This window comes from Diplotaxodon limnothrissa, linkage group LG3 (assembly GCF_057381915.1).
Source record: "Diplotaxodon limnothrissa isolate DT_005_m linkage group LG3, D_limnothrissa_male_GT1.1, whole genome shotgun sequence".
In the NCBI taxonomy this organism is placed as follows: Eukaryota; Metazoa; Chordata; class Actinopteri; order Cichliformes; family Cichlidae; genus Diplotaxodon; species Diplotaxodon limnothrissa.
Genome location: NC_140598.1, coordinates 31,459,714 through 31,519,467, shown reverse-complemented (window position 1 = coordinate 31,519,467; position 59,754 = coordinate 31,459,714). Strand labels below are relative to the sequence as shown.

Below are 59,754 nucleotides of genomic sequence, written 5' to 3'. Positions count from 1 at the left end.
ATAGTCTTCTTTTTTTTTAATCTAAATGCTGAAGTCAGCGTCCGAGGCTCTAAACACCCTCTACCGTAAACGTCGCAGTCTGTTGTAGCTGCTGAGGAAGCTAACAGCTTCGGCTAGCCAAGTAACGGACGTACCTAAAGCGCGTGTTTCTCAAAGCCCGGCGGACTGTAAGGGAGCCGGCATGGATAAAACACAGCAGCGGGGCAGTTTGGGGGTTTCTTTGTAGCAGCTGCTTATTTGAGACAGAAACAAAGAAGAAAAAAAGTGGACCCAGGCGGTCATACGTGCACTTACCGCCTTTTTCCACCAGATGGCAGACTAGACAAGCAGAAATCAGGTCGCGCTGCTTGGTAAACGGTTCACGACTAAATCCACATGATCTGCAGACCGCATGAAGTTTGGAGGTCTGTGGCAACTCTGCAAAAATTTGGTGCCCTTTGTGCACTCACTCTATCAATTTACATGATTTACATATTTTAGTCTAGGCAACCCAAAATGTGACGTTCACATATGTGGACGCCAGGTTCTAGGAGGTTAAAGAAGTCCAGACGCTTTTCCTTCCAAGCTCCTTAGATCACAATACAGTTTCTCTCAATCTTTTAAAGTGTAAATCTGTCTGTACTTGCTGGTACCACTTCTGTCTGTTGCACTTATTTACTCTAGGATGGGTGTCAGCTAACAGAAAAGGAGTAAATACTTTTTTCCATTGTTACAAAATAAAATAATAAATAAATAACTATACTGTACAGGCAAAAATATACTACAGACACTTTTCAGTTGTGAATTGAAGCAGGCCTGGTCAGATTTAGAGCAAATCTAAGTTTCAGGTGATATATCCACTTAGACTATGGTTTAAAGATCTAATGTTTAAGAGAATAAAGTTGTTATGATGAGATTGAGCAGTGATTGATCACCTGGACTTGCTTGATACCCTGCACTTGCCACAGAATTCCTATCACATAAGCTGGCCCTGAAGACCTGCACTTCATGTTGTTGATGAAAAAAAGACAGTTGAAAAATGCAAGAAATGTTTAAGAAATTCTAAGATTTTTTTTTTCTTGGGCAGCACGGTGGCATGGTGGTTAACACCTTTGCCGCACAGCAAGAAGGTCCTGAGTTCAATTCCAACATCAGGCCGGGGTCTTTCTGTGTGGAGTTTGCATGTTCTCCCCGTGTTTGCGTGGGTTCTTTCTGGGTTCCGGCTTCCTCCCACCGTCCAAAGACATGCAGCTTGTGGGGATAGGGTAATTGGATAATCCAAATTCAGAGTATGTGGCAGGGACTAAACACGATAACAGACTTTAGGGGGAAAACCAGCACACCGCAGACCACGGCCTCTCTGTGTGAGGATCTAAACGTATTCTACGCTAGATTCGACACAGCGAACACCATGAGACCGGACAGTGTGCGCACCGCGGATGACGTCAGTGCGCACACTGTGTCTGAGGAGGATGTGCGGAAGTGCTTCAGGAAGGTGAACGCACGCAAAGCTACTGGTCCGGACGGGATTCCCGGCCGCGTCCTCAGGTCATGCGCGGCTCAGCTGGCTGGAGTGTTCACGCACATCTTCAACCTTTCCCTCTCTCTGTCTGTAGTCCCAGCCTGCTTCAAAATGGCCACCATCGTCCCTGTACCCAAATCCTCCACCATCTCCTCATTGAACGACTGGCGACCTGTAGCCCTGACCCCCATCGTAAGCAAATGCTTCGAGAAGCTGGTCAGGGACTTCATCTGCTCTGCACTACCCGACTCACTGGACCCTCTACAGTTTGCATACCACCACAACAGGTCCACTGATGATGCCATAGCCCTGACACTACACACTGCCCTGTCACACCTGGAGAAGAGAGACACGTATGTGAGGATGCTGTTTGTAGATTACAGCTCAGCATTCAATACCATCGTTCCCTCGAAGCTGGACAGGAAACTGCAGGATCTAGGACTGAGCAGCTCCCTCTGCAGCTGGATCCTTAGCTTCCTGTCTGACAGACGCCAGGTGGTCAGACTGGGCAGCATCACCTCATCCCCCATCACACTGAACACTGGTGCTCCACAGGGGTGTGTACTGAGCCCTCTCCTGTACTCACTCTACACCTACGACTGCACAGCCACTAACAGCTCCAACATCATTGTGAAGTTTGCGGACGACACTACAGTGGTGGGTCTTATCACCAACGGTGATGAGACGGCTTACAGGGAGGAGGTCAGCGCCCTGACCCACTGGTGTCAAGACAACCATCTCACCCTCAACGTCGCAAAGACAAAGGAGTTGATAGTGGACTTCCGGAGGTGCAGAGAAGTACACACCCCCATCACCATCAACGGCGCTGCTGTGGAGAGAGTGAGCAGCTTCCGGTTCCTTGGAGTACATCTGGCTGAGGATCTTACGTGGTCAGTACACACAAACAAAACAGTGAAGAAGGCGCAGCAGCGCCTCTTCTTTCTCAGGAGACTGAAAAGATTCGGCATGAGCCCCCGCATCCTCAGGACCTTCTATCACTGTGCCATTGAGAGCATCCTCACTGGATGCATCACCACCTGGTATGGCAACAGCACCGCCTACAACTGCAAAGCTCTCCAGCGAGTAGTGCGGTGCTCTGAACGGATAATTGGAGGTGAGCTTCCCTCCCTCCAAGACATCTACAGGAAGCGCTGCCTGAGGAAAGCGGGGAGGATCATCAAGGACTCCAGTCACCCCAGCCATAAACTGTTCAGACTGCTTCCATCAGGAAGGAGGTTCTGCAGCATCCGGTCCCGTACCAGCAGACTGAGAGACAGCTTCTTCCATCAGGCCATCAGACTGCTGAACACGTCATAGACACCTCAGCTTCACTACTGGAACTTCAACATTATGCACTCCACACTGTATATAAATGCCACTTGTTCTGCACATATTCAACTCTGTATATTTTATATATTTTATTATTATTATTATTATTATTATTATTTTTTTTTTTTTTTATTTTTTTTTTTTTACTATTTAATTTGTAAAAATGTGTATACACACACACACACACACACACACACACACACACGTAGGAAAATATTTAGTATACACATCCAGAAATGCATACACTATTATATATTGTACATATATTTATTAGTTTCAGGTTGGCCATTCTTGTATTTTGCTCGTTTGTGTTGTTGTGTTTGCACATCTCCGTTGCTTGTGGGGCTCGCACACAAGAATTTCACTCGCATGTGCTGTGCCAGTGTGCCTGCACATGTGATGTGACAATAAAAGTGATTTGATTTGATTTGATTTGATTTGAAATTACCACTAGGTGTGAATGTGCGAGTGAATGTGAGTGTGAATGGTTGTCTGTCCCTGTGTGTTGGCCCTGCGACAGACTGGCAACCTGTCCAGGGTGTACCCCGCCTTGCGCCCTATGACAGCTGGGATAGGCTCCAGCGCCCCCCACGACCCTGAAAAGGATAAGCGGAAGCGAATTGATGGATGGATTTTTTTTTTCTTTCGCAATCACTGTTTAAACAGAACTACCAAAAGAGCTGTACAGGAAAGGAGTGTCTCCTGTCTGGTAAAATACCATGAATTCAGTCCAGGTTAAATGACTCAATAATATGGGCTGCACCCCATAAAGTAAAGCAAACTTATCTTGTAGTTATGTTCTAAAATTAACCCGCAATAGGTGAAATCTGTGAAGTAGCCAACTTTATTTTTATACAATTATTATAGATGTTTTAAGGCTGTAAAAACCCGTCACTACACACTTTATACACTTTTCTCAGACAGGCATGAACATTTACACACTTTTCTCTCTTGTTTAAACACTCTCAAAGTTCAAACCTTTGTAGAAAAATAAGTCCAGTATTATAGAATGAAACCAAAGACACCCGCAGGTAACTTTGACGGTGCAAAATGTTTCATCGCCATTGTTGTGTTTGTTGGCGAGAAAACTTACAAACACACAGTACAGCACTTCAAAGCCACACTGGTAGCGATCGAAGATTTATTTAAACTTGACAAGCTGGACACATTCTGTAATGTACTGGAGACACGGCACGAGATTGATTGACAATGGTCACCCTGTACACCTCTGACTTCTGCTACAACTCTGAATTATGCCACATTCAGAAGTTTGCAGATGACACAGCCATCATGGGGCGTATCTGGGATGATCAGGAAGAGGAGTACAGAAGTCTTTGTCGCATGGAGTCACACAAACCACCTGCAACTCAACACCTCAAAGACTAAGGAACTGGTTGTGGACTTCGGGAGGTCCAGAGAAGGTTCCCTGCCGGTTCAGATAGAGGGGGAGGAGGTGGAGGTGGTCAACAAGTACAAGTACCTCGGGCTGTGGGTGGACAACAAACTGGACTGGTCATGCAACACAGAGCACCTGTATAAAAAATCCCAAAGCCGACTGTACTTCCTCAGGAGGCTGAGGTCTTTTAACATCTGCAGGAAGCTCCTGAGGATGTTTTACCAGTCGGTGGTTGCTGGAGTACTTTTCTATGCTGTGGTGTGCTGGGGGAGCAGCACAGCAAAGAAGGACTCATCAAGGCTGGAGAAACTGATCAGGAAGGCTAGCTCTGTGGTCGGCATGAAGCTGGACACTCTGGTGACAGTGGCAGAGAAAAGGACACTAAAAAAACTGCTGGACATTATGGACAATGCTGGGCATCCTCTGCACACGGCCATAAACAACCAGAGGAGTCTGTTCAGTGACAGGTTGCTTCTCCCAAAGACAAGAACTAACAGACTTAAAAACTCCTTTGTCCCACACGCCATCAGACTGTTTAACTCCTCTCTGGAGGGGAGAGGGAGGGGAAACAGGAGGACAAAGGAGGGGGGAAGAACTAAGCTGTAGTGCCTCTTCACTTCACTGTGCAATACTTTTAGTGCAATACTCTTGTTAATAGTCAACGGTGCAATAGACTCCATACTTTAAATGTGCAATTCACTTGTATTTTTATTTGTATTCCTATTTATTCTATTTATCCCCTTCATATATTTTATTTATATATGTCTCTGTATTTATATATGTGTGTGTGTGTATGTGTATATATAATATTCTGCTCACGCTCTGTAACTTCTGTCGGTTCTGTGCTTTTGGAAACCGAATTTCCCAGAGGAACCCACCCGAGTGATTAATAAAGTCTTATCTTATCTTATCTCTCTCTTATCTGGTCTACAGCCAATCAGGATGCAGAACACAATGTGCTGAAAAAAAAAAGAAGAAGAAAAAGAAAAAACTACGGAGCCCTGCAAGGGACATGGGAGAACAAAAATGAAGATGAACTTTTGCGAGATTTCGCAAAAGTAACTCGGGATCTCGCAAACGTTTTGCGAGATCTCGCAAAATAGGCTGCATCCTTCAGAGGCTGCCAGCTTGAAGCTGACGACCCAGGTGACGAAGGCTGGCCCAATTCAAAGGCTGCTCCAAATGTGTCCTTTGTGGGCCAGCCTTTTCAGGCGAGAATGTAGCTGTGTACACTTCAAATATCTGCTTGTTTTATTAAGACATCACATATTTGCAAAGGTGCTCCAACGTTTTTGGAGATGTCTGTTACCCACCAGTTTGAAGTTTTGCGAGATCTCGCAAAAGTTCATCTTCATTTCTTTTCTCCCATGTCCCCTGCGGGGCTCAGTAAAAAAACAAAGCATGCAAAATTTCATGCGAAACAGCAAGGCAGCGAAAGGTGAAACGTGTTATAGTGAGGGACCACTGTATTGAAAAATTAATTACAGGCAAGGCAAGGCAAATTTATTTGTATAGCACAATTCAACAACAAGGTGATTCAAAGTGCTTTACAGAGACATTAGAAACAAAAACAGATAAAAGGCATGATTTAAAATTGATTAAAACAAGCAAGCAAACAAACTAACTAATTAACAAACAAACTGCCACCAGAAGTTCTTAGGTGGCTGCCTCAAAACTGTTTTGCATGCTCCTGTGTCGCATACTGTTGTTGGAGCGACAGTTGAGGCTCATCAGCGTCGTGTTTCTGGCACAGGTTGTGTTGTTCACACCTGTTCGCGCGATCCGAACCCTTATCGTAAGGGGAGCTACCAGTCCCTCTGCGGACGAGCTACTTTCTATTTTAAATTCCCTGGATTTAAAATACTCTCTAGACCCAGTCTAGACCCAGCTGGGGAGCTACCCAGAGCTCTAAACCCACAAAAGGGGAGCTACCAGTCCTTCTGCGGACGAGCTACTTTCTATTTTAAATTCCCTGAATTTAAAATACTCACTAGACCCGGGGCCCGTTCTTCGTACGTCGCTCACTACATCCAAGATCAAATGACACATCCAAGACCAAACCATCGCGCTAACCGTGAGCTCGCTAATCCGGTTCCCCGAACACACCTGCTGTTGACGATTAGTACAGCTGGCTGAAGTAATGTGCGATCACTGGGTGTCATAAAAGGGGATACGTATCGATAGCAGAAACAGTGATCGGCAACCCTCTGATTGGTCGGCGAAAATGTCGAAGGAGCGCGCTCGGTATTTTTCGGCAGCAGAGCAAGAACTCTTGAGTGAGGGATTTCAGGAGTTTCAGAGTTTAATCAGAACGCAAGGGAACACTGCAAAGGCTGCAAAAGCAAGGAGAGAGGGCTGGCAGAAAGTTGCTGACAAATTAAACTCGTAAGTAATCTAATAATAACAATAATAATGGAGTGGATTGATATAGCGCTTTTCAAGTCACCCAAAGCGCTTTACAATGCCACTATTCAGTCACTCTCACATTCACACACTGGTGGAGGCAGCTACGGTTGTAGCCACAGCTGCCCTGGGGCAGACTGACAGAAGCCAGGCTGCCATATTGTGCCATCGGCCCCTCTGGCCAACACCAGTAGGCGGTAGGGTAGATGTATTATATTACACTATATTATCCAATATTATATTACATTATATTATATTATGTTACATTATATCCTCTTTCACATTAGAGCCACAACAGGACCCACTAGAACATGGGAACAAGTAAAAGTGAAGTATGAGAATATTCTACAGAATGGTAATATTTATCACTTATATTGCTTTTAGTCTCTTGGAAAGAGACCCTGAAATAATCTGTTTGTTTGTTCATAACAGCAACCAAGAAAAGGGCAGAGCAAAAAAAAGACAGGTGGTGGTCCTGCACCCCCTCGTCAACAAGTTGGTTAAGTAAATAATACCCTCACGGGAATATCGATATCTCTCAATGACCACACTGTCGCGCTGAGCTAAAGGATCCTGTCTATCCCGCAATATACGCTGGATTCTGAAGACTCTCCTTATCAATCTTGCACCTTCCGCAATGGGTTGGTCGCGTATACGGACAGGACATGGCTGCGACAGACTTCCCAAATCCACCTTCGCTTTTATAGCCGTGGTCTCTCATCTTGATTACACGAAGTAATTTACAATTACTACTCTGAAATATGGATAACATCTGTAATAATCACATACATGTAATAGAATGTTAATAGTACATTTCCCTTTTTTGGGGAATGACCTGTATGTATCTGTGTGACATCAATACAAGGATCAAGTGCTGCATTATCTTTAGTTACATTGATGTTATTTATTTATGGTGAAACAGTGGTGGAATATCGCTGTTGCTTTCGTATAAATGAAGCGGACATACCTGCGTGGCCGCGATCTAATCCTGTTTACATAAAGTAAACCTGCTCCCGAGCAGGTTTACGCTTACGGCTCTGTTGCTATGACAGCAAGTCCCGGATGAGCTTCGGGGAACCGAACGATCCAAGATCACGCGAAATCGTCAACAATCTAATCCAGCTAACCTACTTAGCGAGGTACGAAGAACGGGCCCCCAGTCTAGACCCAGCTGGGGAGCTACCCAGAGCTCTACAAACAAACAAACAAAACAGTATATAAAATCTAAACAGATAAAATCAGAACAGTCAAAGTGCTTTACAGAGACAGAAACAAAAACAAATAAAAAGCATGATTTAAAATTGATTAAAACAAGCAAACAAACAAACTAACTAATTAACAAACAAACAAACAAACAAACAAACAAACAAAACAGTATATAAAATCAAAACAGATAAAATCAGAACAGTAGATAAAATCAGTAGTTAACGTAAGTTTTGAAATTTAAGCTTAAAAGTGTGGATTTGGTGCTTTATTCAAATGCAGCTGAGAATAGGTGAGTCTTCAACCTGGATTTAAATAAACTGAGTGTTTCAGCTGATCTGAGGCTTTCTGGGAGTTTGTTCCAGATATAAGGAGCACAAAAGCTGAATGTAGCTTCTCCGTGTCTGGTTCTGACTCTGGGAACTGATAAAAGACCTGATCCAGATGACCTGAGGGATCTGGAAGGTTCATACTGGGTCAGGAGGTCACTGATGTATTTTGGTCCTAAACCATTCAGAGCTTTATAGGCCAGCATCAGAACTTTAAAGTCTATCCTCTGACGGACAGGCAGCCAGTGTAAAGACCTCAGAGCTGGACTGATGTGGTCCACTTTTTTGGTCTTAGTGAGGACTCGAGCAGCAGAGTTCTGAATGAGCTGTAGTTGTCTGACTGATTTTTTAGGTAGACCTGTAAAGATGCTGTTACAGTAATCAAGCCTACTAAAGATGAATGCATGGACTAGTTTTTCCAGGTCCTGTTGAGACATCAGATCTTTTATCCTTGAAATATTCTTGAGGTGATAGTAAGCTGACTTGGTTATTGTCTTAATGTGTTTTTCTAAGTTTAGGTCTGCATCCATCACTACACCCAAATTTCTCGCCTGGTTTGTGGTTTTTAGATGTATAGATTGAAGTTCTCTGGTGACCTGTAATCGTTTTTCTTTAGCGCCAAAGACTATTACCTCAGTTTTGTTTTTGTTTAGCTGGAGAAAATTGTGGCATAACCAGTCATTAATTTCCTCAATGCATTTACCAAGAGCCTGTACAGGACCTTGGTCTCCTGGTGACATTGTGATATATATTTGTGTGTCATCTGCATAGCTATGATAGTTTATTTTGTTGTTCTTTATAACCTGTGCCAGTGGGAGCATGTAAATGTTAAACAGAAGGGGTCCCAAGATGGAACCTTGGGGAACTCCACATGTGATACTTGTCTGCTCAGATGTGAAGTTACCTATTGATACAAAGTATTTCCTGTTTTCTAAGTATGTCTTGAACCAGTTTAGTGCATTTCCTGAAAGACCTGTCCAGTTCTCCAGTCGTTTGAGTAATATGTTGTGGTCAACTGTATCAAATGCTGCACTGAGATCCAGTAAAACTAAGACTGACATTTTTCCACTGTCTGTATTCAGACATATGTCATTAAACACTTTGGTCAGAGCGGTTTCAGTTCTGTGGTTCTGTCTAAAACCTGACTGGAAGGCATCATAGCAGTTATTCTGTTTTAAGAAGTAATTGAGCTGTTGAGAAACTGCTTTTTCAATGATCTTACTTAAAAATGGGAGATTTGAGATCGGCCTGTAGTTGTTCATTTGTGTCTTGTCAAGATTGTCCTTTTTTAGTATAGGTTTTATTACAGCAGTTTTTAGTGATTCTGGAAACACACCTGATAATAAAGAAAAGTTGACGATCTGTAACAGGTCTGACTCTAAAGTCTTTGAGACCTTTTTGAAAAAACTTGTTGGCAGGACATCTAAACAGCAGGAGGAGGAGTTCAGTTTACCTAAGATGTCCTCCAGGTCTTTGCTGTTAATCGGGTGAAACTGTTTCATGGTGTTTAAACAGTTTTTTGGTGGACACAGTACATATCCTGGATCTGCTGTTGATGTACCAATTGTTTGTCTGATTTTTTGGATTTTTTCAGTGAAGAATTTGGCAAAGTCATTGCAGGCCATGGTCGAATGAAGTTCGGCTGCCACTGACACAGGAGGGTTTGTTAGCCTGTCAACTGTAGAAAATAAGACCCGAGCATTATGGCTGTTTTTAGTGATGATGTCAGAGAAGTAGGACCTCCTTGCGCTCCTCAGTTGTAAATTATAATTGTGAAGTTTCTCTTTATAGATGTCATAGTGAACCTGGAGGTTTGTTATTCTCCATCTGCGCTCAGCTTTCCTACACTCTCTTTTTTCATTTTTCACCAGTGTGGAGTTTCTCCATGGAGACTTTTTCCTTCCAGAGATAACCTTCACCTTAATGGGAGCAATAGTGTCCATTACATTTAACATGTTAGCATTGAAGCTATTGACGAGCTCATTGACTGACCCTCTGGACAGGTCAGGTGTTAATGGGAAGACCTGGTTAAAAATTGCACTACTGTGTTCAGTTATACACCGTTTTGTGATCACTGTTGTTGATATATTTATGTGGGCTGAGATTTTACTTTCAAAGAAAACGCAGTAATGATCAGACACGCCCACATCAGACACAGTAACCTACAGTATAATTTGTTTCTCCTTTCCTGTAAAATACCTACAATTTAGGCCCTATTTAAAATTATTTATGCAGTACTTGAATGTAGTTAAATAAGAGTTATCCTCTTATTCGAGTGTACCTATTTTGCCTGGTGATTTTGTGTCATTATACACATTAGACAAAGAAATTTAGAACCAAATTTTACATTTCATACTGGTGTTTACTATATTATACTATGTGTCTGTATCAATTATCAGTGTCTCCTTTGTCTCCTTCTTCTTGGCTTGGTAACATGTAACAACTGAACATGTTGGCATTTTACAATTATCCCCTCTTTCTGTCAGCATTATAGATTCAGCTGTGTTGTAAAGTTAATAGGCTAAATAGGATAAGTGATGTGTCCTAAAGTATCCTTTAGATCAATGACTAGATGCTGAAAAAAAAAAAGAGCTCACCTCTTGGGTCGCAGTTGCCTTTGTCTTCATCCACACGTACACGGTTAATTTTTAAAACAGCTCCCCCAAGTTTCTTTAAATAAAATACCCCCATCCACATAAAACTAAAAAGAAAAACCCATCTCAAGCGTTGTCAAGACCCAAACAAACATATAACCCTAATCTGACTGAAAATCAGAATCAGAATCAGAATACTTTATTGATCCCTAGGGGAAATTATTTTTTGTTACAGTGCTCCATTATAAACTAACATTAACAAGACATACACTACACTAACTAAGAATAACACAATATATACACACAAACACACCTATATATACAGTGGGGCAAAAAAGGAATTTAGTCAGCCACCGATTGTGCAAGTTCCCCCACCTAAAATGATGACAGAGGTCAGTAATTTGCACCAGAGGTACACTTCAACTGTGAGAGACAGAATGTGAAAAAAAATCCATGAATTCACATTGTAGGATTTGTAAAGAATTTATTCGTAAATCAGGGTGGCAAATAAGTATTTGGTCAATAACAAAAATACAACTCAATACTTTGTAACATAACCTTTGTTGGCAATAACAGAGGTCAAACGTTTACTATAGGTCTTTACCAGGTTTGCACACACAGTAGCTGGTATTTTGGCCCATTCCTCCATGCAGATCTTCTCGAGAGCAGTGATGTTTTGGGGCTGTCGCCGAGCAACACGGACTTTCAACTCCCGCCACAGACTTTCTATGGGGTTGAGGTCTGGAGACTGGCTAGGCCACTCCAGGACTTTCAAATGCTTCTTACGGAGCCACTCCTTTGTTGCCCGGGCGGTGTGTTTTGGATCATTGTCATGTTGGAAGACCCAGCCTCGTTTCATCTTCAAAGTTCTCACTGATGGAAGGAGGTTTTGGCTCAAAATCTCACGATACATGGCCCCATTCATTCTGTCCTTAACACGGATCAGTCGTCCTGTCCCCTTGGCAGAAAAACAGCCCCATAGCATGATGTTTCCACCCCCATGCTTCACAGTAGGTATGGTGTTCTTGGGATGCAACTCAGTATTCTTCTTCCTCCAAACACGACGAGTTGAGTTTATACCAAAAAGTTCTACTTTGGTTTCATCTGACCACATGACATTCTCCCAATCCTCTGCTGTATCATCCATGTGCTCTCTGGCAAACTTCAGACGGGCCTGGACATGCACTGGCTTCAGCAGCGGAACACGTCTGGCACTGCGGGATTTGATTCCCTGCCGTTGTAGTGTGTTACTGATGGTGACCTTTGTTACTTTGGTCCCAGCTCTCTGCAGGTCATTCACCAGGTCCCCCCGTGTGGTTCTGGGATCTTTGCTCACCGTTCTCATGATCATTTTGACCCCACGGGATGAGATCTTGCGTGGAGCCCCAGATCGAGGGAGATTATCAGTGGTCTTGTATGTCTTCCATTTTCTGATGATTGCTCCCACAGTTGATTTTTTCACACCAAGCTGCTTGCCTATTGTAGATTCACTCTTCCCAGTCTGGTGCAGGTCTACAATACATTTCCTGGTGTCCTTCGAGAGCTCTTTGGTCTTGGCCATGGCGGAGTTTGGAGTCTGACTGTTTGAGGCTGTGGACAGGTGTCTTTTATACAGATGATGAGTTCAAACAGGTGCCATTCAAACAGGTAACGAGTGGGGGACAGAAAAGCGTCTTACAGAAGACGTTACAGGTCTGTGAGAGCCAGAGATTTTCCATGTTTGAGGTGGCCAAATACTTATTTGCCAACCTGATTTACGAATAAATTCTTTACAAATCCTACCATGTGAATTCATGGATTTTTTTTTTTCACATTCTGTCTCTCACAGTTGAAGTGTACCTCTGGTGCAAATTACTGACCTCTCTCATCATTTTAAGTGGGGGAACTTGCACAATCGGTAGCTGACTAAATACTTTTTTGCCCCACTATATATATATATATATATATACACACACACACACACACACACACACACACACACACACACACATATATGTATATGTATATAGATAAAGTAAGTATGAACAAATGACTTATGAACAAATGACTTAATCTGTAACATAATAAAGTATAAAGAAACATAACCAGTGTTGGGAAGGTTACTTTTAAAATGTATTCCATTACAGATTACAGAATACATGCCCCAAAATGTATTCTGTAACGTATTCCGTTACGTTACTCAATGACAGTAACGTATTCTGAATACTTTGGATTACTTAATATATTATCATGCTTTTTACAACAACGTGAATGTACTATTGCTGTGTGATTTATTACTGTTACTGAAGGTTCGCGACTCCGAACTGTAGTAAAGGGACCTCTGACTAATACGGCGGGGTCCCTGTCGGCTCGTAGCCGAAAACTAGCTTTACTTTGTTGTCTGGGTCAACTTTTCTTGCGAGAGACCGAGAGAGGCGCTGAAAGGCTGCTCCAACGGAACTTATTGTTTTCGGAGGAAAACACGAACACGGTGTACAGTCGAGTCTTAACAGCTTACTTACAGCTGGGCTCGTCAGGCTCTCTTCTTGGCTGAAGTGGTTATTATTATATTTACATGCTTCCAGCTCCCGTTTTTGCTCGATGACAACTCGTACCTTTCCACTCCCCTTTTTCTCCCTCCTTGCGCTCACAGACACATAACGTGTATGGCGGTCCATTCTCCCTGCAACACGGACTACACTGCCCATGAAGCTACATTCTTTAGAGCTATGCTTGTAGCATTCTGCTTGTTAGCTTAGCACAACAACAACGAAAAGGCGCTCTCTCACCCAGGAAACACACAGTCGCAGAGAGAGAGAGCGTCGCCCTGTAACCATGACAACCATAACGCTGCCGCCTGGAACAATAGAACGTAGCTGTCAAACAAAACCCAAACAGTCCTGACCCGCGACAAAATGAAACAGGAAAGTACCGCCGTGTAATCCATTTATTCTGAATACCACCTTTTTAAATGGTAACTGTAACGGAATACAGTTACTCATATTTTGTATTTTAAATACGTAATGGCGGTACATGTATTCCGTTACTCCCCAACACTGAACATAACTTAGTATTGGTCTTAATTTGCAGAATGTTTGATTTGCCGGCAACAAAACGCTTACACAAACAAACCCGGGATAGTGAGTGAAGCAATGTTACTTGACAAATAGCAAATCATAGCAAATACATAGAAATAGAATAATGTGTACAATGTGCAAAAAAAAGGTAAACACATATGGGACAAATGGAGAGCATTACAACTGCTTCTCCACTTTGTCACACAGCACAAATGAACCAGCTGCTAGTTAACGAGAGACACCCGGAATGGCTAACCGAAGGTCGGACGGTCCTGATCCCCAAGGACCCCAAGAAGGGACTGGTCCCCTCCAACTACCGACCAATAACCTGCCTTAGTACCACATGGTAGCTCCTGTCAGGCATTATATCGGCTAAGATGAACAGGTACATGGGTCAATACATGAGCAGGACACAGAAAGGAATTGGCAAGAATACCAGAGGCGCAAAACACCAGCTACTGGTAGACAGAACAGTCAGCCGAGACTGCAAGACCAGACTGACCAACCTGTGCACTGCCTGGATTGATTACAAGAAGGCCTATGACTCAATGCTCCACAGCTGGATACTGGAATGCCTAGAATTGTACAAGATCAATGGGACCCTAAGAGCTTTCATCAGGAACTCAATGGGGATGTGGCACACAACACTAGAGGCCAACTCCAAGCCCATAGCACAAGTCACCATCAAGTGCGGGATCTACCAAGGAGATGCTCTGTCCCCACTGCTGTTCTGCATAGGCCTGAACCCCCTCAGTGAGATCATTAACAAGACTGGCTACGGATACCGACTACGGAACGGAGCAGTTGTCAGCCACCTCCTGTACATGGATGACATCAAGCTGTATGCCAAGAGTGAACGAGACATCGATTCACTGATCCACACTACCAGGCTATACAGCAATGACATTGGAATGTCGTTCGGACTGGAGAAGTGCAGTCGGATGGTAACAAAGAGAGGGAAGGTAGTCAGAACTGAGGGGATTGAACTACCAGAAGGCAACATTGCAGACATAGAGGACAGTTACAAGTACCTGGGGATCCCGCAGGCGAATGGGAACCATGAAGAGGCCGCTAGAAAAGCTGCAACCACCAAGTACCTGCAGAGGGTCAGGCAAGTCCTGAGGAGTCAGCTGAACGGTAAGAACAAGATCCGGGCCATCAACATGTACGCCCTGCCCGTGATCAGGTACCCTGCTGGGGTAATAGGCTGGCCAAAGGAGGAGATAGAAGCCACTGACATAAAGACAAGAAAGCTCCTTACCATGCATGGAGGGTTTCACCCCAAGTCCAGCACCCTGAGGCTGTACGCTAAGCGGAAGGAAGGGGGCCGGGGACTGGTGAGTGTCAGCACCATAGTCCAGGATGAGACAACGAACATCCAAGAATACATTGGGAAGATGGCCCCAACTGACCGAGTGCTCAGTAAATACCTCAGGCAGCAGAAACCCAAGAAAGAGGAGGGAGACGAGGAACCATCATGGAAGGACAGGCCCGCAGGGGCGTGCTGGGTGTTTTTATATAACACCCAGCATGCCCCTGCGGGCGGTTTTATCCTTCAAGCTCGGGTCCTCTACCAGAGGCCTGGGAGCTTGAGGGTCCTGCGCAGTATCTTAGCTGTTCCCAGGACTGCGCTCTTCTGGACAGAGATCTCCGATGTTGTTCCCGGGATCTGCTGGAGCCACTCGCCTAGCTTGGGAGTCACCGCACCTAGTGCTCCGATTACCACGGGGACCACCGTTACCTTCACCCTCCACATCCTCTCGAGCTCTTCTCTGAGCCCTTGGTATTTCTCCAGCTTCTCGTGTTCCTTCTTCCTGATATTGCTGTCATTCGGAACCGCTACATCGATCACTACGGCCGTCTTCTTCTGTTTGTCTACCACCACTATGTCCGGTTGGTTAGCCACCACCATTTTGTCCGTCTGTATCTGGAAGTCCCACAGGATCTTAGCTCGGTCATTCTCCACCACCCTTGGGGGCATCTCCCATTTTGACCTCGGGACTTCCAGGTTATACTCGGCACAGATGTTCCTGTACACTATGCCGGCCACTTGGTTATGGCGTTCCATGTATGCCTTGCCTGCTAGCATCTTGCACCCTGCTGTTATGTGCTGGATTGTCTCTGGGGCATCTTTACACAGCCTGCACCTGGGGTCTTGCCTGGTGTGATAGACCCCAGCCTCTATGGATCTTGTGCTCAGAGCTTGTTCTTGTGCTGCCATGATTAGTGCCTCTGTGCTGTCTTTCAGTCCAGCTTTGTCCAGCCACTGGTAGGATTTCTGGATATCAGCCACCTCCTCTATCTGCCGGTGGTACATACCGTGCAGGGGCCTGTCCTTCCATGGTGGTTCCTCGTCTCCCTCCTCTTTCTTGGGTTTCTGCTGCCTGAGGTATTCACTGAGCACTCGGTCAGTTGGGGCCATCTTCCCAATGTATTCTTGGATGTTCGTTGTCTCATCCTGGACTGTGGTGCTGACACTCACCAGTCCCCGGCCCCCTTCCTTCCGCTTAGCGTACAGCCTCAGGGTGCTGGACTTGGGGTGAAACCCTCCATGCATGGTAAGGAGCTTTCTTGTCTTTATGTCAGTGGCTTCTATCTCCTCCTTTGGCCAGCCTATTACCCCAGCAGGGTACCTGATCACGGGCAGGGCGTACGTGTTGATGGCCCGGATCTTGTTCTTACCATTCAGCTGACTCCTCAGGACTTGCCTGACCCTCTGCAGGTACTTGGTGGTTGCAGCTTTTCTAGCGGCCTCTTCATGGTTCCCATTCGCCTGCGGGATCCCCAAGTACTTGTAACTGTCCTCTATGTCTGCAATGTTGCCTTCTGGTAGTTCAATCCCCTCAGTTCTGACTACCTTCCCTCTCTTTGTTACCATCCGACTACACTTCTCCAGTCCGAACGACATTCCAATGTCATTGCTGTATAGCCTGGTAGTGTGGATCAGTGAATCGATGTCTCGTTCACTCTTGGCATACAGCTTGATGTCATCCATGTACAGGAGGTGGCTGACAACTGCTCCGTTCCGTAGTCGGTATCCGTAGCCAGTCTTGTTAATGATCTCACTGAGGGGGTTCAGGCCTATGCAGAACAGCAGTGGGGACAGAGCATCTCCTTGGTAGATCCCGCACTTGATGGTGACTTGTGCTATGGGCTTGGAGTTGGCCTCTAGTGTTGTACGCCACATCCCCATTGAGTTCCTGATGAAGGCTCTTAGGGTCCCATTGATCTTGTACAATTCTAGGCATTAGGGCTGGGCCATATTATACCGTTCACGGTAATACCGGTATAATGTTAGGCAACGATAGGAAAATGAAATATCGCGATAGAATATGAGTAAAACGCGCATGCGCAGTGCCTTTGTTTTCATACGCACATGGCCGATTGTTGAGTGAAACAGATGAACCAGAATTGGTTTGTAAAAATGGTGCAACTTCAGTGATGTGGAACTATTTTGGTGTTTGTCCGTCAGATACACGACAAAGCACATTTTTTTGCAGAACATGCAAGCGGCCGTCGTTATTGTCGTATTTGTCGGACTAAGATGCTCTTAAATCTGGGAGTAATCTGGGTCCTAAACTCCGTATACTTCAGGTCAAACGAACACTGCAGCATCACTGAGCGTTAAAAACTGTCTAAATTCTTTCATCTTTAATAAAACGATCAGCATTGCTGCTTTACCAGGGGTAACTATGAAGTTTAACTTCCAGGCATCCATTAAAACAAAATTTATTACATTTAACGGAGTTAGAAGTTAGCAGGAAGCTAGCGGAAGTTAGCTCGCTAGTTTCGCTAGTTACCTAAGCATGATATAGCATGTTCTGACTGAGAGATTTCTGAAAAAATTCAAACGTACAGCTCTGCTATCACTTCCAACATAAATGAAGACAGGAAACTAAACAGCAGTGATGTTTGTAGGGTTACTGAAGTTGGGCTAGCTGGTATATAATGATGTGCTACGTAATCGCTAGCGACACAGCTATGTTAGCATAACATAAACAGTGAAGCTGGAGGACGAACACTAACACTTTTCCACTTATAAAAGTTAACGTGAAGGTTCCTCATGGTTAGAGACAAATGCAATTGCATGGCAGGATGCTGTAAACGGACCAAACTTCGGTCCGGAGAACAACTGAGATAATCCATCCACAATACGAGGTTAGTCATTAATATACTGCAACAACATGGGAATAGAGCAGCTGCTAGAGAATTCAACATTAATGAACCAATGGTACAGAAGTGGAGGAAGCAAGAAGAAGGAGTTTAATAAAGTTTGATTTATCTGACTGCTTTGTTTCGCTTAATGTGCCTTATAATCCCGTGCACCTTATGGTCCAAAAAATACGTACTGCACACTGCAGTTTAATGTTGCAAAGCACCTCTTTTTAACTTCAGTGGATATTATATATGGTTATGCTCAGGATATGTCAGCCCATTTCTACTGGAAATGCCTTTTGGTTAAACTTTCAGCAAGGAATTAGCATTTGCACTGTTACATTTTTATAAAGCTTTAATGTACATAAAAACCAGCTTCTTATTTAAGTGAAAATAAATGGAAGGTTGTCTTTTTGCGCTAGTAATGTTGTGGAGTTGTATTTTGTCTCGCATCAATTATATCGTCAGTTATATCGTTATCGCAAATTTTCAAATATATATCGTGATAAATGTTTTTGGCCATATCGCCCTGCTCTACTAGGCATTCCAGTATCCAGCTGTGGGGCATTGAGTCATAGGCCTTCTTGTAATCAATCCAGGCAGTGCACAGGTTGGTCAGTCTGGTCTTGCAGTCTCGGCTGATTGTTCTGTCTACCAGTAGCTGGTGTTTTGCGCCTCTGGTATTCTTGCCAATTCCTTTCTGTGTCCCGCTCATGTATTGACCCATGTGCCTGTTCATCTTAGCCGATATGATGCCTGACAGGAGCTTCCATGTAGTACTGAGGCAGGTTATTGGTCGGTAGTTGGAGGGGACCGGTCCCTTCTTGGGGTCCTTGGGGATCAGGACCGTCCGGCCTTCAGTTAGCCATTCCGGGTGTCTCTCGTTAACTAGCAGCTGGTTCATTTGTGCTGCCAGACGCTCGTGGAGTGCAGTCAGCTTCTTCAGCCAGTAGGCGTGAACCATGTCGGGCCCTGGTGCTGTCCAACTCTTCATACTGGAGACCCTTTCTTGGATATCTGCCACTGTGATGGTTACTGGACCCTGTTCAGGGAGGTCGCTGTGGTCTGCCCTCAGATCCTCTAGCCACTGAGCATTGCCGTTATGGGTTGCATCCTTCTCCCATATGCTCTTCCAGTATTGTTCCGTCTCCAGCCTTGGTGGTGCTGTTCTCTTATTGTTCCCTTGCCACTGAGAGTACACCTTTGCTGGTTCTGTGGAGAACAGCTGGTTTATTCTCCTGCCTTCTATCTCTCTGGTGTACCTCCTCAAGCGGCTGGCCAAGGCTGTCAGTCTTTGCTTGGCAGTTTCCAAGGCCTCAGGTATGGACAGCTTGCTGTATTTCTTAGGCACCTTATTTGTCGCACCTTTCTGCAACTCCGTTAGTTGGCTAACCTCCCTCCGTGCTACTTTGATCTTGCCCTCTAGCCTCCTTCTCCATGGAGGGTACTGCCCCTTGTGGCTGTTCAACTTGTAGCCAAGCATCTCACTGATCACTGCTGCCGTATTGTAAATCAGCTTGTTAGTGTCGGTAATCGTGGTTGTACAGTGGGGCAAAAAAGTATTTGGTCAGCCACCGATTGTGCAAGTTCCCCCACCTAAAATGATGACAGAGGTCAGTAACTTGCACCAGAGGTACACTTCAACTGTGAGAGACAGAATGTGAAAAAAAAATCCATGAACCCACATGGTAGGATTTGTAAAGAATTTATTCGTAAATCAGGGTGGAAAATAAGTATTTGGTCAATAACAAAAATACAACTCAATACTTTGTAACATAACCTTTGTTGGCAATAACAGAGGTCAAGCGTTTACTATAGGTCTTTACCAGGTTTGCACACACAGTAGCTGGTATTTTGGCCCATTCCTCCATGCAGATCTTCTCGAGAGCAGTGATGTTTTGGGGCTGTCGCCGAGCAACACGGACTTTCAACTCCCGCCACAGATTTTCTATGGGGTTGAGGTCTGGAGACTGGCTAGGCCACTCCAGGACTTTCAAATGCTTCTTACGGAGCCACTCCTTTGTTGCCCGGGCGGTGTGTTTTGGATCATTGTCATGTTGGAAGACCCAGCCTCGTTTCATCTTCAAAGTTCTCACTGATGGAAGGAGGTTTTGGCTCAAAATCTCACGATACATGGCCCCATTCATTCTGTCCTTAACACGGATCAGTCGACCTGTCCCCTTGGCAGAAAAACAGCCCCATAGCATGATGTTTCCACCCCCATGCTTCACAGTAGGTATGGTGTTCTTGGGATGCAACTCAGTATTCTTCTTCCTCCAAACACGACGAGTTGAGTTTATACCAAAAAGTTCTACTTTGGTTTCATCTGACCACATGACATTCTCCCAATCCTCTGCTGTATCATCCATGTGCTCTCTGGCAAACTTCAGACGGGCCTGGACATGCACTGGCTTCAGCAGCGGAACACGTCTGGCACTGCGGGATTTGATTCCCTGCCGTTGTAGTGTGTTACTGATGGTGACCTTTGTTACTTTGGTCCCAGCTCTCTGCAGGTCATTCACCAGGTCCCCCCGTGTGGTTCTGGGATCTTTGCTCACCGTTCTCATGATCATTTTGACCCCACGGGATGAGATCTTGCGTGGAGCCCCAGATCGAGGGAGATTATCAGTGGTCTTGTATGTCTTCCATTTTCTGATGATTGCTCCCACAGTTGATTTTTTCACACCAAGCTGCTTGCCTATTGTAGATTCACTCTTCCCAGTCTGGTGCAGGTCTACAATACTTTTCCTGGTGTCCTTCGAAAGCTCTTTGGTCTTGGCCATGGCGGAGTTTGGAGTCTGACTGTTTGAGGCTGTGGACAGGTGTCTTTTATACAGATGATGAGTTCAAACAGGTGCCATTCATACAGGTAACGAGTGGGGGACAGAAAAGCTTCTTACAGAAGACGTTACAGGTCTGTGAGAGCCAGAGATTTTCCTTGTTTGAGGTGACCAAATACTTATTTTCCACCCTAATTTACGAATAAATTCTTTACAAATCCTACTATGTGAATTCATGGATTTTTTTTCACATTCTGTCTCTCACAGTTGAAGTGTACCTCTGGTGCAAATTACTGACCTCTGTCATCATTTTAAGTGGGGGAACTTGCACAATCGGTGGCTGACTAAATACTTTTTTGCCCCACTGTAGGTATTGCCCGTAGTGCTGCATTAACATCATCTAGCAGACCTTCTGAGGGTACTTCACGTAATCTTGGTAACCGGCTACGGGGGATCCAGGTTTCAAGCTTGGCCATAGCTTGGCCAAGCTTGGCCATATATTATATTATATTATATATATATATATATATATATATATATACATATATACATAAAAGGGGCGTTGTCCGTGGCCGCTTAGTGGGGATAAATTCGCCGTCTTAGTGGGGCGATGTACAAAGCCGCTCAGTGGGGTTTTTTTGTACAGAAGCATTAAGTCGCAGAGTTGCGCAGTTCGAACTTTTTTGGTTCGCCGTCTTAGTGGGGAGAAATGTAGACCGCTTTGTGGGGTCCGCCGCTTTGTGGGGTATTGAGAAGTTCCGCGGGGTCCAGATTGTGCTGGACAATAGCCCTTTTTTGTGTTGTTGTTGTGTGAGTGTGTGCGGAGCAGAACACGTGGTCTGTGACGTCAGCAGCTGTTGTTGTTATCATGAATTCCTAAGCAACCAAGAGTGTGTCGGAGGGTGACAGACGTTTATGCTGGACTTTGCTCCTGGCAGCACAAAGTATTTAAATAAAAATAAAAGAGAGCAACGGCTCCATGGCTGTGCGGGTTTCACGCGGACCTGAGCCGTGCGGTTAATCGCAGGCTTATAAATGGAAGAGATTCAAATGTTAGAAGTTTTCAGAAAACACATCAGCCTTGAAGAGCGTGTGGAGAAGGCCAGCCCACATCAGCAGCACTTAAGATATGCTCTGGTGAATGGCTTTCCCCCACCCCTTGCTGACACAAAATGTTTATTCTTTAGCTTGTTCGACAACAGCCTGTGCTCCAGACCATAGATTTAATTGAGGTGGATAGTTGTTAAAAGTAATCTGCATTAAGCTTAGGGTTGCTCAAATTCAGTACAATGACATATGAGATGAAGTAAAATAGGCAAATATTTAAACTAATGAAGTGCATAGAGGCACTTGACCTGTGTGAAAGACTGTCGTCTTAATATGAGCCATTGTTGAGATATAGAGCACACCTGTGAAAACAACTGTTACGGATTCAAATATTGGGGATGGATACAAGAGGAAAAGCCAAAAGAACAACACTGGTCCGGCCGGGTTAAGTCAAACAATGATTTTAATGGTCACACGCGTGGGAGATGGACACTGTACGCAGACAGCATCAGATCTCAAAATGGTGGAGCATTGATCAAACTCTTATGGCCCCCACCTAATTATAAAAGCCTAAACATTCACATTCTTTCTCTCACACAGCGCCTAAGCTACGGCCTTGGCTCCCTGTTTATCTGCTCCTGCTGAGATGGGGCAGAAAACTCCAGTATGTTCTGTTCTCTTCTAATCAGACAAATAAGGCGATGACTTTCTGCGAACAGTATTTCTTATAACTCAGCAGTATAATGCATCATAAAACAATATCATTCATTCACAATAAATCAGCAGTCTAATGCAATGCAAATCAGTTTAACAAATGCAATAGTTATCACCTTCTTCTAATTCAGGAGAATAATGCAAACCAAAACTACATAATAATTCACAATCTTTAATTAGGGGTCTAACATGGCATACAATAATATTATAATCCCACACTCCCCCTGTTGAGCTCTTTAGAATAAAGAGCTCACCTACACCCTGCATTCCAGTGTGGCCGGGTTCATTTCTTCTTACCGCTCAGGTCCTTTGTCCCCCTGTTGGGTGAACCATATGTGAGATGGCCTCTGTGTTTGCGCAGTTCAGATGCAAGAAAAACTATTATTACAACAGTAGCAGGTACAGATGACACTCCCCAGTTCTGCCACAGCTTTATTTTGGTGCTACCTATACCCTCCAGACGTATTCAGACTAGAACCCCTGTCCGAGGAGCTTTTAGCCTCTATTTTATTGCTGCAGCTACCAGTGTCGTCCAGTTGGGTGATCATCTGCTCGTCTTTCTTCAACCTCAGGGGTTAGACAACCCTTCAGTCGTTGCACAGATCAGGGGATTATTCTGCCCCGATTTCAAACAACAATCTGTGTATCCTCCGGTCCTGTGTATCCTCCAGAAAAAGGAACAGGAACGTGTCCCCCTTTTGACCAAGAGCCTCTCGAACCTCGCTGGTCTGGTGTTCCTGGATTTCCGCCAACCCCTTCATGGTTATTGCTGTGTTTATGGGATCCATCTTTTTGAGGTGACTAATCGGAGCCCAAGCGCCATGACACTTGAACCCAGTTGGTGTCTCGGCAGTCACTGTGTCTGTCTCTGCTGCGAAGGATCCTCGTATATCTGTGACCTCGTCTGGTGTCTGTTCCTTTCTCTGTAAGAGACAGAAAACCAAAACACCTCTCTGCCTAGCCCTAATAATCTAATGTTGTTATCTACTGATCTTCTGGCGATTCAGAATTGGTTTAGAATATTCAGAATGTCCCAGGGACTTATTCTAATCATATCCTATGTGTGTGTAAGCGTGTTTGCATTTAGCCCTCTGCACTCAAAGTCAATACCTGCAATATATCAGTCCGGACCATCACGCCGAACGAAGCTTATGACCTTCAAAAGACCAAGTGCCAACTCATTATAAGCACATTTGCAAGGCGTGTCTGAAAATTATTAAAACCACTCATTTTAACAAAAGACATCAAAAACAAATTAGCCATTTTTATTTCTAACATTTGCCCCCCGTTTTCATGTGTTTGCTTCCGCCTACTGTCCCACGGTTTCCTCTCCAGTGTGGTACTCAGCTTCTCATGAACACAGGCATTTTATCATCTAAACGCTATTCAGTTCATTTCAATGATTAACGCTTAAACATGGAAATAATGATTTATGCTTCTCACTGATTCTATAAAAAAGTCCGGAAACCTCTATTAGCTTAAGCTTTACCATACCTACGTCATTAAAACACAAATGAAGTCATAAAAATGTTCATATAATCCTTGTTTGATGTTAAAACTCAACTTCCCCCCCTTTTTTGACACATTCCCATGTGTCAAATCAACAGAGCTAGAAAATTAAAAGAAAAGGTTAGTGACCTCGTATCTTAGAAAGTATGAGACTTTCTCCTATCCAGTGTCGTTGCTCCAGTCCTGTCATCCTGTGTTAGAGAATGAAATCATTTTAATTGTCATGTTAGATCTGTTCAACTCCTGGCTCTGCCCAGAGCCTGCGTCCGCAGAATTGCCAAGAAACAAAACCTGTAATAATATGAACTTCACTTCAATATGAACCTGTTGACTATTTCTGAGACAGCAAAGGAAGATTCTCTCCTCCTCGAGGACAGGCACTGACTCCCACCTATCTCCTGGAGCCAACTGTCCCTTATGGAGACACAACAATGCAGCCACAAGGTTTTGCAGATTGTTAAGTTGATCTGTGTGTAATGCTCGGAATCAGGTATGTAATATTAAATGAATGTTGTTTAATCAACTGCCACTACTTAAAACTTAGCAAAAGATATAACTGAATAAAAGAGCACAAAGAAAAGCATGATATCAGTGTTATGTAAGCGCGTGCGGCCTTCTATGCTCGAAGTCACTCCAGTCCATAGATCAGCCAAACATCGCGTTGACTGTAGCTTTTAACCCTTATTAACTTGAGCACAACTCTATAATGAGCAACAAACTGCAATATGTATAAAAATGATCATGGTTACACCTGCAATGAAAGATTATATGATTATTCTAACACCTGTAAATAGAAGATTAACCTGAGGTTATAACAATCACTGTAAAACAAATGTTAATGTAATGTCAATAGCTTCAATAAATGTTTAATGCAATGCTTGTTATATGATTCTTATGTAATAATAATGCTGATGCTAAAATAACAGTAAAACACCCCCTTTTATCCTGTTTATAACCTTCACACATAAACGTTTATCCATGCCTCTTTTAATTTCACTTCCCCCTGTTTTCCCCTCACTGACCACAGCAGGGGAATCTATGTTTTGATTCAGCCATGAATGCAGCTCACCTGATTAATCACTGAGCCCCACCGTCACTGGCGTCTGACAGGGTGGCGCTGCATACTCTTCCTTTAATGTCACTATTTTCAATCTGTTAATTAGAGTGCTTAAACATGACTGGTTCATCCAGAGCTGTATCATCTTGAAACATATATGCAACAAGCCAAACCACACCTTGGTCACACCAACACTTTTCCGCCCTGAAGATGTCCAAGGCCATCTTAGTCTGGACCAGGGTTTTAATAGTTTTGCAATTTTCATTAGTTTTATTTTTATTTAGTTTCGACTTCAGATTTTCAATTTCCTGTCAGTTGTAATTAGTTTTTACCAATTGTTTGCTAGTTTAGTTTAGTTTCTATTTTTTCTCTGAAAATCCTTAGTTTCAGTTTAGTTTTGATTAGTTTCAGTTATAGCTTTAGTTGTGTTTGCAAAAACTAAGTGAAATGAAATCCCCATTCCATCATATCAGTCATGCTCTTCTGCTTATCCTTGGGTATTGAGACTATTAACTCTTGCAGCACCGGTGTTCGTAATTTTGGTTCAAGTGAATTGATAAACTTTTTGAAGGCAATTGACTCACACAGTTATGTAGATGTCCCCGTCCTGTTGTCTCGGGATGCATCACGCTGCCTTGCCTGGGGTTAGCTTCTGTTTTCTGGGGAAGAGGGTTGAGTGTGCTCCCTTACCTTCTCAAGGTAAGCTAGGTTAGCCTTCTGGTGTGAGCTTTTCAAGTGCACTTTAAGATTTGTGGGAGTTTTTTCCCTTTAGAAATGTCCCTTTATCCAAAACACAGTCATATTCAAAGTAATCCCAAATTGGACTCTGGCGCTTTCTCCCGACTTTTCCTGACCTGAGTCTGCGCATGGACGGAGCAGCAACCAGTGTCGCCAACTCCTCAGTAAGGAAAATCGCTATTGGTTGTCCTAAAAGTCGCTAGAAGTCGCTAAATGACGTCATCGCCTAATTTGCATAATTGGTCATGCTAATCTCATTGTAACCTAAGTTGTTGGAGAGAGAAATAACATCGCTAGGTGTGCGTTACAGCACCCGCTGCTTGTTGAGAGTAAAAGTGATATGCGCTTTCACGTCTTTTTTTTTAGCTAAGGGGTCTGAAAGGGGTCGCAGATGCCAACAGACTTAATAAACTGATCCGTAAGGCCAGCAATGTTGTGGGGATGGAGCTGGACTCCCTCAAGGTGGTGTCGGAGAGGCGGATGCTGTCCAAGATAAAGACAATGTTGGATAACACCTCCCACCCACTCCATGACATGTTGGTCAGTCACAGGAGCTCGTTCAGTGAGAGACTGAGATTACCGAAAAGCACCACTGAACGACACAGGAAATCATTCCTGCCTGTGGCCATCTCCCTGTACAACGCATCCACTTAACACACTGTTTACTGCTACAGCTACACATGTTTCTTTTCCAACTATTTATTTATAAGTGACTTATGTATGTATGTATGTATATATATGTATATATTGTACTATTCTTAGTTAGCGTATTGTCTGTCTTGTCTTAATGTTAGTTTAAAATGGAGCACTGTAACAAAAAATAATTTCCCCCAGGGATCAATAAAGTATTCTGATTCTGATTCTGATTCTGTGTCACGAGCTGAAAGCAGGGACTCAAGCGCAGAGCAGGTTGATGTCTCAGAACACGATTTATTTACACACCCGTGCAATAATATATACAGTGACGGGAAATTCAGGGTTCCAGGGGATTAGGGGAAGGCTCTCTCTCTCTCACGCTCGCTCACGTCCTCACACACGTTCGTACCGCGGGGAGGTCACAGGTCCGGGAAGATAAGCTGGAACAGGGAAAGGGAGACATCACTCACAAATCACGAAGGCATAAAGGTGTAAGACCACGGGAGCTGGAAAGGTAGACTAACGTCAGTAGCGCAATCATCCCGCGATGAGAGGATCTGTGACCCAGCCTCAAATAGAAGACGGATAATCAGCTGATCGCCAACAGCTGTGAGAGCCAAGGGCGGGAGCCAGCTGTGAGCTCCGCCCAGGCAGAGAGATAGGGGGAGAAAGAGAAAAAAAACACAAGTGTAGCCTTGTGAGGCCGGCTGGGCAGGCACGGGGACCATGACAGTACCCCCCCCTCAACGGGAGCCTCCCGGCGACCCACCAGGCTTACCTGGATGCCTGCGATGGAAGTCCCGAAGCATATTCCTGTCCAGAATAGCCGCCCGAGGCACCCAGGAACGTTCCTATAGCCCGTAGCCCTCCCAATCCACCAGGTACTGAAAACCCCTGCCGCGGTGCCGGGAGTCCATGATGCGGGAGATGTCATAGACCAGCTGACCACCCACAAGCCGGGGGGGGCGGCGGGGGCCTGGCAGGAGGACACAGCGGGCTGGAGAGCACCGGCTTGACCTGGGACACATGGAAAACATTGTGAATCCGCATGGTACGAGGCAGCTTGAGGCGAACGGACACAGGGTTGACAATGGAGTCTATGGGAAAGGGGCCAATGAACTGAGGTGACAGCTTCTTAGACTCCGTCCGCAACGGCACAAAACGGGTAGACAGCCATACCTGTTGACCGATGGAGTATTCAGGGGCCGGTGTCCGGTGACGGTCAGCGAGGGCTTTGTTGCGCTCCTTAGTGCGGAGTAGAGCGGCCAGAGTAGCACGCCAGGCCCGGCGGCACCTGCGGAGGTGAGCCTGAACAGAGGGGACAGAGTGCGCACCTTCGACAGCTGGGAGCAGGGGTGGTTGGTAGCCCAGGGATGCCTCAAAGGGTGACCTGCCCGTGGCGGCGGAGGCGTGGCTGTTGTGGGCGTACTCGATCCATGGCAGCTGTTCACTCCAGGTCGATTGATTGTGGGAGGCAACACACCGGAGGGCAGCTTCCAACTCCTGGTTAGCCCGTTCGGACTGTCCGTTGCTCTGTGGGTGGAAACCGGAAGAGAGGCTGACCTTGGCCCCCAATGCGGTGCAAAACTCCTTCCATACTCGGGAAGTGAACTGTGGTCCCCTGTCCGAGACGATGTCCTCGGGGATCCCGTGGAGCCTGAACACATGTGAGGCGAGGAGCCGAGCCGTCTCCAGAGCCGTAGGGAGTTTAGGAAGGGCGACAAAGTGTGCGGCCTTAGAGAAACGGTCGATGATAGTTAGTATGGCGGTGTAACCTGCAGAAGGAGGCAGTCCAGTGATGAAGTCCAGCGCGATGTGTGACCATGGTCGAGCCGGCGTAGGGAGAGGTAGAAGATGGCCCGACGGAGGTTGGTTTGACCGCTTGTTCTGGGCGCAGGCGGGGCAGGCGGTCACAAACTCCCTGGCGTCCCTCGCCATGGTGGGCCACCAGAAGTAGCGTCGAAGGAAGGACAGGGTACGGAAGACCCCGGGGTGGCATGAGAAACGGGCAGTGTGAGCCCACTGGAGTACCTGGGAGCGGACCGCCGAGGGGACGAAGAGGCGGCCCGTTGGGCCGGTCCCAGGATCCGGTTCAGTCTCTTGTGCCTCCTGAATGAGGGATTCAATCTCCCAGGAAACGGCTCCAACCACCCAGGCCGCCGGCAGAACTGGTTCGGGTACCGACTCCTCCTCCGTGGTGGAAAACTGCCGGGACAGGGCATCCGGTTTCACGTTGCGAGATCCGGGCCTGTAGGTGATGGTGAAATCAAAGCGAGCGAAGAACAATGCCCACCTGGCTTGCCGAGAACTGAGGCGTCTGGCCGAACGGATGTACTCCAGGTTCTTGTGATCCGTCCAAACAATGAATGGGTGAGCAGCCCCCTCCAGCCAATGTCTCCATTCCTCCAAGGCGAGTTTTATGGCCAAGAGTTCCCGATCCCCGACGTTGTAATTGCTTTCTGCAGGTGAGAGACGGCGAGAGAAGAAAGCACATGGGTGAAGCTTACCGTCCTCCTGTTGTGAGAGAACCGCCCCCACCCCGGAGTCAGAAGCGTCGACCTCCACCACGAACTGCCTTGTGAGGTCCGGCTGCCGGAGGATGGGCGCTGAGGAAAACCTCTCCTTGAGCTGGACGAAGGCTCGCTGAGCGGCAGGGTCCCACAGAAAAGGAACCTTCGGAGAGGTGAGTCTAGTGAGAGGGAGAGAGATCTTACTGAAATCGCGAATGAATCTCCTGTAGAAATTAGCGAATCCCAGAAAACGTTGCAGTTGGCGGCGATTAGGAGGGACTGGCCATTCAACCACCGCACGCACCTTCCCAGGGTCGGTACGTAGATTTCCGTTCTCAACTATATAGCCCAGGAAAGCCACCGCAGGCGCGTGGAACACACACTTCTCCCCCTTCACAAACAGCCGGTTCTCCAAGAGGCGTTGCAGGACCTGTCTCACATGCACCTGATGCTCCGCGAGTGACTTAGAAAAAATGAGAATATCATCCAAGTACACAAAGACACAGCGATTAACAAAGTCACGAAGCACCTCGTTCACCATGGTCTGAAAAACAGCGGGAGCGTTGGTGAGGCCGAAGGGCATAACAAGGTACTCAAAGTGCCCCTGGTGAGTATTGAAGGCCGTCTTCCACTCATCCCCCTCCCGGATGCGAACCAGGTGGTAGGCGTTGCGCAGGTCCAGCTTAGTAAAAACAGTCATGCCCTGGAGCAGCTCAAAAGCAGAGGAAAGCAGCGGCAAAGGATACTTGTTCTTGACAGTGATCAGGTTAAGGCCACGAAAGTCGATACACGGGCGCAACGAACCGTCCTTCTTGTCCACGAAGAAGAACCCAGCCGCAACCGGGGAGGAGGAGGGACGGATCAAGCCCGTAGCGAGCGACTCAGAGATGTAACGCTCCATAGCGACCCGCTCCGGCTGGGAGAGGCTGTACAGGCGGCTAGATGGCAACGGAGCCCCCGGAAGGAGATCGATAGCGCAGTCATACGGGCGGTGGGGGGGAAGGGACCGTGCCCGATCCTTGCAGAACACGCCACGCAAGTCATGATAGACCCGCGGAACCGCCGAAAGATCTGGGGGGTCGGACGGCGAACCAGAGGGCAGAAGCGGAATGGGCGCCGTGGCCGCCCGAAGGCAGGACATGTGACAATTAACACTCCAACCCAGGACGTCACCCTTCTCCCAGTCAATGTGCGGGTTATGGAGCACAAGCCAGGGGTGACCGAGAACCAGCGGAGTGAGTGGAGCCGTGAATGCAAAAAAACAAATCCTCTCCGTGTGATTGCCCGAGAGAGACAACGAAAGGAATTCCGAGACATGAGTGATATCGGGCAGGCGGTGACCAGAGAGCGCGTGCACGCGGAGAGGGCGTGACAAGGGCTCCAAAGCGATGTTCAGCTTGGCGGCGAGCGAGGTGTCAATAAAGTTCTGCTCAGCCCCAGAGTCAATGAGTACTGAAAGCGAGTGAAAAACAGATTGTACTTGAAGTTTGGCCGGTAAGAGAAGTCTGGGGAGAGGGTTTTTACTAGACAGATCGCCCACCAGCACCCTCTCAATCACTGGCGAGCGCGCCCTTTTGCCAGCGTCGGGCACGAGGAGACAGAGTGACCCTTACGGCCACAATAGACGCACTCACCGGCGGCCAGACGGCGCTGGCGCTCTGCAGGCATTAGCCGCGAGTGTCCAAGCTGCATGGGCTCCTCCTCATCACCGGCGTCAGAGTCGCGCGGCCCGCGGCCGGCTGGAGAGGCCCCGTGATAATCCAGTGATTCCTGTCCCGTCCGTGTGTGCGCGCTCCGGTGTGCACGTACTCTGTCATCCAGCCGAACGCACAGGGTCATAAGCGCGTCTAGGGAAGAAGGCAGTTCACGAAGCATCAGTTCTTTCTTTATGTCTTCGTTAACATTAGAAAGCAAAGTACTCTTTAAAGCCTCCTCCCCCCACTCTGTCTGTTCAGCTAAGGTGAAGAAGTCAATAGAGAAATCAGCCAAACTCCGCTTGCCTTGTTTGAGCGCGAGCAGGCGCTGGCCGGCTGTGAGCGTGGTGGATTTTCTATCGAAGACGCCTTTGAACTTATCCAAAAAGTCAGAATACGTTATGTCAGGGTTGGCGTGAAGCACAGCTTGAGCCCAAATCAGAGCCCGATCCTGGAGTAGTTGAACTATATATGCAATCTTAGCACCATCGTTAGCAAAAGCTTGCGGTTGCTGACGAAACTGAAGGGCACATTGAGTGAGGAAGCCAGCACATTTATCAATTTCTCCGGAGAAAGCTTTCGGTGTGGGTAGAAATCTGTTAGCTTGGGAAAGTGAAGAAGCAGGAGGTGTGGCACTTACTGCTGAGGCCGAGGCTTCCTGGAGAGGAGCGGCGGCAGGTGGAATTGCCGGCAGGGGTGTTCGTTGGGCCACAGCCTGCGTGAGAGCAGCGAGCTCGCCACGGAGATGAACAAACATCTGTTCGTGTCGCTCCAGCATTGCGGCCAGGGTGGCGAGAGTGGGAGTGGAGGCCGCCGAGTCTGCTGAGTCCATTTCCTGGCGGGATGATTCTGTCACGAGCTGAAAGCAGGGACTCAAGCGCAGAGCAGGTTGATGTCTCAGAACACGATTTATTTACACACCCGTGCAATAATATATACAGTGACGGGAAATTCAGGGTTCCAGGGGATTAGGGGAAGGCTCTCTCTCTCTCACGCTCGCTCACGTCCTCACACACGTTCGTACCGCGGGGAGGTCACAGGTCCGGGAAGATAAGCTGGAACAGGGAAAGGGAGACATCACTCACAAATCACGAAGGCATAAAGGTGTAAGACCACGGGAGCTGGAAAGGTAGACTAACGTCAGTAGCGCAATCATCCCGCGATGAGAGGATCTGTGACCCAGCCTCAAATAGAAGACGGATAATCAGCTGATCGCCAACAGCTGTGAGAGCCAAGGGCGGGAGCCAGCTGTGAGCTCCGCCCAGGCAGAGAGATAGGGGGAGAAAGAGAAAAAAAACACAAGTGTAGCCTTGTGAGGCCGGCTGGGCAGGCACGGGGACCATGACATTCTGATTCTGAAACTCGCTAAATATAGCGACAAAGTTGCTAAGTTGGCAACACTGGCAGCAACACAGATGACACGACTAACGTACTGCCACCTTCTGGCATAATGAGACAGCAAGAAAAAATCTGGAAACTAAACTTCATCTTCACCCTTGACTATCGTATGTCACACACACATCAATGAAAACAAAACACATTTTGCTATAAATTCAGTTAATTTTAGTTAGTTTTGTGAACACTCATTACAGTTTTAGTTAGTTTTCCTTTTTTGTTTTTATTTTTATTTCCGTTAACGAAAATGTTTTTTCACTTCTAGTTTTCGTTATTTCGTTAGTTTTTGTTAACGATAATAACCTTGGTCTGGACTGTCAATGGTGACTTTAATGCTGACTGTTCCGACAATCCATTTTATAACATTTCCTGGTCAGATTAGCCAATCTCTGTACACTGGAATAAACATAATCAACATGGTCAATATTTTTCCTGCGTGTTATTTCACCATCTTATCAATTCCAATGCTCCATCCTTATGTGGTTTGCGACATTATGTTTATCCACTCTGTCTCTAAATGTTTGAAGAATTTTTCAAGTTTGGGGTCAAATTTTGAGAATTTGACCATAAGTGAAAGTTATGGTGTTATCACCCCCTTCGGGGCTTACCTTTCCCAGTTTTGATGATATTCCTCCCTATTCTTTGCAAGTACCCCCTGTTGGTGACGAGAAACTGTTGGTGTGGTCAAGTGGGTGCTGTAAAAACAAAAGCTCAGGACAGATCAGTCACCAGTCATGTACTCACACACAAAATTAGCATATATCGAATTTCATATTGATCCTCTGAGTGTAACGGTACATTTTAATTTTAATTTCTCAAAGCTAAACACAATATTTTTCTTTATTTTGCTCTTGTTCTTGTGCAGCACCACCCCTCAGCACATGCCCCTGTCGGTTATATCTGTACTTTTCTGAATTATTGACTATTTCAATGAAAGGACCTAAAAGACGGGGACCAGTGTTTATTATTACATATCTCCATTTTGAGTGTGACAAGTCTATCATTCCCCTGTTATTCACAGACCTCAATAGAGGGTTTTTTGGCTTTTTTTTTTTCCTCTATAAAAGTTAATTGACTCTTTACAGTGGCCTGCTATGGTTAATAATAACACGTTCAGTCATGAGTGAAATCAAACCTTTTCTTCACTTTAGCATTTAACATTCCCAACAATATAATGTGATACATTAATCGAAACACAGCTACAAAAACACAATTTTCTTAATGCAAACATCAGTAACTCAAAATTAGCAACCAAAGGGTTAAGTCTGCATTTCACACTCATGTGAAGCTACAGCCTCCCCCTTTAGTCTCTGTCATCCTTCTGTTCCTGCAAAAACAAAACGAAGCAAGACAAAACATCCACCCTTCTTTTACAGGCTGGGTGAATTGTTTGTGGACATTTACTAATCCTAAAGTCAGTACCGTTTTTGTCTCAGTATCAAGTCAGTTAAAACTTTTAGTCGTCAGTCCATCACAGTCCAGTCACATGCATACATCCACACACATTCATACCAGATATTGTTGATAATCGAGTCATTGTTAATCTTCAAAACTGACTAGGTTACTTTTAAACATATAACACTGTCAAAGTGTTAATTTAACACTCAACAGTGTTGTATTTAACACTCAGAGGTGTGCACCCATATAGACACTCTCCAGTGTTAATTTAACACTGGAGATTTTGCTGTGTAACATGAGTTTTGTGCGGTTCTGCTTAGGACTTGGAAGTTTACATCAGTGGTATCAAGGTGACTACAGTGTACAAGAATACAATACAAGATATCAGTGGATGCAGACACTTAGGTTGGTGAATCTCAGGCTCATTACTTTGACTCTGGGATGTTACAGGGAGTGCTGTGCCTTTCTGCTTGCTCTTGTTGGTTTTTAAACTAAAGTAAACCGTCCATCACTTCTCAGGTATTGCATATGAACCTGACACTGTGGTGAGCGCTGATCCAGAAACCTGCTCCAAACTCACCTGCTCTGAAACTGCAGTCCTTGAAACCATTGGCTGTGGTCCACTGGAGCGTTGTCAAGGAAACAACACGTGAATATAACCCCATTTATATTTAAAAGAAAGATCTGATGCATTAAGGGATTTTTTTTAATGTAATTTAATTAATTTTTTTTATTTTGTGTATTTGGTCTCTTCCTCATCAGCGGCTTATGAGGTTAGTGGTTGATTGTTTTCTTCTTTGCTTCCATCAGCTGTGTAGTGGACACCACCTGTACTGTGACTGGCCCAACTGTCATCAACGTCCACGGCCAACTCAACTTCATCAAGGATCGGTGTGCTTACTCTCTGGTTTCTATTCCGTCAATCCCAAACCTGTACCTCGTGGCAAATTTCAGAGACGGCCGTCGTGAAGATGTGAGCTTTTTGGACAGCGTGATACTGCGTCTAGATGGGCCAGGTGTTCATATTCACCTGGAACAAGGCGGGAGAGTTTGGGTAAGCTGCGTCAGGCAAGCTAAGGGTACATCTTTAACCATATTGCCATGTACATTGTTGCAGCCATTACTCGATTCTCAATGGTGCTCATGGCAATTAATTAATGGTCATAACAATTCGGTCGATTGTTGGTCAGTGGTGCAAGTTTAGGTTATGCAAAGAAACTGCTGTGTTTCCTCGCATCGTTCTTCTCAGGGCTGTTAGAAGCAGTTCTTTCAGAGCTGTTGCTGTGAAATCAGCCTGTTTGTGTGTTTGACATGTTTCACTCAGTGTTTCCTCCACTTTATCTCTGCTGTGATGCAGCTGGACAACTTCATGTTGACCCTTGAAAGTTTGCCTCAGCTGGTTCATGGTGTGCAGCTCTCTAAGGACCAAACTGGAGTCACTGCCAAGCTGTCGCTCTCCAACCTCAACATTTCTGTCTTCTTTGACGGCTACACCGCACAGATCCTCTTAGAAGGTACAGAAGATAAAGTTTAATTCATGTAACGTAAACTGTAAACTGTGCTGTTATTTATTCTTCTGTGTTTGTCCAGTTTGAATATTGATGCTGATCTGACTCATTCTGTCCTGATCCTGTGCAGGACCTGCTGGTTCATCTGTGGAGGGTCTGTGTGGAAACTCCAGCAGGTCTCTGAGTGACCTGAGGCTCTCTGAGTACAGCTCCACCAGGTAAGACCTCATCACAAGCTCAGAGTCCCTCTGACTGCTGCTGCTGCTGATGTTGCAGATATTCTGTTTGTATGAATGAGCCTGAACTTTGTTGTTTGTCGCCCCCTAGCTGTGAGATGCAGTACAGTGAGCCTGCTGACACCACGATCGACTGCACCAGTGTGACTGAACAGTGAGCAGACTGATCCACAAGGCAGGAAACATCTGTGTTGTACCTTGATCTCTGTGGTACATCACATGTAACTGCAGCACAGATAGAAGATAAACACATCTGATTACAGATTATCATTTTATTATCTTCAACTTCTTCTTCTGTCTGTGGTACAGCTGTAATCTCCTGAAGGAGGCGCCCTTCTCCTCCTGTAACAGTGACATTGACCCAGAGCCCTACATAACCGCCTGCACCAACACTTTGTGTAAATATCCTGCAGTGGACGGACTCAACTGTCAGTTCCTGAAGGCCTACGCCAGAGCCTGCAGTCTACACAACCACGCTCAGGATGGCTGGACATCAAAGACCGGCTGCTGTAAGACCTTAATAAGACATTAATAAGCTCTCCTTTGTTAAAGACCTGAACTGTGGATTTTTAGAGCTCCCACGTTTTCAGGATAATACATCAGTGTGTTCCTCTGTAGCCTCTGAGGCTTTCTGTCAGGACAGGACCTGCAGCGATCACGAGTTCTGTGGTGAGAAGACGGTCGGTGGTGACACCCGCTGCTTCTGTCGGGCCATTTTTGCCTCCAAGTACCAAGAAATCAACTCTTTGGGTACGACAGTTGTGACATCACCATGACAACAGGGCTGAATAATGGAGGAAAGCTTCTAATTGTGATTTTTCTGACTGATATTGTGACGTTCAGGTGATGCAACGGTCTGCATGCAGGACTCTGCTTCAGTCACTCTGGTCGGTTGTCTCCTGGAGGACAAACACATCAATTACTCTGCTTTACAGCTCAACTACCCGACCTGCAGGGGTCAGGTGGACGAGCTCACCCACATGGTGACCTTCAGCTTCAACAGCAGCAACAGATGTGGGACGGTGGTCACGGTGGGTTTCATCTCCTGCTGTTTAAGCTTTGATCTCTGTGAATTCTAAAATTTTTGGTCATCTGAAGTTTATACCAGTCAGTCAACATCTTAAACAGTATCAGATGTTAAAGATGAAACAATGAAGAACTTGCTTAGTATCTGATTATGTGACCCTGCAGACCAACAACAGCTACGTCATCTATAAGAACACCATCAGGAGCCAGAATTACTCTTCTGACGTCATCACTCGCAACCAGTGTTGGTCAAGTTACTTGAAAAAAGTAATCAGTAACTAATTACTGATTACTCCCCCAAAAAACTAATCCCGTTACTTTACTGATTACTTATTTTCAAAAGTAATTAATTACTTAGTTACTTAGTTACTTCTTAAAAACACGATTTACAACCTGAAGAGGTGATAAAGCTTTCAGCCCAATTCTACTTTTTCTGCATAATCCATCATACAAAATGTAATCAAATGGAAAAGTCTCTTTTTTTTAACTTGTTTTATCAGTTTTAATCTTTTAACTTTATGCATCAAGCAAAAATTTAATTATATGCAACATTCTCTGACTTGAATAAATTAGTTTAACATTTAAACCTATTTTCTACACATTCTAGCACATAAAATAAAATATTTTTTGTGTTTACACTCACTCTTTCAAATAGATGCAAGTAAAACACAGCAGAAAATAAATAAAGTCAAAGACTCAGCGGTCCTGTTGCTCTATTTTCACCTGTAAAGCAGGACTGGGGGTAGGCGGAGGTTTACCCTGGTGCAGGTGAGCCGCAGCGGTCAGTTGAAGAATCCGCGAGTTTCTCTGTGAGTTTCCCATTACGTCGTTGCGCACTCGGTGCTTGCTTGGAAGTTTAGGGGTTTTTTTCGCTGTAAAAAGTTTTCTTCCCACGCACAACGGACACTAATGTTTTTGTCACTTTTTATGGAATCAAACACAAAATAAGGTCAGTACTTCCAAGCTTTAAACGCTGCACGCTCATACTCTCTCCCACAATCGATATATGATCCATTGTTGATCTGCACACAGCTGTTGTCACTAGCGGCGCACTCGCTTACGTCACTGTCGTGAGACATTCTCGCAAAAAAATCACGGTTTTAGTAACGCAGTAACGCAGCGTTCCTACGGGAAAGTAACGGTAATCTAATTACCGATTTTGCAATAGTAATCCCTTACTTTACTCGTTACTTGAAAAAAGTAATCAGATTACAGTAACGCGTTATAAGTAGCGCGTTACTGCCCATCTCTGGTGACCATAGCAAACAGGAAACTAATGTTGTAGGAGATGAGGCAAGCACTGAATTATTTTAAATCTTGTTAGGCAGAATTTAGAAGTTGACCACACATGTACACAATACTATGCACCCCAGATTATTTCAGAGCATTAAAAACAAAACAAAAACTAAGCTTTATGCAAAAAGACTACAAGAATTTCAGAATTTTTTGGGATGAGTTTTTGGGTTCACTTTCTCACAAGAAGAACGCCAGTGAGATTTGATCCAGGAGTTTAAATCTGTACCATGACCGCTTTCGTGCATTTTTCAGGATGTCAGTGGGGCAGTTTGAGGTTTGGTTAGCAGAGTTGGGAAGACATCTGTGGAGGCAGAGAAGTAATTTTAGGGAACTGACTGACAGGGAACAGGAGCAGCTTCTAGCTGTGTATCTGAGGTAAAATAAAGGCCTTAATACTTGCAGATGATTTTGAGCTTCTAGAAATAAATTGAACACATCATTTTTGAAGTGAGAAATGTATTTGGTGACTCAAAGTCCTCCTAGAAGCAAGTCCTTCCACTCAGTTTCTTAAAAGCCTCCTGACACTTTAAACATTAGAAAAATTTATTTCAGTTGGCTGTTTAATGTTTTTGCCAAGTACTCTTTAAAATACCAGAATAGAGAGGATGGAGGATTTAAGTTTATTAGATTGATCAGTATTGCTGAACTATGAAATATTTTGAGTGCAGTGTGTTTTTTGCATACAGGCATAACAGAATAGCTTTAGTGTTTTGTTTTTTAAACTTGAGAATGAACTTATACAAAATGCAGCAAGATATTCAAAAAACATTTTTAATGATTAAAAAATACACTATATCGGATTCATATCAGTATCGGACATATAAAGTGGTATCGTGCCATCTCTAGTATATACAGAATGTGGCAACTGAAGTATACACAGAGGGAAATTCAGGGAAGTGCAGACAGCCATGTAGAACGAGACCCAGCTGAACTAAATTATCAACAATGGCACAAGGAAAGCACAAGCACACCAACTCAAAATAAACCAAAAATGTCATAATTATCTGTCAAGTTTATTTCTAAAGTACATTTAAAAACTACAGCTGATGATTAAAGTTATGTACATCTAAAAGAAAATTCAAATAACATAAAACAGAGGACACAATCAAAGTTTAGATTCAACAGTTTTTCCAAACAGTTAGAGTTGAAGCATTCGCAGAGACAACCCTGTGTTTCATCCCTGACCACCAAATACAGCACCGAGCTCCTGTCAGAGCTTCACACTGCAGCGATAAAGCTGTGCTGCACGGTGGGGACCTAAACATAATCATCAAATTAATGACAATGATAACACGATCACATGCTTAACTTGTTACAGACAAATATACACAATACACCTTTTACCTGACATCCTGTCAGAAAACACTGGAATTCAGCCTACACCTAAAAATTTCCATGTATGGTGGATCCTAGATGCACTCCAGCTGTCGATGGTGTACTGCCCACAACTCAACAATGGCCTCTGGGAACAGACATAAATAAAAAGTTGTGTAATGTTCAATCTCACATCCTGTCCAACCTTTTGGAATGAGGTCTGTCACACTAGGTGTTTTGGCAAGATGCACTCCAGAAAACATGCCTGTCACCTTTTCATTGACATTGACATTAATTTTAATGTAAATCAAATTAATTTGATTTGCATTAATTAACATTAATTATGTGTAACCACATAATTTCCTCAGGGATTAATAAAGTATTCTGAATGTGTCATTTAGTTCACTAATTAGTAGCATTTACCTTCACGACAGTGGTGATGTCTTTCAATTTGTAGCACAGCAAGTTTTTTGTGTTTATGATTCTGTGAGAATCGCTCCACATGGTTTACCCAAAGTATGTTGATTTCCTCAAAATCAAATGTGAAATGCGCCCTTATATCTGCTCCTCCCAAGCCTTGACATTCTAGATGTCTCATCTCAAAATACCTAAAAATAGTCTTTGTGTCCTTGCATGATGATACTGTAACTAGTTTTGTGTTTTTGCAAATATTTTGTTGACTCTTCATAAATAAAGGAGGTTTTCACATAGTTCACTCAAGTAAAATTGTTAAAAGTTAAATTGTCTACATTCCCCACTGGTTCCTGGTCCCTAAAAAGGTACCGTCTGAGCAGAAGCAGATGTAGATTAAAGTTGTTGTAATATGATGGCATTAACTGGACTCTAACAGTGTGAATACACAGTCATCCCAAAGATGAGGTGCAGTGAGGGTGACACGAAAACTTTCAGTGCATGCAAAATGACATCATTGCACTGAAAGATCCTCATTTTACACTCGGCTCCACTAAAATCCCATCTTGATGCAGTCTGGCCAGTTTAAAATACGTGTTCTTGCACAAAAGCACAACCAGAATACCATAGTAAAATGTCATGTGATTGAAAAAGTGAGACTGTGATGAAGATGATGTACATATGACAAAAATTAAATTTTTGCAAGAAATGCATTTTGAAAGTACACATAGTGTACTTTCTGTGGTGCAGTTTGTTAGCCCGAGTACATAAGCATACGCCGACAGATGTTCACCATCAGAGAAGCATGTACAAACTTAACGGTTCTTGATTCAGAGCCCAAATGTCAGAGTAAAGGAAGGCTTTCAGAATGTAAAGTGCGTATTGTTGTTAGCTGTAATAAAATCCCAGTGGGAACAAAATGTACACTAAAGTCCTTATTATCCAAACTGTTCCACATCCTGTATCTGTGTCTACACCGAGTCAAAGCAACATGACGTATAATGGGGTTTTTCAGATGAGTGTGTTAAGGACTGATAACAACTACGTAACACTGACACGATAACCTGTAAACATGCTGTGTACTCAAATGCATCTTTTGATATTTCAGAGGGCTGATAAAGGGACTGTGGGAGCTTTTCTATCTGTTACACCCAATAATTCTGACATGAAGCTGATGCTAATGACACTTACTAGAGATTTTTGTCAAACATCAGAAAACCTGCTCACAAAGGATTGGATCAATGGGTCAGTGAGTCCAAAGACTAAGCACAACGATCCTTCTAACATCTTTAAATGTAATGACCAATATTTTACATCCTGTTATGTTCCCTCCATTCATCCGCTAAAATTTAAAATTTGGGTTAAAACTTTTCAAACTTCAACATGGCATGTGTAAACATACTAGTTTTCTTAAGTAAGCCTAAATTATTTCTGTTTCAGAATCTTATTGTCAAGAACAACAAAATTGTAATCAAACCCGTCCTGAAAAAAATACTTTTTTATTAAGCCACAGCTGTGCAAATGATCTAGTTTAACTTGAAATCCACAAAACTTGTGAAATAAGTTAAAACTGAGGATTATCTTTCAACTTACACAGATAAATTATGTCAAAACCAAAAGAAATCAGTTTAGACTTGAGAAAAAGACTTGCTGAGGCTCAGAAAGCTGGAGCTAAAAATACAACATTAACAAAAATTTTCCAGGTGTCAAGAAGTGGAGTGAGAAGGATCATCGATACATTCAAAGACAGCCAGACAGTACAGAACAAGCCTGGCAGAGACTGGAAGGAATAGATCTCAAAGACTGGACAGAAAACTAGTGAGAGACGTGTCTAAAGACCCCAGAACAACCAACTCCTAGCGAACCTCGTCCCCACAGTGAAACACGGTGAGGATGCTTCATAGTGGAAGGAAACATGAAGAAAGAAAATGTGACAACCCTGAAGGAAAACATCAAGCAGTCAGCAGCAAAACTGTGCTTGGGTCTTCACTTTGTCTTCCAACATAACCGCAAAACAAAACAGACGTGGCTCCTTCAGGAGGCGATGAAAAACCAGCTCACAATGAGCATTACTGACTGGCCTGCACAAAGTCCTGACCTGAAGCCTGCTGAACATCTGTGGAGGGAACTGAAGACCGAGCTCCATAAAAGATGATCGTCAAATCTGGAGGTGCTTGAGAATTTTGCAAAAGAAGAATAGGCTGGGGTTACTCGGTTCAGGCTGTTATCCAACAGAGACCACACACAGCTGACTGTTAGCATCAGTGACACTAACAATTCTGACCCTGCTAGTTTTGTGTTTTTGCAAAGTAAGAAGTAATGTGAGCATTCAAAATAAAACTAGGATGTTTGAACACGCTGTTTTAAACATTCCTGCTCTGTTTAATGAAATGTTCATTGAGCGACTAATGACCTACAGTGAAGTGATCATATTAGCCAGTGAAAGAGTGACATTATTCCATTTTTACCTATAACAGTTGTGGCCGATCTGTGTTTAATTCTGGGTAACTCACTCTTACTGCTTAATCAGTCTCTCTGTAGCTACTCAGAGTTGTGTTGCTGGCATATGTGACGTGCTTCTGACAAAAATTGATTAGTGTATTAATCTTTTGTTAATCTGTCAGCACAAGGAGTGAACTAAAGGAATTTTTGTTTGATACGATATCTCTGGCCTCAAACGTTCCAGCCTTGGGACTCTCCTCCATCTCTGCCGTCTCTGTATCTTGGTGGCCTTGACGACTTTCTTGCCCGTGTGCACTTGTGTTTGCAGCCACGTGGTGATTAGAAAGCTGAGATTACGAACGGGACCGGGACAAGATGTTGGTCACTAGAAAAATCTCAGCAATCAAAATTCATAAGGAATTATTTCTAATTTTATTCCATTTAAGAAGACATAAATGTTATATGCTGAAAGGTTTCAAAAAACACCTGAAGCTCTCGGGGGCTTATTTCAGGTGTCTCTCTGTAAGAGGCTGATTCATCAGTGGGAGGTTCCCATCAGGTAGCTCCTCCAGCCCTCCTCTCTACCTGGGTGTGGACAGCAGGAAGGATCCAAATAAAGAGAGACGGACGGCTCACAGAGACACCATCACCAGACAGCCTCCTTAGCAGCAGCCTCCACCCTCCTCATCCTCCAACAGAGCTCCAGAAGGTAAGACGAGCTGCACGAGTAGAACAATAAAGAGTCACTGACGGGCATCTCTGTGGCTTTAACAGGATAAATAACAGACAGACGAAGGAGTGGGCAAAACTCGCACACTGACTTTTAGAACTTTTAAATGCCGAGTCCTCCTTTTAAAGGATAAATTCAGGGTTTTCTTTGTTTTTTTTGCTCATGATACGCATTCCTCCAGTCTTTTATTCATATTGTTATGTTTCTCTTCTTTGAAGTTTGGTGTTTAATGAGAAAATAAACTTAGATTCAGAGAGGAAATGTGCCAAGTGTTGATGCAAGGAGACAAATTTCACTGACAGCTGAAGGAGCATGGAGATGTTTAACTCGCACAGTGATGATTGTTCAGTTAGTCTGTTTCTGTGACATCATCAGAGTCATAATTTCAAACATTCTGCATGCTGGGATTTTCCTAACCTTACAGATGATGTACAGTAATAACTCCAAGTGTTACCATTTGATGTTTGTGCTACTTTCTGTCCAATCACAGACGTCCAACTGTGTTTTTTTTTCTTTCAGGTCTTTGTCAGGCGATTGGTTCCCTCCAACATGCTGTGCCCACTGCTCTTCCTGTCTGCATTCATTGTACTGGCAGGTAAGCATGCACCGCAGCTACTTTAAAAGTATCCTTACTAGACTTGAGTATTTGGTGATTAGTATTCAGGAACTGATAATCAGAGACTGAGGAACAAAGACCAAATGACCTGAAGTGAGGAGGGACAGTGAAGGCCATTTGAAGTGCTGATAATCTGACAAACATGGACAGATTTTCCTGGGATCCTTGCTTTCATATCTTTATTTTAGAATAAACAATCATACAAACAAACAAGCATTTTTAAAGAGTTCAAGGGATGTAGATCTCTGTCATCTGCCCATCCATCAATCTGATGGTTCATTAATTACATTCAACACGACTCCCTGAACTCTTTCAAACCCCCTGTCTTGTCTTTTAGTTTCTATGTTTTTCTCGTGGAAGGTTTGGCGCGTTTGACAATGCTATGGTCTTTTTTGCATTGAAAACACTGAGCTTTACTAACATTTTGCTCACATTTAACATGTTTGTGTCCTTAAAGGTCCAAACACAGTAAATATAGTTTTGGGTCTATGTGGAAGAAATTATTTCCTGTTTTCTGTTCACATTCAATTTAACTCACTCATCTTAAACTTTTCACGTAATAACTGAACATTTCAAGTCCTGTTTTTTGTTAATATTGAGTTATTTTCGTGGCATTTTGAACTAATAAGACTCAGACAAATTATAACCCCTAGTCCTGATCCTAAACTTGAGTTACTAAATTGAAATTTAAAGACAATAAACCAAAAGTGTAACTTGCAGATAACTGACAGCATTTTTTTCAGTGGCAGAAACAAGCTTCCATATTTACTGGATGCAGGAAGATAAAACTGTACCATGGGGAAAATATGGATCGCTACACACAAAAATAGCAGTGTGTGTGTGAAGAGAAAGGCACTGTAGAGAAATATATAGTACTAAAAGTTTATACTTCAAGCACTTCAGTTAGTAAAACTGAAAAATGTTTAACAAGGTCACCAATACAAATATCTGCTCTCTTTTAGAATAATATATTAATGCTTATAAAACAGAAAAGATGTGTTAAGATATCTGCAGCCAGCCAGGAGAAAATCAGCAAATAAAGTTGAGAATCTTTTTTTTTTTCTTAACTGATACTCAGAGAAATACAAAAACATTAGATGTCATTGAAAAAGTTTAGACCCTCCTTACCCGCCATCAGACGCGTTACTGTAATCTGATTACTTTTTTCAAGTAACGAGTAAAGTAAGGGATTACTATTGCAAAAACGGTAATTAGATTACCGTTACTTTCCCATATAGGAACGCTGCGTTACTGCCTTACTAAAACCGTGATTTTTTTGCGAGAATGTGTCATGACAGTGACGTAAGCGAGCGCGACGTTGGTGACAACAGCTGTGTGCAGATCAACAATGGATCATATATCGATTGTGGGAGAGAGTATGAGCGTGCAGCGTTTAAAGCGTGGAAGTACTGACCTTACTTTGAGTTTGATTCCATAAAAAGTGACAAAAACATTAGCGTCCGTTGTGCGTGGGAAGAAAACTTCTTTTTACAGCAAAAAAACCCCCCTAAACTTCCAAGCAAGCACCGAGTGCGCTACCACGTAATGGGAAACTCACAGAGAAACTCGCAGATTCTTCAACTGACCGCTGCGGCTCACCTGCACCAGGGTAAACCTCCGCCTACCCCCAGTCCTGCTTTACAGGTGAAAATAGAGCAACAGGACCGCTAGTCTTTGACTTTATTTATTTTCTGCTGTGTTTTACTTGCATCTATTTGAAAGACTGAGTGTAAACACAAAAAAATATTTTATTTTATGTGCTGGAATGTGCAGAAAATAGGTTTAAATGTTAAACTAATTTCTTCAAGTCAGAGAATGGTGCATATAATTTAAGTTTTGCTTGATGCATAAAGTTAAAAGATTAAAACTGATAAAACAAGTTTAAAAAAAGAGACTTTTCCATTTGATTACATTTTGTATGATGGATTATGCAGAAAAAGTAGAATTGGGCTGAAAGATCTATCGCTTTATCACCAATTCAGGTTGTAAATCGTGTTTTAAAAAGTAACTAAGTAACTAAGTAATTAATTACTTTTGAAAATAAGTAATCAGTAAAGTAACGGCATTATTTTTTGGGGAGGTAATCAGTAATTAGTTACTGATTACTTTTTTCAAGTAACTTGACCAACACTGCTCGCCATACAGAGGTCCGAGGGATCTCCCAGAAATGGCCAAGCTCATTTCTGGAGAATAGGTGACTGATCTCTTACCCAGTGCAGGTTAGGTTTGCAGTATTAGTTACCATCATGATATGCCCCAGTCACACTTTCACAGGACAGGAAACCCAGCGTAAATAAGATTGAATCCACACTTTTAAGCTTAAATTTCAAAACTTACATTTAACTACTGATTTTATCTACTGTTCTGTTTTTATCTGTTTTGATTTTATATACTGTTTTGTTTGTTTGTTTGTTTGTTTGTTTGTTTGTTTTATTAGTTTCAGGTTGGCCATTCTTGTATTTTGCTCGTTTGTGTTGTTGTGTTTGCACATCTCTGTTGCTTGTGGGGCTCGCACACAAGAATTTCACTCGCATGTGCTGTGCCAGTGTGCCTGCACATGTGATGTGACAATAAAAAGTGATTTGATTTGATTTGATTTGTTAATTAGTTAGTTAGTTTATTTGCTTGTTTTAATCAATTTTAAATCATGCTTTTTATTTTTTTTTTGTTTCTAATGTCTCTGTAAAGCACTTTGAATCACCTTGTTGTTGAATTGTGCTATACAAATAAACTTGCCTTGCCTTGCCTTGCCTTGAATCCTGCTTCGTAGTGGACCTCCAGTCTTTGCATTTGGAGTTTTTTCCCTGTCCATATCTGTCTGTTACTGGTTTTTCAGCTTCACCCTGATTATCTGTGAGTCCCTGTCATGTATTTCATACATTTTGTTTTACTTTGTTTTAGCCTCACTGGCACTCTGAATGTTATCAACTCATCATATTCAGATCAAAACAGCTCTCATTCTCTTTTCCAAACACTGCATAGCTGATCTATACAATGCAATATCTGAAGTTACAACATAGTAACATTTCTGTACTTTAGTGTTTAGGCCTGTCATGAGAGTACATGTTAATGTACTACCGTAACATAGATAAGACTTCATAAGTCCCCATATATCCATCAACCCTATTTCTTTAGCAAAATAATTTGAATAGTTGTTTTACACCAGCTATGAGACTGATCATGACCTATCCGGCTGTCCATCGCTGCATCGAGTATGCTCTGCTATTACAAATGAGAGTGTAAAGTGAGTAAGTAATAAAAAAGTTAAGTCTACTATACCCATCCATATAAGTTCCCCAAGTTTAACTTGTAATCTACCCTCCTTTTCCAAGATTTTGGCAACTTGTACGAATACTTTGTTTCTACAAACGCGTGAATGTGAACCTTTGTTTGTCCTAACAGCTAACAGGCTGCAGCTCACACCTCTCACGTGTGTCTGTGTCTTCAGGTGCTCAGCAACAGTCAGTCAGTGAGTCTTCAGTGTTGGACATCAGCTCATGTCCCATCACATATTATGGACAGAAGTACGGGAAGCTCTATGTGAGTAGGATGAAGCCTGATGTTTTAGCAGAGCTTTATGTGTTGTTGCTGTTTAATCTCCACCTGTAGCAGAGATGATGTTTGCAGACTGAGTGAAGAGTTCAGAGATCAGCGTCTTATTAATGTCCTCTGCAGTGATGCTGAGTATGTAACCATCACCTGATGCAGCTTCCTGAAGAAGAGCGAGAGCTCTGACTGAAACCTGAGCACCAACAGTTCAGCTGTACATGACAGAAAAACCCACAAAATATTTTGCTATTTGATTTGTTGTGTCTCTGATTTTTACAGGCGAACTTCACAAGAGAAGAGATTGCGTTCTGTTTTGACAAGTTTTACAACCCTGGGAATAAAGGCGACTGCATCATAGGGAGCTCACCTGACAAAAGGAGAGCAGTTCTTTCTATAGTTCAAGCAGATTCTTTTCTTGAACGTTGGATTAGAAATAAAACACAAACAATTCAGAACAGTTTGAGATGCAGTGTGCAAATAATCATGCCGATCCGCAGTTTAACGGTGAGTCCTGCTCTGTATCACAAAGCCTGAAGGGTGTGCCTAAAATTAATAGTTTCAATCAACACTGAAAACAAACATAAAATGAAAAATGTTTCTTTTTATTTTTTATTTTTTAAAGGGACATTGTAGACTAATTAACATGAGTATGTCAGATGCAGCCGTACAGGCTAGTTTTCACCTGAAGGGTGAAGGAAAACCAAAGATGCAAAGGCATCTAAGCGTAGACAGGAGACAGGACCAACGCATGTGAATGGTAAAAGTAATGCATAATCATAACCAAACAAACTAAACATCAAAAGCAACTATTAAAGATTGAAAACAGAGGCACTTTAAGACAATACAGACCATGAAAACAGAGACTTGCATGGATATCACTTCAGTATATGACAACATGTTGGATTATGATCGTGTTTGTTTAAAAATCACTTTTTCTGCTATTTTTGTTGCTAGCAGAAGGATTGGTCTGATGATTGGTTATATAATCACCTGATTTAAAAACATGTGTGATGACTGTAGTTTTTATAGCATATGGAAACACTCCATTATGAAATTCAAAATGTTTTAGCAATGCAGCTCAACAGGCCCAATGTTAATGTTGTGAACCTGAGCTTTTCTAAACACTTTCAGATGAAACTTCTTCACAGTGACTGAATCTTTCCTGTTAACCTGTTTACAGATGATCTTAAACCTATTCAACTTTGGGACAGAAGCAGCTCTGAGTTTGGAAGCACATGGCACTGGTTTAGTGGCGGTGAGTCTGTGTGTATATGAACAATAACACTTTGACGTAATATGTTAAATACTTTATATTTAATGCCAACATTTGTGTCTGTTTTCAGCTTGATGTCAGTTCTTTCTGCTCTGTGATTATAACATTAGCTGTGTTTGTTTCTGTTTAGCTCCAAACTCGGGTCAGTGATGTCGTAATCGACACATTAGCGGTTAATAACGTTCTTAACAAGTATCATAATTATACCATAGATATCAGTGGATGCAGACACTCAGGTTAGTGAATCTTAAACTCCTACCGTGACTTTGGGATTATGTAATTCTGAAAGATTTGATTGTTACTGTTTTATTTGCACTTACAGTTGGAAAACTGTTGAACTAAAGTGAAGCCTCTATCTCTTCCCAGGTACTGTGTATAAACCTGGTACTGTGGTCAACTCTGACCCACAAATCTGCTCCAATGTCACCTGTTCTGAGACTGCAACCCTCCAGACCTCTGGTTGTGGTCCATTGGAGTATTGTCAAGGCAACGGCATGTAAATATTTTCTCTTCATATTTTGTTACTAAAAGGTTCTACAGTGAAATAACTTAAGAAATAGAGGGTCCCCTGCGGTAACCTTCTTTGGCAGCAACTCATGGTGATGTTTGTGGTTGGTTGCCTTTGTTAGCTGCAGGTTGGCCTCCACCTGCACTGTGACCGGCCCCACTGTCATCGACGTCCACGGCCATATGAACTCCATCCAGGATCGCTGTGCGTACTCTCTGTTCTCGACTCCGTTACTCCCAGATTTCCTTGTTCTGGGGAACTTCAGGGACAGACGTCGTAAAGATGTGAGCTTTTTGGACAGTGTGACGCTGCGTGTGGACGGGCATGACATTCACCTGGAACAAGGTGGGAGAGTTCAGGTAAGCGACCTACAGCCACAGTTCATGTGTCAGAGTGGAGTCTGATCCAAAGTCCTCCCTCATCCTCTGCTGAACTCAGTGGTTGTTGCTGTGAAATCAGCCTGTTTGTGTGTTTGACATGTTTCACTCAGTGTTTCCACCACTTTGTCTCTGCTGTGATGCAGCTGGACGACTCCACACTGACCCTCAGCAGCTCATCTCAGCTGGTTCACGGTGTGCAGCTCTCTAAGGACCAAACTGGAGTCACTGCCGAACTCACCAAACTCAGCATCTCTGTCTTCTTTGATGGCGACACCGCACAGATCGTCTTAAAAGGTACAGAAAATAAAGTTTAACTCATGTAATGTAAACTGTAAACTGTGCTGTTATTTATTCTTCTGTGTTTGTCCAGTTTGAATATTGATGCTGATCTGACTCATTCTGTCCTGATCCTGTGCAGGACCTGCTGGTTCATCTGTGGAGGGTCTGTGTGGAAACTCCAGCAGCTCTCTGAGTGACCTGAGACTCTCTGAGTACAGCTCCACCAGGTAAGACCGCATCACAAGCTCAGAGTCCCTCTGACTGCTGCTGCTGATGTTGCAGATATTCTGTTTTTATAAAGGAGCCTGAACTTTGTTGTTTGTCGCCCCCTAGCTGTGAGATGCAGTACAGTGAGCCTGCTGACAGCACGATCAACTGCACCAGTGTGACTGAACGGTGAGCAGACTGATCCACAAGGCAGGATCTGTTTACCCTTTGACGTAATAAAAAACATGTGTGTTGATCTGTCTTGTAAATTACATGGTACATCACATGTGACTGTAGCATAGATGGAAGATAAACACAACTGATTACAGATTATTATTTTATTGTCTTCAATTTTGTTTCTCTATCTGTGGTACAGCTGTAATCTCCTGAAGGAGGCGCCCTTCTCCTCCTGTAACACTGACATCGACCCAGAGCCCTACATAACCGCCTGCACCGACACTTTGTGTAAATATCCTGCGGTGAGCGGACTCAACTGTCAGTTCCTGAAGGCCTACGCCAGAGCCTGCAGTCAACACAACCACGCTCTGGATGGCTGGACATCAAAGACCGGCTGCTGTAAGATGTTAATAAGACCTTAATAAGACGTCAGATTGTCACTGATTTCTAGAATCGATTCAATTCTGATTCGATTTGATTTGAATCGGGGAAATTTGGCCTCAGACAGTCAGAAATATTATAATTCAGATCATGCATCGGTACATTTCTATATTTTTATATCCATAAAAAGAAAGCTGACACTTGCGAGACTTTATCAAATATTGAAGATACTTATTATCTAGACGGAGGAATAATCACACGTGGGGCATCGGCTTTCATGGGAACATTCACACCAAAAGGTGACTTTGTTTATTGAACTCTCGCGTATACTCCGCAGCATAACAGGAAGCATCCTTTCAAAATAAAATCACAACAGATGACAATGAGGGCATACCTATTAACTAGCTCAACAAAACTGTTCTTGAAGTAGACTGAGAGAGAGAGAGAGAGAGAGAGAGCTGTGCATGAAGTGTGATTGTATCGTGGTGGAAGCAAAACAGCAAAAGTCAGAGGAAATTCACGTCGATGTTTATCAAATGTGAAGCGTAGTTTGCTGCTTCTTTTGCTGCTGGTTCAGTGAATTTTGGTTGGAGAGAGAAACCTGCAGCTTCGGAATCTAGCGCAAAAAAGCGTGGACCCGCCGAAACATCAGAATCAGCGAGCTGTCGGCTTTCAGCCCCAGTCCGTGCCGTCGGGTGAGAAAGGCAACATCTCACTGATTCTGATCCTGATCCGCGGGTCCGCGCTTTGTGTTTACGTCTTTGTGCAGAATCCGTGTACCTGCTCTCATTTACTGTTTTAGCTGTTTGGTGGTTGTTGAAATTTTGTGAGGTTTAACCTGAGATTCTGGCTTTTTGGGCAAAATAAATTTAGATTAAAAAATCGATTCAGGATTTTAATGAATCGATATCACGTTATCCAAGCTAGAATCGATTTTAATCGATAAATCACTAATCAAAACCCACCCCTATTAATAAGCTCTCCTTTGTTAAAGAACTGAACTGTGGATTTTTAGAGCTCCCATGTTTTCAGGATAATAGATGAGTGTGTTCCTCTGTAGCCTCTGAGGCCTTCTGTCAGGACAGGACCTGCAGCGATCACGAGTTCTGTGGTGAGAAGACGGTCAGTGGTGACACTCGCTGCTTTTGTCGGGCCATTTTTGCCTCCAAGTACCAAGAAAACAACTCTTTGGGTACGACAGCTGTGACATCACCATGACAACAGGGCTGAATAATGTAGGAAAGCTTCTAACTGTGATTTTTCTGACTGATATTGTGACGTTCAGGTGATGCAACGGTCTGCAAGGAGAACTCTGCTTCACTAACTCTGGTCGGTTGTCTCCTGGAGGACAAAGACATCAATTACTCTGCTTTACAGCTCAACGACCCGACCTGCAGGGGTCGGGTGGACAAGCTCACCCACATGGTGACCTTCAGCTTCAACAGCAGCAAGAGATGTGGGACGGTGGTCACGGTGGGTTTCATCTCCTGCTGTTTAAGCTTTGATCTCTGTGAATTCTAAAATTTTTGGTCATCTGAAGTTTATACCAGTCAGTCAACATCTTAAACAGTATCAGATGTTAAAGATGAAACAATGAAGAACTTGCTTAGTATCTGATTATGTGACCCTGCAGACCAACAACAGCTACATCATCTATAAGAACACCATCAGGAGCCAGAATTACTCTGACGTCATCACTCGCAAAGACCAAGTCCAGATCGACTTCTCCTGTGTTTACAGTCAGCCAAGCATCCACACTGCAACCTTCAGAATCAGAGACTGGTTTGTAGTGGCTGCTAGGTATTGTTTGAATATTTGTTAAAATGTGGGCATTGCTAACAGTGCAAGTATTTTAAGATGTTGGGATTAGGGCTGCTCGATTATGGCAAAAATGATAATCACGATTATTTTCACTGAAATTGAGATCTCGATTATTTGACGATATTTATTTAACCCTTACGACCTACTATAGAACCAAGTCCGCCAGAGCTTATATTATTTTTTTACATGTTGTAGTGCCATTTGTGGGAGCATTTCAAGTTGCTATACAACTATTATAGCCCATATTTTAATAATATGTATGCATTAAGTCCATAGTAACTACATTAATTGCAAAAAAGTGCAATAAACTACAAAAAAATTGAAAATCATTTTTGTTTTTTTTACATATATTTCTACTTGGAGAAATTTAAGAGGTTTATCCCTCAAAACTTTAAATACAAAAAGTTGCAAAAAATAGTTTACAACAACAGGAAATTTATTTTGAGTGTCTTCATAGTTTTATTTTGGAGATACACCAATTTTTATATACTGCAGGAAAAACGAAAAAACAATCCTATGATGCAAATTTGCAAAGAAAACAGCATGTGCATCAAAATAAACTATTTCCAGCAGTGCAATTCGAGTTCTAAGCATCCCAGAAACTATTCAGAAAAGTCAAACATGACTTATAAAAACACCAGTGTAGGCTTTTAAGGCCTACAAGTAAAAAAAACTACATTTCCGCGAAAATGACGTCATTTCCGGTTTCGGGCAGGAAATGGCGGACATGCGATAGTTCACGCTGACGTCTGTTTCACTGTGGGAAGTGTTACGAACAGCTGATCGGATCGGCAAAGCGTGTTTCTGGAATATTATGTTTTTGTTCCTGCAAGAGCTTTTTATGCAATTTTTGCAAAGCTTTATGTGGAAGGAAACCGTGACCGATGACAAGCTGATGGCATAAGATGTAAGTACAACTCCTCTGGTTTCATATGCAAAAAAAACTTATTGCGCTAGCTTACACGGCTCAGGGTTCTTCAGGGATTTAAAAATAGTTACACAAAACGGAGCGTGCTGCTCTGACCGGATTTAAAGGGTTAACAATGACTTTAAAAAATAATATAAAATAGTGTGCAACACCACTGAAGTTTGTTCTTCTTTTTTTTTTTACCTCTCTTTTCAACCAACGGCAGTCACTCTCCTCTCCAAATAACTTCTGCTTAGCTTTCCGAGCTTCCCTCGTGTCCTCTTAATCAGCGGTCTCCACCCTTTTTTGCGCCACGGACCGGTTTATGCCCGACAATATTTTCACGGACCAGCCTTTAAGGGTAAATGAGGGAGGGGCTAATAATCGGCTCAGTCATTTTTAATGATCGTTGAAAGCCCAGATCGTAATTGTGATTAAAATTCGATTAATTGAGCAGCCCTAGTTGGGATTGTTGTTAACAACAGTGTAAATGTGTGCATTCTGCAGGTCCGTTGCACAGCGCATCACATCTGGAGCTTGGAATTACACTCTGACTATCAAGGCCTACACTGATGCCGGCCGCACACAACTTGTGGAGTGGAACAGTGAATTGCAGTTGAACGAGAAAATCTGGATGGTGTTGAAGACCGATGGCTTGGATGGAAGCATGGTCAGTGTGGTGACCGACTCCTGCTGGGCAACTGACAAGGCATCACCCACCAGCAGTCCAAGACATGATCTGATCATTAACGGGTGAGAGAAACTCAGAGGTGGTGGTTGCTCGCTGCTGCTCAGAGATTAATTCAACTCCTTTTGATCACTATTATGGACTCCTGAACAAAGTTTATTTTCCTGCTTATGATCAGCTGTGCAAACCCTGCTGACCCGACGGTGCAGGTGGAGGAAAACGGACTGGCAACCTCCACTTACTTCTCCTTCAACATGTTCCGGTTCACTGGGGGCTCTAGTGACATCTTCCTTCACTGCCAACTCCACCTGTGTCCCAAACAGGGGAACAACTGCATCCCGGTACGCAAATGTTCATAGAAAGATATACCAAATCTGGCCATCTTTTCTGATTTCATGAGACATTGCTCTGCACATAGACATTTCTCTTCAGTGTGCAAATGTTCAAGCACTGAAGCGCATTATTTACTGTTCCTTATCCATAGTGTCTTTTGCTATTGATGTCCAAATAGCTTCTAGATGTCCACAGAGAATTGGTTTGCATAAAACGAGCTGTCTTTGAATACATTAAATCTCAAATCTGCTCAACAGAACTGAAGTCTGACCTTTCGCTTCGCCATTTCATCAGGTCCAGAACGTCACATTCTTTTTTCTTGGTCAAATAGTGTCTGCACAGCTTTGACTTATGATTGGGGTCAATGTCTTGTTGGTATATGAACCCACGACTAATCAGCTCCGGTCCAGAAGAGACTCCATAATGCACTAAAATGTTGTGGTAGACTTTCTTGTCCATGACACCATAGATTTTTTTTTCCTAATTTGCCCGAGCTGTTAGATATGGGTGCAGTGCATCAAGCATTAACCCTTTAAAGGCGGTCGGAGCAGCAACGCTCCGTTTTGCGTAACTATTTTTAAATCCCTGTAGAACCGGAACCATGTAAGCTAGCACAATAATTTTGTTTTGCATATGAAACCGGAGGGGTTGTACTTACATCTTATGCCATCAGCTTGTGCTAGGTCACGGTTTCCTTCCACATATAGCTTTGCAAAAATTGCATAAAAAGTGCTTGCAGGAACAAAAATGTAATACACTTTGCCAATCCGATCAGCTTTTCGTAACACTTCCTACACTGAAATAGACGTCAGCGCGAACGATCGCATGTCCGCCATTACCTGCCCGAAACCGGAAGTGACGTCATTTTCGCGGAAAATGTAGTTTTTTACTTGTAGGCCTTAAAAGCCTATACTGGTGTTTTTAAAAGTCATGTTTGACTTTATGCTTTTCTGAATAGTTTCTGTGATGCTTAGAACTCAAATTGCGCTGCTTTAAATAGTTTATTTTGATGCACATGCTGTTTTCTTTGCAAATTTGCATTATAGGATTGTTTTTCAATTTTTCTGCAGTATATAAAAATTGGTGTATCTCAAAAATAAAACTATGAAGACACTCAAATTAAATTTCCTGTGGTTGTAAACTATTTTTGCAACTTTTTTGTATTTAAAGTTTTGAGGGATAAACCTCTTAAATTTCTCCAAGTAGAAATATATGTAAAAAAACAAAACAAAAACGATGTTCAATTTTTCTGTAGTTTATTGCACTTTTTTGCAATTTATGTGGTTAATATGGATTTAATGCATAAATATTATTAAAATTTGGGCTATAACAGTTGTATTGATGTATAGCAACTTGAAATGCTCCCAAAAATGGCACTACAGCATGTAAAAATATAAAGTAAGCTTTGGCGGCCTTGGTTCTATGGTAGGTCTTAAAGGGTTAAAAGGTTCTTCAGCTTTTGAAAATGCTGTTTCTGATGCTGTTCATTGTTATCACCGGAATTCATCATTTTTAAAAGATGAATCGACCCATATATAATAGATGCTGATCGACTTTCAGAGACTACTATCATCAGATTCAATAAAAATGTTATAATTGGAGGGTTTTGACACAAAAGATGAAATGTTTGCTGTCAGTGGCTTCAGTCCTAAATGAATGGATCACTCTTGGTTTTGTAAAGCCTGGACTTTGTCTTTAACTTCCAGACGTGTAACACACCTGCTCGGGTACGCAGATCTGCCAGTTTGACATATGAACCTGAAGCTCCAGCCTTCATCAGCGTGTCCTGGACTTATTAGGTAAGGTACAATCGGCTTTTGTGATTTACCATCATATATGTTATGTGGTGATTGCTGAAGAGAACAGTGAAGTTTAAGTAAGAAATTCAGAAAGAGGAAAAATGCCTGAGGAAACCTCACTGGTGGAGGTGGAAAGAGACATTACAGATATGTTAGCAATTTTTACTGGAGTTAAGTTTTCTGCCCACCTAAACTGATGGGTTTGTATTTCCAACTTTGCCTGATAAGCTGTTGAGTGAATAAAATGTCCTAGTTTATACAGTGGTTCAAAAAGGTGTTTCCCCCCTTCCTGATTTGCTATTTCCTTTGTAGATTTGTCACACTTAAATGTTTCAGATCATCAAAAGAATTTAAATTTAAAATTTTAAGAGGAAAAAACCTACATGGCCCTGTGTGAAAAAGTGATCGCTCCCTTAAACCTTATAACTGGTCGGGCCAAACTTAGCAACAACAGCTGAAACGAAGCGTTTACCATAAATGGCAGTCTGTCTTGTACAGTGCTGTGAATGAATTTCGGCCCGCTCATTTTTGCAGAATTGTTGTAATTTAGCCACATTGGAGGATTTTCAAGCCTAAACCACCTTTTTGAGGTCATGCTACAGCATCTCAATCAGATTCAGGTCAGGAATTTGACTTTGGCCACTCCAAAGTTTTCATTTTGTTTTTCTTAAGCCATTGAGGTGGACTTGCTGTTGTGCTTTGGATGATTGTCCTCCTGCAGAACCCAAGTGAGAATATACGGCCATCTGTTCGTGATCTCAGCTTGAGGTCAAGAATCGTTCTTTTGTGACCTCCTGGATGAGTTGCTGATGCACTCTTGCAGTAATTTTGGTAGGCTGGCCTGTGAAAGTTCATCACTGTTCGAGGTTTTGTCCATATGTGGATAATGGCTCTCACCGTGGTTCACTGAAGTCCCAAAACCTTACAAATGGCCTTCTAACCCTTTCCAGACTGAGAGATGTCACCTACTTTGTTTATCAGCCGTTTCTTTGGATCGTGGTATGTTGTTTTGCTTTTTGAGATCTCTTAGCTTGCTTCAGTTTGTTAGAAAATTTCTATTTAATTACAAATACTTTTTCATACAGGGCCATGTTATCTTTGTCTAATATTTAAATTTGTTTGATGATCTGAAACACTTAAGAGTGACAAATACACAAAAAATAGGAAATTAGGAAGGGGGCAAACACTTTTTCACACCACTGTACGTCACCTGACAGTCCAGCATCAGGGCAGAGGTCATCCTCAAACACAGATGATTCCAACAGAAGAACTGGGATATGATTTGTGAAAAGGAGCCAAGGTCTGTGACAGAAAGAACAGCAGTCACAGTTTACTCTGGTTGTCTTCTCAGGTGGTTTCCACGGTGACTTTGATGGACTGACTGACCAACCGAGTGCTGACCTAATGTGACAGTGTTCGCAGAGACAAGAGACATGCTGCTTTTATCCATCTCCTTTATACTTGTACTATTTCTGCTAAAGGATGGAAAAATAAAGCGTGTGGTAACCAGTCTGTGTTTTTCCAGAATTTCATTACTTCTACTTTTTGGCTCTGAAACTGTTCAGCTTGAACTCCAGTCTTTTCAGCTTTAATGAATATTTCCTGCAATACATTCAGAGGCTTTGAAAAGCTGACGGGCTTAGAAAAATGAAAAGATGTGCACTAATATTAGTGTTACAGACACCACCCATTCATTCCACATTTAAACATACAGTTGTGGTCAGATGTTTATACACACTCATCATGAATGTCATGGTAATTTGTTTTTTTTAAATAATTTATTGGAACTGACCTTTTTCGATGGTGGAATGATGGTATAGCATACATCTTTAATTACTTTAAAAAATAAGAGCTGGGTGCTCAAGTTTGAATTTATTTGGAATTTTCTCTAATTCACACAGGGTCGAAAACTATGCATAAAGACTTAAATATATACTTACATCCTCACTAGTATTTGGTTAAATGTCTCAGAAGGTTTGACCTCAACCAAACACTTTTGGTATCCATCAACAAGCTTCTGGCATAATTCAGGCTGGATAATTGACCATTCATCATGGCAGAATTGGTAGAGTTTATTTCAATTGGTTAGTTTCCTCGCAAAGACCTGGCTTAGCTAATGTGAGCTAATGTGCTTTATCCATTTGAATCGAGTTTTCGTTCGTGTTTGGGATCGTTGTCAAGTAAAAAAAAAAGGAGAGTCCTGTATTATTGCATCCACATTGTGTAATGTACCAGTAGCAATAGTGTAAAAGCAGCCCCAGAGCATGACGCTACCACCATGCTTGACGGCCGCTGCAGTGCTACTCCTCCAAACACACCACCTGTCATTTTGGCCAAATAGTTCAACCTTTGTCTAATAATAATAATAATGGATTGTATTTATATAGCGCTTTTCGACACCCTCATAGCGCTTTACAATTCCACTATTCATTCACTCACACACTGGTGGAGGCAAGCTACAGTTGTAGCCACAGCTGCCCTGGGGCAGACTGACAGAAGTGAGACTGCCATATCACGCCATCAGCCCCTCTGGCCAACACCAGTAGGCAGTAGGTAAAGTGTCTTGTCCATCGAACCGGCAACCTTCCGGTTACATAGATGAGCTTCCCAACCCGCCGCCCCGGTCGTCTAGTCTCATCATAAAGATGTTCTGCAGAATGCATTTGGCTTGTCCATATGAGCAGCTACAAATTTCAGTGGAGTTTGAAGGTGTTATTTTTGGAGTAGGAGTTTGTTTCTTGGTCAGCACCCTCTCATTCCGTGGCAATTTAAAACTGACTTTGCTATCGACGTTGATGCTGGTGTTCCAGAAGTTTCCTGTTCATGGCAGGCTTGAGCCTGGGGGATCCCTGAACATCCTGACCAATTTCCTCTCATCTGATAGTGACAGTTTGGCTCTTCTTTCAGTCCTTAGCAATGAGACATCCAAATAACTTGTACTTAGATGAAACTGCTTGAACTGATGATCTTGGAATCTGCAGTTGCTTAGAAATGGCTCCAACAGACCTTCCCAACTCATGTTAATCTACAGTTCTCCTTCTTATATCTTCACTTAGGCTTTCCCATTACAAGCATTGGTCAATCCAGTGAGGGTTGTTTAACAAATTCTTTTTATCCGGGCAATGAGAAACTACCATTTGCAGCCCACATTTTTTTCTCTTTTATTTTCAGGTGCTTACTTTACCATGTAAGAACCATGTAGAACCTTCAGCGTCAAGATGTGTGAATAGATATTATATAGAACACACAGGGAGTGGGCAGAAGTTTTAACACTGATGTCCCTCTTCTAGCCAACATGCAGGACAGTTTATATGGCTAAAATATATTTTTGTAGCAGGCTGTAAATATCTTTATTTCTGTTGTAAAGTTTGACATTTTGCGTCTGTGGGAACTGACTCACTTTTGGTCACTTTTAGAACCAGTCTGAAGTGGATATTAGAGAAACTGCAGTGTTCAGTGCTTTAACATTAGCTTTATTTGTTAGCCCCAGAGGTTGATTTTGCATAATGCAGCTTGGCATGCTGCAATATTAACATACACCAGGTTACTGACAACCCTTTTTCGAGCTACCAAATGGAAAAATGGGAAAGCCAAAACGGATAAGACTACATCTAAAACACAATATCCTCTTTAGCATGAGACAAAACAAAACTCAACTCTGACCTTCCCCTTGGTCTCAATGCGTTGGCCAATTATCCAGAACATAAATCTATTGGAATTTTAAGATCAGAGCCATACCACCAGAAAACAAACATCTACTCAAACTGGCATATGGATACTATGAAACATGCATTTCTACAACAGTCTGATTCTAAACTACCTGAATCTGATGTAAACCCGTTCCTATTGATAGAAAATCTCTTAAGACATTTACTGTGGGAGGTCCCAAAGAAATCCAAGATGACAATAATCATTCAGAGAATTCTACAAAATAAGACAAAAAACTATTTCCATATAAAAATATAAAAACAAAGATAAGAAAAGTCAACATAAACTTAAATTATTAACTTAATATCATGTTTAAATTACATAACTGACAAATTACAAACTGCAAACTTAAAAAAAAAATTACTAAAACTTTAATAAGATGATTAAATCAGTCCCAAGGAATCCTGGGAATTATTGTAGTTCATTGCTCTGGTGACTTTGAAAAGTAATCAGTATCAGCTAATGTGTCACCAATCAGAACTGAGGATGAGTGGATGCCCCACCGTTTTAGTGCTGCTCTTCAAACGAGCCATAGAGATTGAAAATGTGACGTCATTCAAGGGTAAAACCGCAAAGGATTCTGGGAATTCGTGGCAAGAGGTACTAGCGCATACAGGCTTTCAATTGAAATCAGTTACACAGCGATAAAAAGAAACACAAAAAATGGAAAGAAGCTGTTGTATTATTAACTGTAATAGCCGGTCACATGACAGCCACGGGA

The 59,754-nt window shown here is 43.1% G+C and overlaps 2 protein-coding genes across 2 annotated transcripts; both read left to right on the top strand.

Moving 5' to 3' along the window:
* The first annotated feature begins 31,494 nt into the window (after positions 1-31,494).
* LOC146635371 (alpha-tectorin-like) lies at positions 31,495-42,343 on the top strand. The gene is made up of 12 exons (XM_085350101.1): positions 31,495-31,539; positions 33,765-33,849; positions 33,964-34,093; positions 34,255-34,498; positions 34,802-34,958; positions 35,083-35,170; positions 35,280-35,342; positions 35,498-35,697; positions 35,807-35,938; positions 36,032-36,219; positions 36,380-36,458; positions 42,237-42,343. The coding sequence occupies exons 1-12, from the start codon at positions 31,495-31,497 to the stop codon at positions 42,341-42,343; spliced, it is 1,518 nt and encodes a 505-aa protein (XP_085206227.1).
* Positions 42,344-42,956: 613 nt separating this feature from the next.
* LOC146635370 (alpha-tectorin-like) lies at positions 42,957-55,325 on the top strand. The gene is made up of 17 exons (XM_085350536.1): positions 42,957-43,002; positions 46,472-46,563; positions 46,852-47,076; positions 47,753-47,827; positions 47,976-48,081; positions 48,212-48,341; positions 48,475-48,712; positions 48,877-49,027; positions 49,152-49,239; positions 49,346-49,408; positions 49,596-49,795; positions 50,838-50,969; positions 51,063-51,250; positions 51,411-51,559; positions 53,013-53,258; positions 53,372-53,534; positions 55,233-55,325. The coding sequence occupies exons 1-17, from the start codon at positions 42,957-42,959 to the stop codon at positions 55,323-55,325; spliced, it is 2,385 nt and encodes a 794-aa protein (XP_085206662.1).
* Positions 55,326-59,754: the final 4,429 nt, after the last annotated feature.

Coding starts and splice junctions, on each gene's coding strand:
- LOC146635371 (XM_085350101.1), top strand. CDS start 31,495: ATGATTCTGTCACGAGCTGAAAGCAGGGACTCAAGCGCAGAGCAG. Junction 33,850..33,963: donor CAGTGGATGCAGACACTTAG/GTTGGTGAATCT, acceptor ATCACTTCTCAG/GTATTGCATATGAACCTGAC. Junction 35,939..36,031: donor CCAAGAAATCAACTCTTTGG/GTACGACAGTTG, acceptor TGTGACGTTCAG/GTGATGCAACGGTCTGCATG.
- LOC146635370 (XM_085350536.1), top strand. CDS start 42,957: ATGCTGTGCCCACTGCTCTTCCTGTCTGCATTCATTGTACTGGCAG. Junction 48,082..48,211: donor CAGTGGATGCAGACACTCAG/GTTAGTGAATCT, acceptor ATCTCTTCCCAG/GTACTGTGTATAAACCTGGT. Junction 49,028..49,151: donor CGCACAGATCGTCTTAAAAG/GTACAGAAAATA, acceptor GATCCTGTGCAG/GACCTGCTGGTTCATCTGTG.